Source organism: Anser cygnoides, chromosome 4, assembly GCF_040182565.1.
Source record: "Anser cygnoides isolate HZ-2024a breed goose chromosome 4, Taihu_goose_T2T_genome, whole genome shotgun sequence".
In the NCBI taxonomy this organism is placed as follows: Eukaryota; Metazoa; Chordata; class Aves; order Anseriformes; family Anatidae; genus Anser; species Anser cygnoides.
Window position 1 is genome coordinate 48621745 of NC_089876.1, and position 50571 is coordinate 48672315.

At 36.8% G+C, this 50571-nt stretch overlaps 1 protein-coding gene across 7 annotated transcripts; it reads left to right on the plus strand.

Moving 5' to 3' along the window:
• The first annotated feature begins 12231 nt into the window (after positions 1 to 12231).
• Positions 12232 to 50239, plus strand: GUCY1A1 (guanylate cyclase 1 soluble subunit alpha 1). 7 transcript variants are annotated; one of them, XM_066996089.1, is made up of 10 exons: positions 12298 to 12385; positions 14025 to 14165; positions 33167 to 33578; positions 36272 to 36333; positions 38351 to 38409; positions 39479 to 40188; positions 41381 to 41866; positions 42377 to 42520; positions 44572 to 44726; positions 46945 to 50225. In XM_066996089.1, exons 3-10 carry the CDS (start codon positions 33330 to 33332, stop codon positions 47144 to 47146), a joined length of 2067 nt encoding a protein of 688 aa, XP_066852190.1. In that variant the 5' UTR covers positions 12298 to 12385; positions 14025 to 14165; positions 33167 to 33329; the 3' UTR covers positions 47147 to 50225. The 7 variants fall into 7 exon arrangements, with proteins under 7 accessions (XP_047927813.1, XP_066852190.1, XP_047927815.1 ...); XM_048071856.2 differs by lacking the exon at positions 14025 to 14165 and having other exon boundaries at positions 12232 to 12385; XM_066996090.1 differs by lacking the exons at positions 12298 to 12385; positions 14025 to 14165 and adding an exon at positions 14255 to 14462.
• The last annotated feature ends 332 nt before the right edge of the window (positions 50240 to 50571 follow it).

Below are 50571 nucleotides of genomic sequence, written 5' to 3' on the forward strand. Positions count from 1 at the left end.
GGAAGGGCACAAAATTTGGACTTTACTGAAGTCTTCATTGGTGATAATCTTGTGTTGAATACCTTTACCAACACATTCTATAAATAGCGCGTTAAATTCCATATTTGTGAATAGACCTAGTAATTCAGTGGCTAAATATTCAGGGCCACAAGTCATAAAACAGTTCAACACCGAATACGTATCACTTAAAGAAGTTGCAGAGGGTTCCTCCCAGTTGTGTGCTCTGTTCATCTTGATGTGCCTTTTGTTAATATTCATGAAAAATCCTTCTTCATTGTGCTAAGCTGAATATTTTGTGCAGTGCTCTCCTAAACACAGATGTGAATATGTGAGGCACAAAAGAGTACTGCCACCCTAGATGCTGAAGAAAAAAAATATTTTTTTTTTTTTTTGTTCATGACTAAAAGCCTTTATCTCTCTTTCAATAGTCTTTTTGAAATTGCATAACAAGTTTTCGAATAGGCCCCATCAATTCTTCAATTCAATTAATATATTAAATTGTCTATCTCAAAAAGTCATATATTTCCCATAGAAGAGGAAAATTACATTTTTAAAATGTACTTTTCTGCTGGACTTATTTTTTTAAAGTAGGAAAAATAATCCAATCCCAACTGTACAATTTATGCCAACAGAGCATGGAAAAATATATTCACTGAACCACAACCAAAGTTAATAAACTAATTCATCATTCCAAGACTCAGGTGAGAGATTTTTTAGACAAGAGGCATGGAAGCTGCATGTGAACAGAGTAAGCCTGCAAGCTTTGTGGATGCTGACCTCATCTGCCTTTTGCCCTGAAATACATTTTTGTGTAGTTTCAAAAATATCTGTAGAAATTGATATATTCCTACTAAAATATGCTATGCGCCCTTGAGAATTTAATTTCATGTTGTCCCTTTTTTGCTTGAAAGTCTGTTGAAAGCATACTATTTGTATAAGTATATATGTCACATTTGATATGTTTCAATTATATACTTTGAGAAATTTATTTGCATTTATTTTAGTCCTTCTCCCACTGGCTACAGTGAACTGCTTCAAGTTCTGTCCCTACTTTGATCTTATCAGATCAAAGACAACAAAATACTATTCTTCTAAGTTTCTGATGGGTTTCATTCAGAGCATAGATAAAACTGACTGCTTGATTTAAAACATAAAAAACATTTTACAAACAATCAAAAAATCCACACAACACATACATACTAATATGGTGTTTATGCTGAATATCAGTTTATGACACATCCTGTAGTAATCACTGCAAAAATAGTGTTGGCAACCTTGTTTAGTATCTAAAACAGCACAGGATAACATAGAAAACTGTGCTTACAAAGCAAGTCTGCACAGACAGGGATGAACAGGTTTTTACTTTTTACTTTTGAGAACTGGTTGGTTTCTTCATTTGCCATTTGTTTGTGAAGTCTCCCCTGTAATATGAGGAATGGAAGCCCTGTAATATTTCTCACACACAGGGCTACCCATTTTCCCTTCCCCTTGGTCAGGGGCTCTCCTGATATTTTATAAAATTGGAAATAAGATGACGAGGGAAATTTTTTAAGTCTTCTGTGAGCTAGGATTTTTAGTGGTTTCTTTTCTTTTCTTTGTTTCTTTTTTTTTCCATTGTACCTTAGAATCAATTTTTTTTAGTTCTTTCTGAATTTAAAGTAACAAGTAAACAAGCAAGTAGCAAGGAATTCCATAATATAAACCTTGGCTATTTGGTGTCCTCTGACTGATACTCTTCAGGTATAGCAAGAAGTACAATAGAAAACACAACAGTCTGTTGTATCTTGCTGCATACCTATACATCACTTAGGAAACTATTATTGATAAGACTCTTTCCATACTCCGTAAACACAGAAAGTTCACAGTGATGGACAAAGATCCTCTTGTATGCTCCTACTATATTGTATCCTACTGAACATGGGATCCTACACTAAGTCACTCTTAAAGTTGACAAAACTCCCTGGGTAAAAAAAACAAAAACAAAAACAAAACAAAACAACATGTTAATACAACGGTCAGTTTAATGCAAACTGACAGTTTAACAGAAACATGGGAGACTGGATATCTTTTATTATTATTATTATTTTCCCCCAATCAGCCTTTTCCAGAATGATGCTGTTTAAAAGTAAATAAATAAAAATAGAACTTTTATATTTTGACTCAAACACAGCACACTGTTTCATCCAATTTAGTTCATTACCAATGGCTATTGACTTTTTCATTTCAATGTCTCAAGTGCTCAGTCCTTCCAGGAGTAATATAGTCCAGAAGTCATAGGATAATTCAGAATATATATATTTTTCTCCCCATATTCATTAAGATCTAAATTTAAAATATAGCTAGTTTCTTACTTCCTTCCACTTTTTTTTTTTTTTTTTCTGGGCATCTACCATCTTTTACACCTTTACCTTAAATTCATTCAGCTGTGATTTTTTTCTTTCAACTATGCTCTTATGTGATTACCACCTGGTATTCTGTACATGAATAAGTCAGTGTCATGCCTGGACCCAAGGCAGGAAGTCCATTTGTGTGCTTTCAGATTCCTGCTTAGACAATCAGTCATTTCAGCTGCTGCTTTACAGACCCATACCCTCACAGAGAAGTAGATAAAAAACTGCACACCATAGTCTCATCAAGTCATCTATTTCAGAAGATTCCCTTACAAGGATTTCTGCAACAGGACACCATCAGCTGTTATCTAGAACTGTTAGAGAGATATTAAAAAGAGACTGTTTTGCATAGTAAATGTCAAAACCACCTGGGACAGCAGCAGGTTATACGCTGAGGTGATAAATGTAACTGAAATAGAATTAAAGCAGATGGATGAAACTTGACCCCTGCTTAGAATGTCTTAAGCACATCAATTGTCTTATCTTGAGATCTCTATAATACTATGAGCTCCACGATAACAATCTGATTTACAGAATCACAGAATCACAGAATCGTCTAGGTTGGAAGAGACCTCCAAGATCACTGAGTCCAACCTCTGACCTAACACTAACAAGTCCTCCACTAAACCATATCACTAAGCTCAACATCTAAACGTCTTTTAAAGACCTCCAGGGATGGTGACTCAACCACTTCCCTTGGCAGCCCATTCCAATGTCTAACAACCCTTTCAGTAAAGAATTTCTTCCTAATATCCAACCTAAACCTCCCCTCGCACAACTTTAGCCCATTCCCCCTCGTCCTGTCACCAGGCACCTGGGAGAATAGACCAACCCCCACCTCACTACAGCCTCCTTTAAGGTACCTATAGAGAACGATAAGGTCACCCCTGAGCCTCCTCTTCTCCAGGGTGAACAATCCCAGCTCCCTCAGCCTCTCCTCGTAAGACTTGTTCTCCAGACCCCTCACCAGCTTCGTTGCCCCTCTCTGGACTCTCTCGAGCACCTCCATGTCCTTCTTGTAGCAAGAGGCCCAAAACTGAACACAGTACTCGAGGTGCGGCCACACCAGAGCTGAGTACAGGGGGACAATCACTTCCCTAGACTTGCTGGCCACACTGCTTCTTATACAAGCCAGGATGCTAAAGAAAGGAAAAATGCAATAACATCTCAGTTTTGATAAATACAAAATTGAGGCTACTAAGAAAAAAAATGGTTATAGTAAATTTTCTGGGTTTTAGCTCATTCCTGAAAGCAGCATGCAGATAATTTTTAACCCATGAACATTTCGAAGTAGTTATATAATCCATTCACTGTGGACTTGCTCAAAAATTGGATTGACTATCTGTACAGGTGAGCAAAGGAACAAAACAGACTACTGGAATTTTACACAATATGAAAGGGAGAGCAGACTTTGTCAGGCTTTTTCTTAGAGTAGGAAAGGATTGGAAATATATTATTTAAATGATAATCTGATTCTAGATGTGTTTCCACCACAGACAAGTAAGTACCATCTAGTAGGCTGGTTTGTAAAGTTACCAAGTTCAATCTTACATTAAGTAGGAAAACTCAGACAGTAATTACAAAGAACTTAAAAATGCAAGCAAATAGATACCAGACCAGATAGTCTATGCTTAGTTTGTACTATTACTATAATGGTATTTAGATAGTGCCTTGCTAGATGAAAAATCCATAACTTTGTAAACAACTTAGTCCATGGTGGTGCTGCGTATGATAGCTATACCGTGGGCTCATTTCCTTAGTAGGAGGATCAGCAATCTTTCCAGCCTCGGCTGCCTATTCAGACTTCTAAACCCACCATAAACATAACAAACTCTTACATAAGACCTGAAAGAAAGTCTTTTCATCCTCCACATTTTTAATTAAAAAAAAAAAATCAAAAAAAAAAAAAAATTTAAATTCAGCTTTGAGGTAAAAGAGCTGCAGTTCTGTTACAAGAACTGGCACAAGGTGATCCTGTTGGCAACATTTGGGTGTACAAGAGGAAAGTGAACTTTGGTGCATGTGCACTTGTAAGACTATTTATGTGCTTTGGATTTTCCTGCTTGCTAATGTGCAGTATATAATTTGAAAATACTGCAAATATAATAAAATGTACTTTTCACCCTGCTTCATAAATATTTTAACCTAAAGAGCTACTTCAAGAAAATCAAGTTAAACCTCATGATATCAAATCAGTACAAGGGAGGTGATGAGGCTAAGCACAGGTGTATATGATCTTTACTAGTTGAAGAATAACTTTCAGTCTGCTGACTGAAGGTTTTCTGTTTATTTTTTTTTCTTTTACTTCAGTTCTAAGGATGCATGATTCAGTTGTGCAAAATTGCTCTAACATACAGCTCTAACTTTCAGGACTTTTTCTATATCAAGCCAGTTATCATAAGACTGACAACATCAAAATGCACTTTTGAAGCTTTATCATGTGGAATTACCTTGCTCAGCTATGTATCTGCTTCACTTGATTAGAAGCAAACATCTTTGTTCACTCAACCCTTCACTATGAGGATTTCAAAACTGCTTGAGATGTACAGACTGTAGTTTAAACTGAGCTATTTGTTTCATCTTTATTTACCTGAATTTTAATATCAAATTAAATTATGCTTATATAGTACTACTTTACTGCTCTATTTTCTCTTTCTGGGCATTACAGAGATGTTATTACTGTGTGAAGAGCATGATCTTTACTTGTTTCCTCACTCCAGCACATCACTGCACTCACCAATACACCATGGCCCATATTTCTCCCACAAAACTTCTTAAAGTTGACCAGCTAGTCCTACTCTCCATACTCTTATCATTTCTATTCGAAACCGTTGAAACTTCTGAAAAAGACTTTTTACCTGAAGAAATTTCAGTCTTGAACCTATTCAGATAACAAAAAGCTGAACAAGAGAATAGGTTATAAAGTCTATTCTCCCTTTGAAAAACTAGCATGCACCCTTCTCTGTGCTTTAAGCCTTGTCTTAGAGCAGTGCCTACACTGCAGATCTCATCTTCACCCTGCATGTTTTGGAGGTAATCATACTGCAGAACTGTTTAGCCTCTGAAAATGATGAAATATTCTGCCATCAAAATCCAAGATCAGTCAAGGAAATTAGAAATATTATCTGAGTTTGATGAAAATGAGATGTATGAGAGATATATACTATCCGCATACTGATGCAGCTTAGATCAGTCACATAAGTCCTCCATAAGAGGACTCCATAGATCCTCCATAAGTCTATAGACAGCATAGTTAAGGCAATGAAACCCGAGGGTCAGTAGAACACTCATTAAGGCTGAATATCAAAGGATAAATTAAAATGTGTGGGTCTTTCAGATCATGTCTTTTATTTTCTTCTTACTGGAATTTCTCTACATTGCCTTTATAAGCAGCACTTTGGAGAGTGCACACTTAGGCAGGGCAGGGACATGTTTTTGCTGCTGACCATCTTGTAGCAAGTGCACTGGTACCTGGTGTAAAGTAGAAGTGGAAATTTTTGTGGAACAGCTAATGTGTATTGCGTTTGAAATTCAGAGGCAAAAGTATGAAATCATCCAAGTGATTCTGCTCTTTTGTTACTATTCACATTATTTTATTCTTCTCACCTATACTTTTATCTGTTACCAGGTAGTTCTGGCTTTTCAGAATGTGTTTTTTGCTCTCTTCCTTATTCTGGTTCTAGTCATTATATTAAGTCAATTTCAGATTTCCTTCTTTTGTTGTCTTATTATCATATTTAATTATTCAAAACTGAGAGCATAAGTGTTACTTTGTACTGATTTACACAAAGAATCTACTCACAGACTTATTCCATGGAAAGGTCTGCAGAACAAAAGGAGTGTCAGGCTCATTATAGGACAATGTGCACTGCAAAGAACTAATTCTTTTGATGAATACAACTGTGAGGTGAAGGGAAAATGACAAATTTTCATGCCTAACATAAAAAGGAAGGTTTCTGCAGAGATGTGGGACATGTTAAAAATGATTTTATGAAGTTTTAGAATGAAGGAAAGAATCACATTTGAAAAAAAAAAAAAGTTCATTTTATTTTGTAGAAAATCAAAGCTCAGCATACTTAATGTGCCAAATTCAGGTGATAATATGCTTTCATCTGTAGTCAGTCTTGAAGTAATTAGTATGTGCTTGTCTGAAGAGCAGCCTTGTTCTTACCCTTTCAGTGCTCAGCCGCACAATGCACTGGGCTTCAGAAAGAATATTGGAATACCTTTTTCCTGGTGTCATTTCATAGGAAGTGTTCTGCTGCTGCGTTAGCAGGAGGCAGTTTCTTTGTCAGCTCTCTTAGCCACTCTAAAACTAAACCACTCTGTTTAACTGGGCAGGTGGGAACTTTTCTTGATGAATTAGAAAGACAACTGCAATCAGTTCCTTGCAGTACGATAAGCCTATTCAAACATTTCTAGCATTCAGTATCAAGTGCTGAGAGATGGATTCTGCTGATGATAATACCTTTGTTCTATAAGTAGTCCATTCATTTTAACTCCATGTGAACCAAGCTAAGAGGATTCAAACTAAAATGAGGAAATTCAGGAGCAAAATCAGAAAACAAGAAACACTGCCTTTTTTACAGTGGGTCAGTAGGAGTTTTGCCATGATACATAATTGGAATAAGAGAGAAACCTTTACCTATACAAACCAGTGTTTGCAAAACTGAGATCAACCAAATTTTATCCCTTTCTCAATGAAGATTATTCAGTACTGTGTTCCATTTTCTTTTGACACAAAAGGATCTCTGGAATGAAATCTCTGTAAGTACTCATGATAGTTTGCTACAAAAGCAAAAGTGGATCCAGATGTTTGCAAAACAGTATCCAGAACAGAAGCTTCATGACTTTGCTTGAGAATGTTTTCATGAGTGATTTTAGCTGTAGAAAAATGAGATATTGTGCATATAGGAGGTTGGATCTTAGCATATATTTGTAACCTCACAGCAGCCAAACATATAAAAAATGACTGGAACCCATTGTACTTGGCACAATGCAAACAGACTCTCCTTAAAAAAGAGCGAATGAGTAATTTTTATAACAATGTAATTATGCAACTTTATCTAATTTAGAAGATTAGAGATTGAAATACTGAATGAGAACTACTGTTGTGCACAAGAATAATACTTGATCTGATTTTCAATAATGCTAAGACAGCAGATAAAACAAGCACCTCAGATGTGATTGCCAACTTGTGCACAGGATTTTCTTCTTACATCAGTTCGACAGCTGAATTAAATTGATATTCAGAATTCCTGTTACCTACGAGAATCAATTCACTAACCTGAAGATAAAATGTGAGACAGGCTAAAACTTATTGCAGCATAAATGCACTTTATGGCATTTGATCTCTGCAGTCCTAACTCCCGGAGCTCTGTGCTCCCTATGGGAACACCCTGCAGCTCTTTTCCTGCCTGCCTGCCTAAGCTTTCTTTTCATGTAAATCAAGGCACAACAGAAAAAAAATGCATCTGCAGAGCTCCTTCAAGACAAAGTCGGGGTGTTATCAGGGCATGCACCTGGAACTGGGAGCTGAAGAATGATTTTGGATCACACAGCATAGGCATAGCCAGTGTTTAGTACAATGCATGACAAAGATTTCATAACAAGTCACTTGGGACAGGAAGGATTCAATAACAATTTAAATAAGAGGAGGATGCAAAGAGTTTGCAACTACCCAAGCTGGAACTTGTATTTTAAGTTGAAATCTTCTTAAGTATGACTTCAGAAGTGAAAGAAACTTATCCTCTGGCCAAGTGTCACAGCTTCCCTGCCTAAAAGGAGATATTAATAATTGATCAGTACAAAGCATTACATTCATCTTCTGAATGAAAATAAGAATATTGGGCAAGAAAGCAAATCTGTCTGGCAGGGTAACTTCCAATGAAGAAGGCTGGGAATCCTATTTCTCTGTTGCTACTGTTAGAGCCATTGTAGTATTTCTGTGACTCTTTGTGCTAAGTCATCTTAAGAACGTCACAAAATTGTATTTCTACACAGTATACAGGCATATTGTCAGAGGACACACAGTAAGTCTAGCCAGTCCTTCAGGAAACAGTTTACCAAGAAAACTTGCAACAGTAACAAAAAATCCTTTCTGTCCTGGAAATCATATGTTCCAGGACAGCTTGCTTGCATGTGTACAGTCTATGAAAGAATGTGGAACCTATGCTTTTATTTGTTCATTGACACAAAACCTTTCTTTATGGAAGAATTGAAGCTCTCTTTGCAACAAACTTCCTTTGGTGAAAAAGTAGACGTTACTCCTAATAAATACTCAGATCTGACTGACCAAAGCTGTGTAACAGTAAGAATATGACACGTAGTCTTTGAAAAGAACAAAAATAAGTGGGAGTCTTTCAGGGGAAAAGGGCGAAGGAAAAGACATTTTAACATTGGTGCCATTTTGAAATGCAGTGTACATTCAGACAGCAAGACACATGTTCCTGGTAAAGGTATTTATGAGCCTTAAGGATAAGTAATTTCTAACTGAGATGAATTAACATTGTCCAAAAAGGGATAAATTGAACTACATGTGTATAAATCACTGGAATCTCCTCTGAATTTGATATAATTTCAGTAAGAGGTCTGGTAGACCCCTTCAGGCCCATCACAGGTAGTATGTTTCCCACAGTGTTTTCAACTCACTATAGCAAGAACTAGAAAGGAATAAAAGAATTCTAACCAGGTGGCAGAGGTGTCCAACACCCATAGTTAATCTGAGTTTGGATGTATTTTAGGTAGTGCAAAACTATAACTCTCCAATTTACAGCACACCTTTTGGCACTTGGGTTGATTTTAGAAGGGTCTTAAAAAGATACAGCGCATGAGCTTTTTTTTTTTTTGCCTTTTTTTTTTTTTTAAGATTTTTGTACTCTCATCTGCCTTGAGGAATAATTGAATAATTGTCATTTCTTGATCTGTAAAACTTAATGTGATTACAAGTGCCATGGATCAAGTGACTGTCACCTTTCTGTGTCATGTGCACCTCCTCTGCACTAGAATGAAAAGCTATTATGTTCCTTGTGTGAGTCTCCAATATTTGTCACTGAATGGCAATGCTGGAAATGTGGGGGGTGGAGCATAAATTGCAGTTGCAAACTAGAAACACTTTGGGGGGGGAAAAAAGTTACAATGGTAAACGCTATAGTTTAGGAACAATTAAGTTTGCCCATGCCTTGAAAAAAGACACAGAGTATAGCCATATCACTCTCAAGTTCAGTAATTTAGAAAGTAGAGGTGAACTGAGCCAGGGAGCCCATGAAGAACCTGATCAACCAATTTGGATTCAAAAGCTGAAAACCAAAGTGTTCTTAGTAGTGTATCCACATTAATAAAATTTTTGGATAAATAATGGACCACTGACTGAAATGGACATCTGAAATATAATTTGGGCTGCAATAAACTTTGTATGGGCTGCATTAGGAAGAGCACTGCCATCAGCTGGGGGGAGGTGATGCTTCCTCTCTACTCAGCACTGGTGAAACACATCTGGAGCACTGGATCCACTCCAGAGGTGCCTTCCGACCCAAGCCTTTCTGCAGTTCTGTGATCTGCCAGTATCTCCAGTCCCACAGGGCTGCTGCCTGAAGCCATCAAGGCTGAGCCATCAGTTGCTCAGCATCCAGCTCTGGGCTGCAGCTTTCTGTATGTGCACTCAATCAGTGTCAGAAATTGCAGTTGCCATGGGGGAGATGATAAATTTGAGAGGCACTTCTTCGAAGACATATGATTTTGAGAACTTGATTTAAATACAGCAGATGCCAGTAAATGGCAGTTTAGGAGTGCTAATTATGCTCTGAATTATGATTCCCTTATATTTGATTTTACATACGTCTTAGCATCATTACAGCAAATCTTGACATTTTATTGGTTGAAAACAGACCTTTAATTTAAAGAAACTGAAGAAAATGCAGCCATTTTAAAGTATAACATAAACGTTTCTTGATGGAAGCTTTTTTTTTTGAGATCTTATGAAATAAATTTATCTAATCTAATTTTGCTTGAAGAACTAACTTTTCAATGGTTAAAGAAAAAAGAATACTGCCGTATATGAATATTTCAATTAATGTAATTTGAAATATCATTTTCTTCTTCCAAATCCTCACTGCAAAGGTCTTACTCATAAGCCTTCTCTTTGTCTTTTAGTGCAAGTTTGCAAATCATTACTAGTGCACATATAGCGAATGATGTGACAGGGATGAGTAGCCTCTTTTCGAGAGCTCTGGGAGACCTCTGAGTGCTGACGATCCAGTTATTTGGAACCAATGCCCAAATCCACCCTTGTCCCCTAGCATTAGTCTGTTACTCTGGGCACAACAGGTTCACACTGTAGTGATCATCAGCTCTAAATTTTTGTTGCACATGCTGGAATAGGCATTCTCTGTGCAACAGAAGCTCTTGCTCCTTTTTGGTAGAGAATCCTGACAACAGAATCAATCATATCAGGGCTTACAGAAAAAGCTGGTTCCCCGAGGTCAGAAAAATGAGACTGAACAGGAAGAGTGAGGGTAGTTTGTAAATGAGGGCAAACATTGGCAAGACCACACCTTGCTGTGAGACTAGTCTTTGTTTCTGGAGGCAAGAGACTCTATCAATGCACTATTTATTAATTCAGTAATTTTATCAGGTACAGTATGTCCCAGTCTATTTAGCACTCAATTAAGCTTCACATTGCCCATCAATAACTGCAGAAATGGCAACAAAATGGGCTTTGGCAGATTATTTTCATCTGAGTGACTGGTGGTTGGAGGAATTCATCAGTTGCTTTACTCTAGCTGTCAGGTTTGTCTTCTGTCAACACAGCAGGGAGGGAGGAATGGTGTGAAGCAGACATTTATGAAAACATTTTTCAGTTCTGATAGTCAAGAAGGCAACAAATCACAAATCACTCACACTCTGCGATTTGATATCTCTCTCGTGTAAAGTTGATCTGTTCAAAACCACTCAGATATGCTGGTTTTCTTTTGGTTGGTTTCAACTCTGTCTTCAGTACTAGCTTGTTAAGTTACAAGACATTATACCCTTTCTTTTCATATCATGTATGCGAACACTATACGGTGTATGGTGCTCCCACAAACTCATCCTTGAGCACACAACAGCTGTATTTCTTGGTGAAATCTTCTGTTTGCTTCCATGTGACTTCACAGGGCAACTAATCCTACTGTGAGGTCTGTCAGTGTTAATTGCCCAAGTCCAGCAAAATAACTATTTCTGACCTAGGGCTTCCAAAAGCAATCCGGTGTTTTCACAGAGAAAATACTCCATTTATGAAGATTTAAAAATTGTAGAGATGTCATTCTGTTTCGTTGCTGATATTCAAGAATTAAGATTGTTCAAAAACGGTCTTAATGATTTGGGTAGCTCTATAAAAAGTATTTTCTGAATTTGAAGTGTATCTCGAGATTAACTTGGCACTCCAATGTTGTGAAATCGTTTGAATTCTTCTTCTTTCCTGTGCTTATTTTTGTTTGGAAAGGTATTGTTTCCCTTCCGTCATTGCTGAGCTACTGGCTGCAGTAGTCAGATAGCTACAGTAAAAACGTATGTATCATGGAACGCATAACGATGTAGGGTATCCCCAGCACCAAGTAAATGAAGGCTGTGGTGGCAAAAGTGCAAAGGGAACAAACACGGTAGCACCCGAGTGCCACGCTGGGGAGCGTTCAGAAAGATTCTGGTCTGGGAAAGGCACCAACAGCCTGGTCGCTGCCCACGCGGGACCGGCAGCCGGGAGCCGCGGCCCGGAGCAAGCCGTGCTCCTGCGCCCGGGCGGCTCGGGGCGGCGGGGGCCGCGCACCCCCTCCCCGGTCCCCCGCCGCGGCTCGGGGCCCGGGGCTCGGGGCCGCCCGTGCGGGCCCTGATTGGGTCTGCGGGGAGGCCCCTCCCGCCCGGCCTCCGCCCGCCCGCCCGGGCGGCCCCGCCGCCGCGCCGCGCCCGCTCCCCAAATACACCTTGGCGGCGCCGGGGAGCGGCAGCGGCCCCGCGGCATGGTGAGTGAGGGAGCGGTGAGTGCCCGCGGGGACCCTGGACAGCGCTGGGACGGGGCGAGCAGCGGGGAGCTGGGGCAGCGGGGACTGAGCGCCGGGAGCCAGGGGGCGCGGGGTGCCCCCGCTCAGCACCCGCTCAGCACCCGCTCAGCACCCCCGGCCCCGCGGCGCTGCGGTGCTGGCGGCTCGGGTGGCGGTGCGGGGCGGTGCGGGGCGGGGGGCTTGCCGGGGGCTGGAGCCGCCAGGGGCACTCGGGCGGCCTTTGTGCGTGGTGAGGCTCTCCAAGAATTTGCCAGCTGATAGTGCCCGTCGAGCTACTTGAAACCATTCAGGCTACTTTCGTTGCCTTACAATTAGGCAAGGTTTCTTATCTTGTTCTCAGAGTAATTCATGTCGCTGCACTTCATGAATTAGCCACAAGCCTCATACTTAATCACATGCTTAATGCTCTAACAATAACTTCACTTTTGCATTTATTTCATTTTCTGGCATTGCATTCCTTATGATTGGCAATTCATTTTTGCAGTCGATTTTCACAGCTTAACTCTTTTTTCAGATTTTTTTCTCTTTTTCTTTTCTTTTTTTCTTCTTTCCTTCTCAAAACTGTAGGCTCGTAATTCCTTGTCTGCATGGCTAGAGCTAGCTGTGTCTGTGGCTCAAATCCAGGGAACATTATTAGCCTAGGCCTAGTGGAGTTCCTTTATAAAATCATCTCTGTGTATAAACATTTGAGACACTTGAAAAGTTTTTGTTTCTAATGTAAAGGAGCACTTTTATACATCTTATGTACTCTATCAAGCTTGATCCAATGCTACTCCTAAAATGGCTGTATTTTTAGAGCTGGTCGCTTACTCTGTGTGTGTAGTGAAATGGCTTATTTATGCATGAAGGATGAATTAAGAGGAAAAGGAAAAAGTCCTAAGCAAAGATGTAGCATTGGTCAAATGAGTACTGCAGTGCAATGAAGTGGTTTGTAATGCTGTATTGAGCCCATCCAGTTTCACTGGGCTGCAGTTTACAATATGCTGCATATGAGATGGTCTAAAAAGAAACAGTAAGACTTTTGATAGTTGAGATACTAGTAGGGGAAAATAAATTTTTATTCACTTTTTTTCATGGTGAAGTCTCTAGTCAGACTCTAGTAACAGAAAAAATGTAATGAGCAGTTTCTCATAAATGTGAATTGTAACAAAACAAGTGCAAATGTTCAACTGTCTTTGTTAGTAGAATAAAGTGTTTTACTTGTTTGGAAATGGCCTAATTGTATAGCTTTTCCTAAAGCAAAAATCCCAGTAGAGCCACTCCCTTTTCTTGTAGTTATGCTAAGATGATTTGTTTCCAAATTACAGAAAGTAGGAGCAAGGAAACATGCACTTTAAATCACATAAATAGGTCTACTGCTTTTCTAGCGTTAAGAACAAAAGGTGATGACAGTCCATGCTAGAAAGAGATTCCAGTAACAGACTATTTTGTGTAATTAATCAGAGAACAGGTGATTGAAGCAACCAGAGAATATGTGCAAATGTGTTAGAAATGCATGGGATGTTCTCTTCATTGTAGGGAAGTTTCTTGCTTGGATTGCATTGCTTTGGAGAACTACGTATGGCCATACATTCATAGCTCTTATGACTTTTCTCTTTAGTTTGCCAACAGCAAGACCCTTAAATGAACTAGATGATTTTAAGGAAGCATGAGGAATACTGTAACAGTGACTTTACACTCCACATTCTCAGAAGAGAAAAGCAATTGCTGATATCATGCTGACCCAAAGCATCCAGGAAAAGTAAGGAAGGAGAAAGGAAATCACATCTTGAGATCTCTTGTTTTTGTTTGTTTTGTGGAATTATGTAGCCTACAGCTACTATGAGTCATGACAGTGCAAGATCATGAGGCAAACATTGCAGGAGAAACAAAGGAATGTAGTTCTACAGTGGTTTTTATCCTTTTTTTTTTTTTTGGATGTAATCAATAAAATCGCTCACCATCCTTTCTCCCACTGGTTCAGTTGCTGTCTGACTATTCAGATAGATTATTCAATTGAGGTTTTGATGCAAAAAAACTTTAAAAATGAGAAGTCAAGGTTAGTATTTGTATTGTGTCCATAGAAATAAGTACTAAAATGTTATATATTTATCTTATTCTGATTGATGTTTATTTAAAAATGTCTTTAACCATTATATGACAGTCTGTTTCAAAACAGATCCCATAGTGAAATCAAAACATAAATAAGAGTTTATAATAAAATATAATACTCAAAATATCGGTAATAGTCAAAACCTGGCTATGCCATGTACTAAAAGGTAAAATATCACAGCCATTATGAAGATGAATGCTATGTTTGAAATTTTAAAATAATGATGAGAAGCAAAGCAAGCAATCCAAGCACTCAAGGTAGATTTTGTACCAAATACAGCTATTTTCCTTTTAACTGAAATGAGTTGTTACACCAAGAGATGTTGTAAATTAAATATTTTTTTTTAAAAAACAATATCAAGCTCCTCTGTAATCCAGAGAAACAAATACAAAATTCTAAGTTTTCAGAAAGGAAATATGTATTGGAAGGTATTTAGTCATATTTTCTTTCTACTCTGTAGACAAGCATCAGGTTTGCATTTTTTATAAAAGCTTATTTATTGAAGAAAACTTCTATGTAGGTTTTAAAGAGTGTTTTAAAATAGCTATTGGAAATGACAGGATATGTTTTAAGGATTTATTTATTTAATGATATCTAGAGATTGTTATATTTGACCTTGCCTGTTGTATTAGCAAATGGAAATTAAGCTATTCAGGACTTTAATTAGACTTTCTTTGCTGGAGTTCCTTGTGCATTCTGTACAATTTCATTTTTTAAGATCTTTATGTGTTTGTTGCAATTCATTGCATTTATTTAGAGGTCGTGGTCTTCCATGACCAGTGGTACCAGTGGTAGAGAATCAAGTCTCTCATTGGATAGGTACGATATTTTAAAATCAGTATTCAAGTATAAGCCTTTGTTCAAGAAAGCAACACTGTTCAGGACAGGGTACTAATATATATTTGAATTTAAAATTCCAATAGTACTTATGTGCATGCATCAATGAGCTAAGGCTAGGGCTTTCAGTTAGGGGTAAAACCACTGATTTTTTTTTTTATTTTGTAATAAAGACAGGAAAATTTGCTAAGGACAACAGGGTTTTTTATTATTATTAGGGTTTTGCTTATTGATTACTATAAACGAAATGAAAAGACCACGTTAATATACCTAATGAAGCCTTTTACTTGTAACACAAGTATAGATTGCCACTCATTTGGTAACATGTTCTTCCAGTTTTTAGGTTGTCTTACTCAGGTGATGCCACTCTTAGATCGGTGCTAGTGTATCCTAGTTATTTTAACTCCTCATTTATGCCCTATGTCTCATACTGTATCCTTTATTTTTGTAGATGTGGAGTTTAGATCAATCTGATGTCTACTATTTTAGTTTATTTTAGTTTAGTTTGTTAAGGAGGGCAAGTTCCACTGCTGTCAGTTGTTATGCTGCTTCATGACATTAAATCAGAGCACAGATATTCTATAGGGATTAGTTTTGCTTCACTATAGAGAGATTTCATCAAGTCCTGTTCATTGTGGCAGACCCCAAGTAGATTTGAGGTTTAGGGCTTCCACAGACAGACCTTTGACCTTTAGAATAATCTCACCCTACCAGAGAACAGTGTTTTGTGACATTCACTTGCATTTATTTTTCATTCATATTTCTTATGATATGATATGATAGTTTTGTTAGGTGGAATTAATGCTTCTGCTAAGATTACAGCTTTCACATCTAACTGCAGAGTATTCTAACTAACATTCTTATTTATTGAAATGTCCCCTTCCATAGTTCAGAGGCTGTTAGGCACCTTCCCTGCTTCTTGAACCTGGCAGTATTACCATTATTTTTGATTTCATGATTCTTAATTTCACTGCTCTAACTAAATTAGTTCAGTTGTGTTACTTAGAGCTAAGCTGTGAATTGATTTTTCTCCTTGCATATTCATTCTAGAAGTAGCTCTTTCAAGAGAATGGTGCCCTGCTAGTAGTATTCAAACAAGCCAGCGCCTGATGCAAGCCAGCACCAGTAGGGTGATTTCCCACAGGCAACTCACTGAGCCTAGATAATAAGCAAGTAGTGACCTTATCTATTATTTCTGAGAGGGCACTTTTTTCATGAGACCCCCTATGACTGTATCTTGCGCTTGTGTGTTTCTGCCTGAATGTGTAGCAAATGCTACAAATACTGTCCCTGCTTGAGTGCCAAAGAGACTTTTTCCTCTGCCATAAGACAAGGCGAAAAATGCCTGAAGAATTGCACCCCAGCATGGGCCTATGGTGCCCAGAGCTCTCTGAAACTCTCTTTAGGGACTGTTTGCCTATGACTTGCACTTTACGCATGGCTATGCCCATTGATTGTTTCAGCTAAGTCCATATAGAAAATAGGTCAGCCATGCAGTGGCTCAGGAAGAGAGCTTTAATTGTGTGGATTGTAATCTAGAAAGCAGGGTGTGCTCATCATCATGGAAGAGGCTGGAGACAGTTCCAAAGATTTTATCAAGCATTGTGGAATCTAGCCCTTAGACAGCTATTTGTATTACAGTTACAGGGAATATCCCATGCAAGTCATCCAGCTGTTTCAGTGTGAGTAAAATTTTCTTGCTATAAGGCAATGTGCTCAAATCATTTAATTTTTTCCACAAATGGAAATTGAAACAAACGTGTATTAATGAAGTAAATCTCTTCCTTAGCCCCGTTCTAAGGTATTCAGAATGAAAATAAAACATTCTTTTCAGAAACTGTATTTTGTGGGAATCCTCCTGGTAGTCTTAGTGCAGCATAATTCTAGAATGTCACAGATTCCAGAGGATGCGATAAAACATGGTTTCTGCAATGACGCATACAGGGGTTGCTGCTAAACTTTCCACTTTTAATCAACAACAGCATGGTAGTTTTTGAGATCCCAAGAACGTTTTTTTCTATGGTATATTAAATGGGAATATGTTGTACAGTGGCAACTGCCTTTCTAATGCTCACCAAAGTAAACATGTGTTTAATTTCATTTTAACCTTGCATTTCACTTGGCGCTTGATACAGATGGAAACTGACAAAAGCTGTTCAGGGAGAGCTGATTTCCCTCTTCGGCAAATGCAGAAACCCTTCACACACGAAAGAGCATTAGTAAAAGGCAATTGCAGAACACCTCAGCAAGATTTCCAGTTTGTTGCTTGGAAAAATTGGGTTTTTGCATTTCCTGGTAATTACTTGTATGATTTGAAGACAGAAGACAATACACTCAGTTGCTTTCTTGTTGATAGGGAGGGGTGTCTGCTTATACTAATAGCTGTGTGGCTCCGTAGTCTTGACTGCAGGCACTCTGGAGGCTAAAATACTTATTACAGTTGCTGTTTTAAATAGCACTGCTAAAAATGGCAAAATTTCCATGTCTTCGGAGAAAGCATGCATCAATCTAACTTTTAATTCCCCCCCTTTTTTTTTATTTTTGCCTAAATTGTCTTCATAGTTACCCATTTGCACTAGTAAGCTGAGAGTACGAAACCATTGGCCTCTTGTTGAGGAAAAAATATTCAGGGAACTGAAAACCTGTTCAGATTGTGGTGCAAATAACCATTAATCCACAAAGCATGTTTAAAGGTAGGATTTTAGACATTCACAAGGGAAGAATGGTATGAAGAGAAGGATAGTCTTGGGGCTTAAGAAACTTAACAAGGCTTTTGGTGAATATGGTACCAAATTTTCCCCTCAAAATGTCCAGGAAATCAAGACAGGAATAATTACAATTAATTGTAGATTGAATTAAATGCTTATTTTGATGCAGTTGAAGTTAAAGCTTCCCAAATGTGTTGCATGATATTAATAAAACCAGCCAAGAGGAAATGCCTTTCTTATAAGCAATTGCAAGGCCTTCTGAAATGAGAAAATGAAGTTAACCCTGGTGTGTGTTAGGCACAAAGTTATACGATGAGGATACATTCCTTGTTCTGCTTTTATATATAGCACCTGCATGCTTCTATGAATCTATCTGCAAAAACTATTTGAATTTCACTTGTAGGAATGTGCAAGTGTTTCTTTCCCGTATTTATTCTAAAATCTGTATGCAAATAGAAGTAAGGTCAAATCTTACCAATGATTTTTGCAAATCACTCAGATCTAATGATCTTCTATCCCAAAAAACTTGTGCAACTCTGTTCAAGAGATCTGGATTTACTTCTTAGTTCAGCTGCAGTCTTTCTTTTGTGATCTGCAGCATGCCTCATTTCCCACTTCTAAAAGAGGCATAGTAACACTTCCTTTCATATCCAGTTTTTCTGTCTTAGCTATTCAGAGGGCAACCCCTTCAAGTCAAATATCATCTTTTACTATATATCTGTATATGGTCCTGATCTTAATTTGGGCCTTCTGGGAAGTTAAAATAAACAAATAATACACCTAGCAACAGTGATAGAGAAAAAACAGCAACTCCAGCAGGACACAAGATGACATTGGCATAATTTCTCAGTTGAGAAACCTGTCCAAAGATAAACTCATCAGACAGAAGGTTAAATAACGGTATTTCAGTGTAAGCAAAGGCTCCATAAAAATTTTCATATGTTGATCAAGCATCAGTCTCACTAACTGAATGGTATTCTACTTGATTGCTGAAATGTAATGCAGTAGTTCCTTTCCCAGACAAAACAATGTTTGGTTGTGTGGTGGAAATGAAATACTATAGAGTAGATGCATCTTTGAGTCATGGGTTAGGTATGGCTTTCAAAACGTTTTAATAGGCTCATGAGGCAGAGACTATGTATATAGTTTGACACTGAAAATCTACAGCTGATCTGAAAATTAGCATTAGCTTAGATCAGCTCTACACTTACTCTGTATGTCATGTGCTCCAGATCCGCAAGAGATGCGGCATGATAGTCAAGTATATGTGGGAAAAGGTTGTTGACCATATCAATGGTAAATTTTAGAACCAATGGAGTCACAGCTTAGAGTTTAAAATGTGCAAGTATACCACGCTTGAGATAATGGTGGGCATCGTGACAGAAAAAATATTATTCTCATAGAAGAGTAGAGTCTGGCACTAGGAAGCAAGAGTAAAAACTGTTTTATCTGTTGATTAATATAGTATATGAAATATGATTTAATAATATCTTCCAGTTTCTCTTTGAAAATGATTTCCAGTTCTACACAATAAGTTTTAAGCAAAAATATATTTAAACGATAAAGAGGAATTAAAAGGTAGAAGTATCTTTTCAAGTAGGATTTGAATTGGTGAAAAGGGAGGGGTACTGAAGGAATACAGGATTATGATCTACATGTAGCAAAAGCTAGAAAAGAACATCCATCTTTGCCCATGCTTTGGGAACATTTTCATTAGCAAAAATTGAAATAGGGAAAAAATGAGATAAACTAAAATGAGAACAGTACTGCCAGAAAAGCAGCAAAAGGGCTTGATATATTAAAAAAAATACAGTTAGACTTTATTGCAGTTGCTGCAATGTACTGTGTTCTAAATGGCCGGTCTATCTAACAGTGGAATAAATATACAGGAATTTTTATGCTCGCTGGTTTGTCTCCCTACTGTCACTCTACAAACATGGAAAACACTCATAATCTTTAGTCAAATATTAATAAATTAATTCAGATATTTATTCCTAACTTAGATTTGGTAATCTAGCTTTTAGCAAAGAAGCTACATTAGTTAGCAATGTGCTTCTTTTGTCAGTTTGAAATATAACGGGCAGTACAGTATTTAGATGCTAGTTATAAACAGAGTTGAAAGCTCAGAGCAAAGGTTTACAACATAAATATGTTGCAAGAACTTCAATCCTTTATTGCCACTGGATACTTGGAAAGTTAGTGCGTTTGTCTCATTGGAAACTACCTGGCACAAATATTTAAAACATATATTTTGAATTTTCAGCATCACCTAAGTTGTAAAGAGAAATACCAAAAGTTTCTGACTTCATGGAAAGGAAGACTATATATATACAGTGGAGAAAACTTTCTTTCCTCCCCATTTTTTACCTGCTGAGAGCACAAACTCTGCAAGATTCATGGTGTTTCCAGGTGCTCCAAAATACCAAGATAGTTGATCTTGGCAGGAAATTCTTCATGAATTCTTCACAAAAGGTGTACTACCTCTCTTCATCCTTAACCTTAGGTCTCTGGTTATGTCCTCTAGAAACTCATGCCTATCATTCCCTCCCTTTGCCCGAACTATACACATGGTCTCTCTTTTCATTGTGAAATATCATATCCCTAGAAAAATAGGGAACTTCCTGTGTAGCATCATCTTTCTGTACATATAGACAAACACCTAGGTGGAAATTATTACTTGTTATGGGATTTCAGTTATCAAGAACTCAGTTAACAATAAATTTAACCTTCCAGTCACAGGAGCATTTATTTTCAATATAATAATAATTCAAAATCTATTTGAAGTACTAATCTGAGTACATATGGACTTGCTAGGGCTAGAATTTGATTTTTGGTTTATTTTTATGTTTTTATCCCACAGTTCACTGTCCCCTCTCCCTGTCCTTACACGTCTGAAACAACTGAATTGTTTTCTCTGCTGTCTTAGAGCTACTATTCAGAGTACCAGTATGCAACATTGCAAGTTGGAGACATCCTATTATCTGGCCCCTGCATAACCCTCATAAAAGTTTATTTTAAAATTGTTTTTGCCTTGAACTTCAGCTTACACCTGACCTTGTATAAAAACTTAGGAGAGTCTGTGACAGCTTGCTGAACCACTTAAGCAGATCTTTGTATAGAGATGTGCTTATTATTCCAATCTCCCCTGTGGTAAGATTTTTGAAATTAATGTGGTTCCTTAATATAATGAAAAAGCAGGTGTTTGGGGGTGGCGTGCCTATTTTAAAGGTTTAGAAAATAGTAAATACTGAGTGGGTGTTCTTTAACATTTTAGTGAGAAATAGTACTCGAAAGACTTTTGATGTGGGACTTCAAGTGTTTCTTACAATATCTATGTAGTTTATCTATCATTGCAGAAGCTGAAGTGCTGAGACAAAGGTGTTTAACAATTACACTTGATATTAGTATTGGTTCATAATTAAATAAATCTGAGATGACCCTGTTACCTCAGTAAAGGCAATGCAGCCCAGATCCTCTATAGTCCTTGCCTGCTACTTCAGGGTTCAGATTAAGGCCTTCAAGAATGACTGGCACATTGTATCTGTTGGTCAGTTGTCATTTCCACATTCCTATGTGGTGCTACTTCTCTTTACCTGACGCTCTCATTTGGAGCATTAGCCTCTAAAGCAAGACTCTGTTCCTTGTTTATTTTGCCTGAGGACTGAAACCCAAAGACTCCCAGCACCGAAGCATAAATTACCATACTTTAAACTATGAACTGGGTGAAGTTACAGTTTCCTACCTTCTGTGGTGCCACAGTGGGAGGAAGGTGTGGCTTGCAATTATTGGTAATTGCTAACAGTAGCGCAGTCTCATGCTGCCTCACTAGGTTGGAGGTCTCAGCCTTTAAGGAAGCCAGGTAAGTAGTATTTCTGTCTTGGTGTCTCAGATGTGTGTGCAGCACTAAATGGTGTCTCAGAAGGCCTGATGGAGAAAAGAAAGATTCCTTATAGACATACAAAAGAAAAGTGAAATAAATACCTTTACAAAATAAAATGTAAAACTATGAAATCTTAAATCAGCTAAAATGTGTATCTTGCCTTTAACTCACAAACCAATGCCATTTAAAACAAAATACTAGAAAATAACATATGAAATGTCAAGTCTAGAAAATTCTTCCTTCTTTTTAACACCAGGTTACCACATTAAGCAGTGCAGGAAAACAAGGTATGTCACTCCCTGCCTCCCATTAGACGATAGTGAGACAAAACACTGAAAGTAGAACTTCGATCTTTGGAGCCAAAGCAGGGTGATAAACTTGTATCCTTCTGTATATGATTCTGCATCTGAGAATAATATACAACCAACAAAGTTGGTTGAAACACAAACTGTAACAACAACAACATCCCCTAAAATCTAAAATATTGCGGAAAAGTTCATTGATATTATCATTTCAACATTTTCTAATGGCTTTACTGAAGACTACAGACAAATGATTTGCATAAATACCCAGTGTACTTCAGTGAATTTGTAGTGCAGAAAAAGCAATATATCAGTAAGAGAACAGTCTATGCTTTTGCAAATTGTTCTGTTCTGTTGCCTATGTTTTCCTTCTTTCTTACAGATTTTTAATCCTCATGTCCTTCTATAGGCTCCCTTCTCTACTTTCTTGCGTTTTTTTCTTCCTTGTTCCTTTTCCTGTTTTTATCTCCCTTCTCTCCTTTTTCTCCTTCACATAATAAAGAATGGCAGATATTGTAAAATAATGTTATGATAAATGAAAAAGACTATGCTATCTGAGAAATGGAGCAGAGCTTTGATCTTTCAGACTTCAGTAAGTATGCAGTGAAGTTAATATTGCAGATAATGCAGTTAAACAGGTTGTGAGATCAGGAACCATGGTCTGTTGTAGGTGCTCTTCATAGAATAACTCTAGGAAACTTAAGCTATGGTTCATACTGTGCACAATGCTCAGGTTCTGCATCACAGAAGCTGTTTTGTTTGGATAACAAACATATTGTTTGGTAAGAGTTCTTCATGTGATTCTTGCCTTTGAAAAATCTATGTCCTCTGGTGAAATCACCTCCCTTGATTTATAGAAAAATTATCTGCATTTTCCAAATGGGAGAAAGACCTAAGAACCTTGCCCAGAAAGTCACGAGAGTTTGTGGGAAAAGTAGCATGAGAATCCTTATGGTTAAAATACGTTTAATTTATTTCCAAAATTAAATGTTGAATTTGTATACGAATTTAAAAGCCAGTGATTGGTACATCCTGACCAGAGATTCTCCACTGTATTCTTTGTTAACCCTTTCTTGGATTTCCATTCCTACAAATCTCTTAATCTGCTTTGTTTCCCTTGGCAGCACCCTTTTCTCTGTATTTCTCCAGGTCTGGTTCGGGGAAACATACTTGCTCAGGACAGAGTCTTGCCACAGATACCAGTCAATTTCAGTGGAACATTTTAAGCCAAGCATATTTTTCTGTGCTATTTCAAAAATGCTGGAAGGTAGATACTATTTGTATTTTTGTGGGATTAAATACTCAAATTTGATATTGCTACAAAAAGCTGAATTTCAATGGCTAATGTACTTGAATTGGTATATTGCATGGTTTGGGACATGCTAAATGTTTCTAAATGCATCTGTTATAACTGGGAGAGCAACACTGACTGAGGTTTCTCTCATTTGACAGCACTTTGGATATAAGGAGAGATCTTTTCTCTGTTCTTTAGAGCTACTGAACATTTAGAAATTAACGTACCATGTGTGGAAGCCCAATATTTCACAAAACATCTCACTTTTACTTTGTTTTATTATTTTAATGAAAAAAGAAGCCATTTTATATAAAATATAAATTCACATTTATCACATATTTATATATTCACTTATCTATCTTTCCCTGCTTTAAATGTGTATCTGCTGCATTTTCCAAAGGAGTATTAGAAACCAACTAAGCAACTCAACAGTGAAATTGGTATTGTAATGTATTCCTAGAGGATTCAGTCTCACAAGATGTGCTGATATCCTTTGGAACTGTGCTTTACAAAGGTAAGATTCACTGCCTTTGTGCACTCAAATCTTTTCTAAAAATAGCACATTGTCTGAAAAGTGACAGACCAATCAGTGAAATAAAAAATGAAGGTACTCATCTGCAGTGTGCATGGCCAAATCAGCTATTTAAAATATTTTAATCGCATTTTGTAGCAGAAAACATCTGTAACCATTTAACTGAAAAGGAAGGTGCCTTCTGGTCCAGCCCTGCAGGTACCATGAAAGAGAACAATTAGGGAAGTGGCTGATTTTTCCTCTTCTTCAGAGCTGCTTTCTTTGCCTCGGGCTCTAGCTAAAGCAGTGTCAGTAGTTGCATGATGGCTGTGAAAAAACGTGGTTGAATACAGTTCTTCACTTGAAGAGCTATATTTTATTTTATTTTTTTGGTTTCCTATCTGAAAAATTACAAGGCCATGACTTTGCTGCTGCAGAAAAAAACATCTTCACTAATTAGAAGTTTCCACTGTTAGCTTCCCAGGTATAGTATTTAACTTTTCCAGAATCTTAAATGAGATCAGTTCTGCATTTACTATCACATCCACACATCTACATGCAAATCAGTATTTCTGTGACAATAGTGGCAGAACTGGTAGGGTCTAATCCTATTCCTACTATATACAGAAGTTGTTATTGACTTCAGTGCGAGCTGGCATGAGTGCTTAACTATGAATAAGTATGAAAGGCATTTGTCAGTGATTTTCAGTGTGAAAATGATCTTGCAGATGTTGTAAGCACAAGTTGCAGGTGGCAAATATTAAGTTTAAAAACTCTGTGCTTGAAATCTACTGATGAAGCACTTTGCTTTCCACAGATCTAATTTTCAAACAATTCTCCAAGATCTGTAGAGTAGAGAGAAATCTTACATACTCCAAAATCTCTAAAATTTAATTTAAAACCGTGAACACATAGGGAATGTTTGCACTGTCATAAGACACAATAGTCAGTGTTTTATATTCCTCTATGACAATTCCAGTATCTTTGGGAAAAGAGTAACAATAATGGTGTTATATGTGCCAGTTGTGTAAACAGTTATGCATCTTCAACTTCAATTGGATGAATACAATCATGTAAAGTCTCGGCAAGATAAGTATCTCTGAAGAAGCAGTAGAATTATTTTGTCATCTCTAGAGATGCTTTACAGTTAATACAGACCATGGTTCTCAAAGGAGAAGTAACTTCATGCATTAGAAATTTGGCACTTCTAATAAGTTTGTTTCATTTATTATGGAAGATGTAGCAGTCCTGGATAAATCATGAATACTAGCTAAAGATTTCAGTGAAAAACACCCAAATTTATTAGATTTCATTTTTATTGCAGAAGATTACAATTGTTTCCTTTTTATTTATTTTCTTTGCTCCTAAAAAGTCTTTCCAATCTATGAGCTAAACAAAAAAAACAGAGTTTGGAGACACTCAAAGTTACAGGTCTACTAAAATGAGTAAATCTATATGTATTGGTGAGTTTGAGAGATTCATCTCTAAGTATGTGTTTCAAAAGAATTTGTAGCCACAACAATTGCCAACTACTTCATGTTCTAGAGCCACGGTGCTTCACCTTTTGTAAATTCTAATTTACATTCCACTGACTATGGGCAAGACTTTGATCTTTGCATTTAATTTAACTCCTCCTAATTGCCATGAACACTGTATGTCTGCAGGACAAGCTTTAATTCTTGAAGTGACAGAAAGAGTTCTGAAGACACAAATTTGATTATTTGCTTTCTTATGACACTCATTAAAATTTTGTGCTTTCATGGACTGCAAGTGAAGATTAAAGGGAAATGCCATATTTAAAATATACTCCTTTAGAAGTGTGAGAACAATTTTTGGAAATTCAGATATTTTTGGTATTGCTTGTCCTCACTGCAGCACTTCTGTTTCATTTGCTTCCCTCTTTGCATACTTCTGGTGTAATCAATTATGTCAGTCCAATATTGGGAGTACTCAGAAAAATTAAATAATCTATTGCGGATACACACAACAGGTTGTACTGTTTGTGAATTATATCTAGCTCTGCCTCAGAACTAACGCGTGACTAACATGAGCAAAGTTAGGAGTTCCCCCAGAGTAAGGCGGCGGTGGTTTCCATGGGTAGTATAGTATCTCCACTCCAAGCCACTTAGCTGGTGGTACTACCCATGCCTCAGACCAGCAGTGAGGTTGAGAGGACATGCCACAACCAGGAACTGCTGTTTCTGCCTGAGAGCGTGATGGGGGAGCTGAGAATCAGGTGCACAGAGACTGCCTGCTGGGCTTGCTGTGGAGTGTTTTCACAGATAGGCTTTGACTAACAGGAAGAGAATATTTTTCCCACGCTATCTTCTCAGCATGCCTCCCTGTAATTTGGTCCTAGCATAGGAAAAATATTTATGAATGAATGTGCATGTGATACTTAAAATGACAAATATACATTTTATAAGCAACATTTGGGAATCAGTCCTTCCTTTAGTTACATGCCAAAACATGGGGGCAGTAATTAGGGTTCCCCCTGTGCCTTTAATTGAAACCAGAGATGTAGCTGCAACATAGCTTTCACATCTGGAGTCTGGGCCTCTCCCAGGACTATATTTGGATCCAGGGATTTGCTGCAAACCACTGGAGGGAAATGAGTCAGTCTCAAAATCAGTATCAGAAATCCAGTGATACTTTAAAACTAGGGGTTTTGCCTGTCTCCAGGAATACTGGTTTCTATGCCAAGGTACAGAGCTTGATGTTCTCCTACAAATGTTAATATTTTAAACTAGAATAAATGTATGTCTCATGATGACCTTAACGTGAGATGCATTAAGAGTTTTGAGGTTTACTTTTGTATTTCCTGAACGTTATTTTCTGCTGATTAAAATGGGGACAAAGGGATGATTCAACATTCTTACTTCATTCATCTCCTAGCTTGGTACCTGTCTAGTTTTGCAGCAGATCACGCTCTGCAAGACATGTAGCACAGAGAAAACACTTGATAGCATTTTTCTGTTTCTTAAAACATTCCATGAAGAAAAAAGGTGAATAAATTCCACATGATATGGGGAGAAAGTCTTCCTTGTAAACAAGGTATAGATTTTTTTAGTTTGTCCTAAACAGTTATACAGGACAGAGACTGTGATAAGTTACCACACTGAATTTGGATTTAGCAAAATGTTTGGGTTGTTAAACCAAAAGTTGATCACTATAACTTGTCTAATCTTATCATAACTGCATTACTACTTTGTACATAGCTTAGTAATCACTGGGATTCCACTAGATAGTTTGGTATGTGCAGTGGTATCTCCTTCCTATCAAAATCAAGCATGCTATGATTTATAGAAGAGTTGTGAGTATATGTCTCTTAGAAATAGCCCCAAAGAGAGCTAAATCTGGCAATCAGGCTACTGGAACTAGGCTTGCATAGCACACAAAGGCAATCAGTGCTTTGGAGTGAAAAATAACACTTCTCTAAAGTGGTCTGTGGTACAGATAGATCAGAATTGGGATGACTTGTCAGAAAGAAGAGTGAATGTTTAGGGGAAGAAGCAGAAAAATTAATGACTGACAAAGCATCTTTCTTGCTACAGATAGAGCAGAATTTGAGATCACTGGTATCCAAGAAATTACTAGATTCAGCAAAGTATTGTGGAGTCCAGTTTCAAATACCATGTCTCATCTCACCTGATCTACTCAGAGGAAAACAATCTTGTCATCAGTTATTGCCTTTGTTGAAGTAGCCAAACTGTGCCTAGAACAAGCCTAGAATTCTGCTGAATAAAAAGGTTACTACTTTGTAGTCCAAGTGAAGCCTGGGCAATAGTATCTAAACAAGGGTGTTAATGATTTAGGACTGAATAATCACCTACATTTGGAGTTCCCTAGAGCTCAAGGCCTTGGTTTTGCAGTTTTCTTTTTACAGTTACATTCTTTATGTAACCTGTTCTTATTGACATTTTAATTGTGTTGTTACTGCAAATTTAGAAATCCTATCCCTGCTATGCACTTCACCTAATATGCACGCATGATACGTTTTTTTAATTATTCTTGCGTAATGTCACAGTTGTCCTCAGGTAGGTTAGCAAATGTTAGCAAAACCCTGTTAAAGGACCAAGTTACTGGAAAGGAGTAAATGAGGCATCCTCAAATTTCAGTGGAAGGGTTAGTCTCTTACTGGGGAGATGCAGGAAAACACCTCTCTCCTCTTTATGAGGACAAACCTCTTCCAAGATGTCCTCTACCTAGGTAATCAACTGGCAGTTTTCTGTTTGGTATGACTTACTACTGCTCAGAAATTCGAAAACAGATTTGCCTGTCTCCTCTGGTTACTTAGATATTATGCTCCCTAAAGCAGCAATATCGAAACAAATTAATGATTTGAAGGTGTGTGCTCTCTGAATGTGTTCAAGTTTAGTGAAGCAGCCAGAGTAAGTTAGCTTATTTACTTGTAAAGGATTTAACAAGATTAATGAATACTTACTTTGACTTCTTAAAATATTAACTTATATTTTGATGCAGACTTGATCAATTTTCTCTGAGGATTTTAGAAGCCTCCTTAAAATCTTTGGAAATGGACAAATCACCAAGGCTTTGATTCCGCTGCTACACACCACTTTAGATAGAAAAAGTAAAGTGCATATATTGCGCTTCAGATTTGTAAGACTAAATGACAGCATTTAGTTTTTTTTCCCCTGAGTTTGTTTGCTGACAAGAGCTGAATCCACAATGAGGTATTTCTGATAGGGTAATGGGTACTACTAACCTGTGTTGCTAGGAGCTGACTGTGTTTTGCCTGTGCATAAAGTAACAGATCCTGCCTTGCTTTGTGCAGAGTCCTACTGGCAAGGTGTAAAAGGCAGTGATTTCTGAATCCCACAGGAATTAGAGCTCAGTAGGAATTGCAAGTCTAGATTTTACATAAAGGCAAGATAGAAGTTAACAACTATTTCTGTTGAGGCAATAACTTCCAGACCACACTAAGCTCCTTCAAGCGCTGCAATCACTCTTGTGCTGCAGAAAGTTAGATCCAGTTAGTAATATATTTTGACTGATGCAAAGCAAACTAGAAGTTGTTTTTTTTTTTTAATTGTTGCTTAACATGTAGCAGTTCACCTAAAGTATGTCTGATTAAAAAAAGTAACACAATAGCACATAACAGATTCTGCCCTACTCTAAGCAAAGGACTCAGCTTACATGAAGAAAAAAGTATGTAATGTTACTTCTAATTTTTCACCCACGTCTGCAAGTTAAGATTTTAAAACAACTTTAGCTACTGTTAGCAAGTGGCATTGCTTAATTCTTATAAATGGCTATGTTAATATTAGGGAGTTTTACTGTATGATTGATTCATTGCACTTTATTTCATGCTATTGTCAAGGAAATGCTTCTGAATATTTTCCTCTGCTAAAACAACTAGTACAAACAAGCATACAGGAAGGCATTTTGGCTGTAAGACAAGTACAGATGTAAATATACAATGAAATGTTTGCACAGAGCATTTTGAGAACTGTTAAATTATTCTACTGCTATGACTATACTATGTAAAGTCATCTTAGTTTTTCTGAGTGGCACAATGCCATGTTCTATTCAGTCAGACATTAAATAAATTCATTGCTTGTAGTTTAATCTCACCACAGATTATTTAATTTTAATTTTCAGTTTGTTTCCAAAGGTAAATAAGACAGCAATTAATACAGCAGAGATGGAGAATTCACACTAAACACTGCAGCTCCCCTGGGATAAGCTCTCACAAAGCATGTTTGGAGAGAAATCAAAACCAGAAACTTTTTCCATGTTTCCTCAATTTTCTTTTTTTTTTTTTTTTTTTTTTGTTATGGTCAGAAAGTGTCCTTAAATATTATCAACAATGGAAAGGCTGGAGTTCATTATTGTTGAAACACATCTGCAAATGTTTGATTTAACCTGTGATATGTGCCACATCTCATCTTTCTCATAGTTTTTTAAAGTCCATTATACTGCTGGAATTCCTTCTGTAAACTCTACAGTGGTGATTCACTGCCCTTCTCCTTTCAGACACTTAAACCCCCTGTCCAATTACTGTTTGAGTGAGGCAGGTTTTCCTAGAACTTAACAGACTTTCCTTTTCTGAATTTTAGTTATATTAAGTGCATGGTACACTTAAGATACCAAATGGAAACTCGATGTTTCAATTAAGAAAGACTTAGTATATGTATGGTTTTTATTTTCAGTACCTGAATCCTCTGAAGTTGTGATGTAATTAGGTTTCCACTCTGTTTCTTTAAAGATGTGATTTAGGGGGTCTTGTCATTGCAGGTGCAGAATCTTAACGTAATCACTGCTTTAAACTTGCTATGCCTAATAAGCTGATATTGGTTTGAACTGGGGTACATGCTATCAAAGGTTCATCCCCCTTGTTCCTAGGAAAATAAGGATAGTTACAAAGTATTTCTGCAGAAGCATTCTTTAGGAACTGTGTCATAATTATTTGGAATTTAAAGATCTGCACATGAAAAATATTATTTTTGTACAACAGTGTTATTACTAGAAACGTCACAGATCTCATTTTACATTCTTGCAAATGCATGATAGTTTTGATATAAACAGCAGTTGGCAGGAGCACAACTTCACGTTCAGAGGAAGGGCACAGATTCTAGCGCCCACCGGGGAAGAGGAGGCTAAGAGTGTGGGTGTCCTGCAGCACCAAGGACGGTAGACTGCATCCCAGAAAGAAGCTGTGGATACAGCAGACACATGCCCAGCAGCTCTGCCAACTCAGGGATTTTTTTGCCAGTGCCCACTTTGCCCTTGAGTAAGTTCTGGCCTGCGATCATCTTCTGACCTGACAGGGTGGGACCTGATTCCCACTGTGCAGCTTCTGGCCGCTCCAGGTTTTCCAGGTGTAAAATAATGGCAATAAGTTCCTTCACTGAGCTGATTCTACCTGCCCGGATATTTTTTGTACTGCATTGAATGTAACTTAATTAAAATACAATATCCTACAATGGAAGTGAACCCCAATGTGATTCCAGATTACTGTCTTCTAGAAACAAAGAAATAATTCTGCCAGCTGGGGGAGGGGAAGGGTTGGACACAACTGAAAACTACTGATCATTGCTGAAGGTCAGTCACTACCTTTGTTCTTAGTTTAGTGCAAACGTGCTAAAGATTTGTTGGTATCTAATTTAACCATTAACTCAGTCTCACGTTCTCCACAGACAGAGAACCTTTCTCTTTTTTTAATAGCAACACATAAATGAAGTATGGCATTAACTGGGAGATGCTTTAGTGTTTCATTATACTTAAACATATTTCAACAAAAAATATATTTCAGAAATTTTCTTCCAAAATTTTACTACACTTGATTTAAGAAAAGTTTTAGTAGTTATTTTGTAAATTCAAGATTTATCTTGACATTTAAGGCCCAAATTCAGTAAAGCATGTAAGTATGTATGTAAGATCCATCACAGCCATAAATCTATCTTTGACAATGCTTCACATATATACTTACATTACTATTTTTCTTAACAGTTTTAGTACACAGATTCAGTACACAGTCCAATTAAGTACAAAAAAGATGCATTTTTTTCTGCTTTCCTTTTTTACTAAAGCAATGAGGTTATATAATGGCTCCTGAAGAAAAATATTTACATATATATGTAAATACTTATAAAGAAAACTAACACGTAAACACGCATACAGACAGTGTGATTCTTGCTTAGAATTTTTCAGTGTCTCATCTGCTACACAAAAGTATGCAGCAATAAAAAATAAAGTATTACTGATACCCATGCAGTAAAAACAAATAATTTTCTGTATAAAAACTGAAATCAGAAATACAGAATCTTACTTAAACATTCTTTAGCCTCTTGTTCTTAGCATTGTGTTTACCGATTCTTAAACTAATAGTTTAATAATTTTGATAGATATCCCCTAGAAGCTGACCTGACACCATCAGTATTAAAGCATACTTTAAAAGGCCTTTTCTGCCAATGCTTTTTTTTTTTTTTTTTTCCTCTCTCTATTCCAGCAGGAGGTCCAGCCAAAGTGGCTTCTGCCTGTTTCTCCTCTTATCCCTGCCACTTGTGCTGGCTCTGCAGCATACCCCTGCTGTGCCATTCATACCCCTGTTTCAAAAGAAGCAGTTGATAACCTGTATCAGAGAACTAGTTATTTTTAAACCCTGGTGCAATTGTTATGTGACCCTAAAAGCCCTTTGGGTGTCTCAGAGGGAGGAAAAAGCAATGTGGTGCATAGGCTGATTAAAGCCACAGTGCCTCTGAAAGAAAGCGTTATTGTACTACATCTCTAGAGAGAGAAATGTAACACTTCAGCTGCTTCAAGAGTTGCCGGAAGGTCTCAAGGATTACCTTGTTAGAGTATTACATGAAGATGAGGGGATCTGATTCAATGAGATACAGTCAATAGAAAATGTAGCCCTTTAGGGAAGAGCCTTTTCAGATTAAGTCTTACTGAAATATATGTAACAAAAAGGGAACGATTACTAAAATGAAATGTTCAATTCTGTTCTTAATGTGTTGTTTGAAAGACATCACCTGTAAAAGCATAAAATCCCTTGGTGTTTTCCAAGTAACTACATCAGTTATGTGGTCAAGTTCCCATGATGTCAGCTGTCACCAGTCAGTGGCTTTTACAAGAGGCATTAATCCGTGGTCTTGGATGGTCTTCAGTTCCAGCAGTGAAAGTGTCAACTTTATTCACGCAGTTCTCTGTTACAAAAAGGATACCTTGAGCATCAATTAAATTGAGATTTAAGTGTCCATTACAAATCAGTTCCGTTGTGCCACATCAGGTAGTTTTAATAGCTGCTTGTGAAGAACTAAGAAGGTTTTCTTATTAAAATTCAGCTCTTTACTCTTTCAGGAGCCTCATCCATCACTATGACCCAAGTTGTATCATTTCCTCTGCCTTAATCACCAGAGCCTCAGTTCAGCCAAGCACTTAACCACGCACACCACTTGAAGCATTATCTGAAGCATTCAAATCAGTAGAGATTACATGCTTAAAATGTCACATGAGCAAAGCTTAAGTGCTCTCCTGAGCAAGGCCCTAGTAAAGCCATTATTTTAAATGGTAAAAATGGAACATTATGGGAATTTAAAGGAGAAAATGAAATAACGTTTTGTTGTGTGCTTTTATTTTTCTTGTTTTGTAGGGGCGCATATTTGTTCCCGTGATGATTTTTAACTACCAATAATCTTCCACAGTGGTTGCCTCGTCTAATATTCTGGCATCTTCTTCTCTTGTTAGTAAACAAAAGAGATCTATTAAACACAAAGCCAAGTACTCTTAATCTCCAGAGAGAGACTTTGTACAGTATGTTCTGTACAAAACTGAAAGACTTGAAGATCACAGGGGAATGTCCTTTCTCCTTACTGACTCAAACTCACATTACTGATGAACATGAGAAGGACTGCACAGAAAATAGCTCTAGAGCAGCTCTGCCCATCTGCAAAGAAGTCCATGAAAAAGATGCTCAGGGAGACCTTCCACAGAGGAAAACGAGCAGAAGTAGAGTGTACCTGCACACATTAACTGAAAGCATCTGCAAACTAATCTTTCCTGAGGTAAACAGATAATATGTATTAATACTAGCATTTCATTATACATATTAAAAATGCATTTGATGTAAGCCTTTTGAAAGCTGTTTTGACTTCAGAGTTTGTATTCTTATTTAGCTCAGCATAGTTTAAACCCTCATTTCATCCTTTTCCACTCCTTTTGTATACAATTTTGTCACAATGAGTTTTGTCCACTCTTACAACATCTCTTCCATTGTATTTCCCTGTATTTTTAGCCTTGCATTTGCAACCTTCCACTGATCATTTCTTCTTATAAACATGCATTTCCATAGCATTTTATTTTACTTAGCGATACAGTTGGAGAAACTCTGCCATGTCACCTAATTACATGAATTACATGAATTATAGGAATTACATGGTTACCTCGTCAATTCACCTAATTGAATCCATACTAAGTACATTATTCATTATCACAAAAAAAACAACAACACTGTTTTCATCTGCTATGATACTGACCTCTGCTATATTATTTTTAAAAATATTACTGTCTGTGTTTCATGCAAAGGAAAATCCTAAAGCATGTATTCAAACAAATAATTCAAACAAAGCAAACAGAACTCGTCTTAAGTGAGCTGTACCATAGCTAACTGATATAAATGTATGATGACTACAGAACTTGACACCTAGTTCCAGTGTCCCCACAGCAGAAACCATGTCTTACTCCCTGCCCTGGAGAGACTGAACAGAATAGCTGTGCAACTGGGAAATGCAATGATCATATTGAAACACTGAACTAATTAATATCTATTAGTTAAAATGAAGAAAATCCTGCAGCAGTTCCACAGAGGAATTCTTACATCTCTTCTCAACTCTACTGAAAACAGGCACAGTACATTCACAGCAGTTTGCTTGAGTGAAGATGAATACCAGGGCTTATTTCTGTATAAAGAATCACAACTTTAAAGTGCAGCTGTGTAACATTCTGTACTTGGGCTTGCCTCAAATTCGGAGGAAGGCGTGAATGAACTGACTGATATATATTGGGACTATACAGTGAATGGCCTTCTCTGGATGCTCATTAATTACAATCCAGTTAGGGACAATCAGTGTACCTTAATAAATGTGCTGGAGTTTTTTGAATCTATTTGCACATCTATTTTTGCAACTTATCCATCTCTTATTCTTTTGCTAAAACTCTACATTATCCATTTTTTATAGATGACTTTTTTCTTCTGCTGCACTTACATAGAAGAAATTCATCTGTTTAAACTGATCTTTACTTTAAATGTGTAGAGGAAAGGACTTCCAAGGCAAAAATGAACTGACAAAGTACCCTTCATATAGTGTCATGATTGCTGTTTTAAGTCAGAATGGCTGTAGTCTTCTATTTCATCGAATTTTATTTTTAATATAGTTGTTGATGGGATTTTTAATGAAATTTTTCTTTTCTTTAAAGAGTGGTATATGTGTATGCACCTGCCTATTATATAAATATGATAGGCTAGTTCCTCAGCTATGACAAAAGGCTGGCAAAGTTCAATTTAGATTTTTGCTTGGAAACAGTCTCCAGAAGATACTGCCACTCTTTTATTGGATATTTTATTCTGGAGTGAAAACTTTCCTTTTAAAAAACAAACAAACAAACAAAGTAAAAGATACAGTGGAAAAACTAATTTCCCCAGGGAATGAAAACCAAAGAAAAGCCAGACCAAATCAAGCATAACATACAAATTCTAACATGGCAGTGCAGTACTATTCTATGACCCTGTCTCTGTTGAAGATTGGGTTTCAAATGATTGGAGACTACATACAGAAGACAGCTCCTCAGGTCACAAAGCAGTTGTAATACGCATTTGGGAAGTATTGTATCTGCTTCAATTAGAAACTACAGAAAGGATACGGAAGGAAAGGATTGATGGAAAATGAGGTAAATCTTCATGGTACTCTAAAGGTTCTTTATTACGAAAAATTTTTACAAAGGTTATCTACAGTGAATAGATTTTCATCTGGGGGATACTTGGGCTTGCAGAATACCTAGCCAAAATCCTTCTTTTTCTACAAATATATATCATATAACATCATCTTGAAATGTTATAGTCTTGAAAACAGAAAAGGAGGTAATCTGAAACACAGAATGTTATATTGATCTTTAATGTCTGCTTTGAAACTGTTACCTCTAGCAATTTCAATGTTGACACTTTTGAAAATTGCCCTGAAAAAAAAATCTACTATTCCAAGAAAAGTTAATATTTAGAAGAACCACTTTTTAATATCTTTTGCTGGGGATATAATGCAGAATGTGGTAGTGTTTTGTTTTGTTTTTGTTTTTCTTTTTCTTTTGTCAGGAGAATAAATTTTATATTTAACAAAGTAGTTCTGAATTGAGGGGTAATTCTCTTTTGGGGGTGGTGGGTTATGATAGAAAGTTGGGTTAGTTATTTCTCAGTAGCACTGTCTTTATTATCCTCTGACAACTTGGAGGTAAAGTACATCACTATTTTAAATGCCCAACTACAGGTACACATCAGCTAAGGGGGCTTAATTACAGTGGTACTGGAGCTGAAGACATCAACATAAACTAAACCCCAAACACAGAAATAGCATGGTCTTTCTAATGATACCACCTTGAAAAAAGATGTTCAAGGACAGCAAAGTAATTCTCCTTATAAAAATGTTATTCTTCTGATTAAATTTTCAGCAATGATATTTTAATCAATGTAGATTTTTTTCTTCCCCAGTTTGAAAGGCTAAATCTTGCACTTCAAAGAACACTAGCAAAACACAGAATAAAAGAAACCAGGTATGTATGCGTAATGGGTTTGCAACTGCATTGTGCACCAGAAATGTTTTGCTGAGAATTCTTAACAACTAGGGTGGTGACTGGGAGTCAGGAATTCTGGAATCTGTGTTCTATTACCTTGTTAAATTGGTGTGTGACATTTCATGCAATGTAAGTTAGCTTGATGGGCAAAATAAGCCATTTGTGCGGGGAAATATTGCTTAAAATAAGCAGGTGTTTTGGAGGAACTTGGAGACTACTCAGACATAGATGGACAGGTGAATATGGTTGCCTTATTTCACAACAATCGTATGGTCTTCTAATAGTAAATAAAACACTGATATTTCTATGACCCTGGGGAAAGAATTTTAAATGCAAGTGATTAGTATTACACAAAAAAAAGTTGGCTTTTGATACAGTGAATGATCATAGTCTAGATAGCTGAACAGATGTGTATTGCAAATGCGAACTGAAATGAATAATTATGTATTGTTTCATGCAGTATTAGTTTGAAACAAAAAAATAGTATTCTATTCTGAATGGTGTACTAAGACAAATCTAAAGCAAATCTAAACATCTGTATTGCTGCTTTTGCATATATATTTATTTAAAATATTTCAATTAAGGAAATTCAGAAAATCTCTATCAATGGCTAACTGTTTATGTAGAAGTTCATCTAAGCTACATCTCATCATTTTGCATCTGACATTCAGGGTGATATTTTTTGACCTCACAGAACTCAGAGAGCTGCCATCCTGTATCACAGAAACCTAGATTACTACCTATGAATAAGTAATTCTAAAGTAATGAATTATTCTATAAAAACAGAAATACCTTCTCACATCTTTTCTATTTAATGGAACGTAAAATGCTTGAATGTATATTCCAGTTATATTATACATGAATATGAAATATAGTTACAACTTCAAGTAACAAAATTCACAGATTCACAGATTCACAGATTTCTCTAGGTTGGAAGAGACCTCAAGATCATCGAGTCCAACCTCCGACCTAACACTAAGTACTCCACTAAACCATATCCCTAAGCTCTACATCTAAACTTCTTTTAAAGACCTCCAGGGATGGTGACTCCACCACCTCCCTGGGCAGCCCGTTCCAATGCTTAATAACCCTTTCGGTAAAGAAGTACTTCCTAACATCCAACCTAAAACTCCCCTGTCGCAACTTTAGCCCATTCCCCCTCGTCCTGTCACTAGGCACGTGGGAGAACAGACCAACCCCCACCTCTCTACAGCCTCCTTTCAGGTAACTGTAGAGAGCGATGAGGTCGCCCCTGAGCCTCCTCTTCTCCAGGCTGAACAAGCCCAGCTCCCTCAGCCGCTCCTCGTAAGACTTGTTCTCCAGACCCCTCACAAGCTTGGTCGCCCTTCTCTGGACTCGCTCGAGCACGTCCATGTCCTTCCTGTAGCGAGGGGCCCAAAACTGAACACAGTACTCGAGGTGCGGCCTCACCAGAGCCGAGTACAGGGGCACAATCACTTCCCTCGACCTGCTGGCCACACTGCTTCTTATACAGGCCAGGATGCTGTTGGCCTTCTTGGCCACCTGAGCACACTGCTGGCTCATATTCAGCCGACTATCCACCAATACTCCCAGGTCCTTCTCGGCCAGGCAGCTTTCCAGCCACTCATCTCCCAGCCTGTAGCTCTGCTTGGGGTTGTTGCAGCCCAGGTGCAGGACCCGGCACTTGGCCTTGTTGAACTTGAAATATAAACCAAACTAAAAATAGGGTTGTTGCAACGTAAGAGATTTTAATCAATGACAGCCTACAACATTTGGCCTCAATCCATAATCTGAGCTCAGACCACTAAAACTTTAATTTATCTCAAATGCACAGGATAATCTAAGATCCCACCAAAACCCTATTTTGAATGAAAGAAAAACTGCCTATTTGATCAGCAAAACTTGGTCTTTACTGAGTAAAGACAGGCTAGATATAACTTCTGTTGCCTATTATTTTTACCATGTTTATCTTGATTTTTCAGGGGTTTTATTTATATTTTTATGATCTTTACAGAAAAACTGGGGATAGAGAAGATTTTGAAAAAATAATCAGTGATCATGCTGATGCAGCAGGTAATGTAAGCTTGTTTAATAACACATCTATATTGCACATACATAGATTATATAAAGCTGATGTAACTATAAAGTAATGCATGAATATATAAAATAGTCTTGCTACTAAGAAATAATTTCCTCGTCATCGTGGCTTGGGTGATGCTGACATCACAGATACTAAACTGCATCTGTGCAACTAACAGCTCGAGTCAAGATTTGAGTTAAAGAGTTTCTCAAGTCTGAGATGTCATAGATTCATACACTGCTAAGTTAACAACATATAGGGAGTTGTAAGATATGTTCAGTAATACATGACAGTGTTATACTGAAAAAATGTTTGATCCTTTACATCTTCTGGAGGATTCTAGTCTGTGGGAAGAGAACTGCTTTAATTTGCAATAGGAGAACTCTATGGCCACATCTATAGTAGTAAATTAACATTTCCAGAAACTGAAACTTGGTCTTCTGTACACTTAAGCTGTTAAGCTGGTCCTGGCACACGGTTGGCCTGTGACAGATAACGGTTTTCCAAATGATTCCCAGTAACAGTTGGGGAGTTGGGACATACTCAACAATCAGTTTGCGTGCAGCTATCCCATTAAAATGAATTTGCTACAAAGATGTGAGCCGTTCTGTGCCAGTTGGTCTCAGTGCCCTGGAATATTCCTAAGGTCATTTAATTTATTGGATCAAGCATAGTACTTATATCTGCATGTGTGCACAGAGACGATTTTATTTTGACTCTTATTTTGTTTTATAAAATTATTTTAGTTCTTTATATCAAGCTAAGGGAACTGGGTTAAGTCCTGTGCCAAAATGTGCATTCATTCTGTCTACACCCCCTACCGCACAGCACTGAATCTTGGATCATTCCAAACTACAGCCTATTGTCTCCATGTTTTCCAGGCACCAGGCAGTACAACTTTAAATGGTCACAACAGGACCTAAGAGAGAAAGTCCTCAGTTGTCTGTGATGGGTCAAGGAAGGAAATTGCTAATTTGATTTGATCTAGGATGAAAAAAGTGGAGATCAGCCTGAGATTCAGCATGATGAGTGCAGTTCTGACTAAAATGTGATTGCATGCAGGTGTGCCTGTGGAGTCTCTACGGGAATCTCTTGGTGAAGAGCTATTCAAAATATGCTATGAAGAGGATGAACACATACTAGGAGTTATTGGAGGAACCCTGAAGGACTTCTTGAACAGTTTCACTACTCTGCTGAAGCAAAGTGGCCACAACCAAGAAGCAGGAAAAAAGGACAGACTTGAAGAAGCCTCCATATTATGCCTGGAGAAAGATCAGGACTTCTTAAATGTGTATTACTTCTTTCCCAAGAAAGTCACAAGTCTTATTTTATCTGGCATTATTAAAGCAGCAGCTCATATTTTGTATGAAACTGAGGTGGAAATCATGCTCATGCCTCCTTGTTTCCATAATGACTGCACTGAGTTTGTTAATCAGCCTTATTTGCTTTACTCTATACAAGTCAAAAGTGCAAAACCTTCTTTATCTCCATGTAAACCACAGTCTTCACTTGTGATTCCTGCCTCTGTGTTCTGTAAGATTTTTCCGTTTCATTTTATGTTTGACAAGGACATGTCTGTTCTACAAGTTGGAAATGGGATAAGAAGACTTTTGACCAGGAGAGAATTTCAAGCTAAGCCTAATTTTGAAGAGTATTTTGAAATTCTTACCCCTAAAATAAGCTGCACTTTTAGTGGAATAATGACAATGCTAAATATGCAGTTTACTGTACGAGTGAGAAGATGGGATAATACTGATATGAAATCATCCATGGTAAGAGACTTTTTAATACAATGGCTTCAGTGAGGAATTTGTTTTCTTCTTTTGGGAGATGCAAGACAGTTAAAATAGCCACCAAACAAAATTATGTTGTATTTTTCATTGTCTACCTTTCAACATCTAATACACATAAATAATAATGATCTATGGTGAGGGCACTGTAATGTAATTCAGATTCTGAAACCAATATTCAGTCAAAATTCTCCATTAAAACTTTTTTTACAAGAGTAAAATCTGACTGTTGACATGATTTTATTAAAAAATGAGTAATTTGAAATATGGAGATAAACTCGGTGAATTGAGATAAAATCAGCGGCATGTCCTGCTGCTGAGAATAAGAGCATCACCAATACAGAGACAGTGGCAGGGGAAGCTTAACCTAAGTGCAATTGAGTCACCTAGAAACAACAATTCTAGGATTTGGGGAAAGGAATAGACATTTCCTGTGCTCATTGAGCCTTTGCTTTCTTCAGGATTTTGTATCTTTGATATTCAGATATCTGAACTGATGCAGTCACTACCATGAAATATCCTTTTTTTTTTTTTTTTCCAAAAAAAATGGTGATTCAAAGCAATGTTAGGGAGAGCTCTGCAGCACCTTGCACATTACACAACTGAATATGGAAGAGACATAAAAACAGCACTTCACACAAAATACTGTGCTTTTTCAGGTCATTAAAGTGGGATATTTCTGGCATTTTTGCTTTTTAATTTTAAATTGCAGTGAGTACTGAACATCCTCTAATAAAACTGAAACAGTTGTTCTCACTTACAGAGAATGAAGTGCATGAACCAAACATGGTTTTGCTAACCAATTGTTAGCAGAAATTCATTGACCACTGTAATCAATAACATCTTAACCAGTAGATAAAAATGCACAAAGTTCTTCTTTTGATTTTCTTTTCTCCCTAAGATAAAATTGATACTTACTAATACCCAAACATAATTAGCGGTTTGGCCTTAAGCTGTGGTTTAACTTTTGCACCAGAAGGCTTAAGTAAAATAAGCTGAACTTATGATTTAGCTCTATGATTTTGTATTCCATGTTTTCTCTTTAGCAACTGAATGAAAATGTGAGGACTGTGGGCCACTCTGATTCGCCTGTGGTTCAGCAAAATGTATGTCTTGTTTCTAAGCACTTGCCATGCAAGTTGTGCATGAATCCTTGTTTCTTTAACTGTTTCAGGTAATGGATCTTAAAGGCCAAATGATCTATATTCTTGAATCCAGTGCCATCCTATTCTTGGGATCCCCATGTGTGGATAGGCTAGAAGATTTTACAGGACGTGGATTATACCTCTCAGATATTCCTATTCACAATGCACTGAGAGATGTTGTTCTGATTGGAGAACAAGCCAGAGCTCAGGATGGACTGAAAAAGAGGTTAGGAAAGCTAAAAGCAACCCTTGAGCAGGCCCATCAAGCACTTGAAGAGGAAAAGAAGAAGACCGTAGATCTTCTGTTTTCTATTTTTCCTGGAGAGGTTGCTCAGCAGCTGTGGCAGGGACAAGTTGTGCAAGCCAAGAAATTTAATAATGTCACAATGCTTTTCTCTGACATTGTTGGATTCACTGCCATCTGTTCTCAGTGCTCACCTATGCAGGTTATCACCATGCTTAATGAGCTTTATACTCGCTTTGATTACCAATGTGGAGAGCTAGATGTCTATAAGGTACACAATTTATTGTTCTTCTGTGGGGTTCTGTGGCAGGAAAGGAAATTATTAGTAAATGGGACAGAGGATAATGGAAGTCCAAAAAATATTTTGTCCTACACCTTCATTTTATGAAAGATTTAAAATCAATCACAAAACAATGAAAAGTATATCAACAGCATCAGCCATGCATGCAGCCAAGTGAGAAACCCATCAAAACCTAAGCGGTCATTTTAAAAATTAATTTCAGCTACAGTGCTGTGAATCTGGGGTAAATAGGTCTTTAATGTAGCTACAAGTGCCTGACAACAGCTGAGTAAGGAAAGGTATTCTAGCATTGTGCCTAGCAATAAATACAAGTTGTATATTTTTTTTCCTTTTGAATGACACTGCAGGATTTGCCCAGGACCATTTAGCAGGACAAATAAATCTCAGTCAAACTGTTAGGTAAAATTCCTGCTGAAACCACAGGCTATTCTTTTATATGTCAAGCAGTATAACACTAAGGAACAAATATACCTGTTTCAGGTTGAGACTATTGGAGATGCCTACTGTGTTGCTGGAGGTTTACACAAAGAAAGTGAAACCCATGCTGTTCAAATAGCATTGATGGCCCTGAAGATGATGGAGCTGTCAGATGAGGTGGTGTCTCCCCATGGAGAGCCTATCAAGGTCATATATTTTATTGTATTTTATATGGTAAAAATGGAAATTTTTGGTTGTCTAGTTGGTTTCAGGGTTTTTGTGTCAAGGAAATTTCACATTAACTCAAACAAGGTGTGGGATCAAGGGTGCATGGCTGGAGAAACTGATCGTTTTAGTTCTATGAATGAGAGTTTTGTGGAGAGTTAAAGATGAAACGGAAATCTGAAAATTAACCCCAAAAGCTTAAATGCAGTGAAATCAATAAGTGCACACTGATAAGCTGCTGGTTTTGTCTCAGTAGCAATAGATTTGTAAGTGGCGTGAAATATTCTGTTATCATTTTCTAATTAGGAGACTAATCCCTCAGAATTAGAACCAATGAGAACATCAAAGTCTTTTGAGGCAACAGGTATAAACATGAATAATCAAATACATGTTCTAAATGCAGCAATCCACATATCTTTAATGGATTCTGTTGCTGTTTGTGTTTTACAGTCAGATACTGAACCAATACCATAAGAATGGCAAGACAACTGTCCGATTCAGTGGTAGTTACATTTATGGCCTCCTTTCAATGAGGACATAAGCATGTACTGAACTTTCCACATAGGTTCACCTCTCACTGGGAAAAAAAAAAAAAAAGAAAAAAAGGAGAAAGATCAGTGCACATGACAAATGATGTGGGCCTTCTCCATTAAGTTCAAATGTCCTGGAATGTGGTCTATTATTTTTAATACTGGTGTCTCAATTCATTATGTCTTTCATTTGCTCATTTTTAACATTTGTCTGTTCATTTATTACTTTAGAAAACTTCAAACTTCTTTGATTATAGATTAAGGAATGTTTGTATTCCAAAAGCAAGAAAGTGATTATTAAGAGGATAACATGTTCCACATTTATCATACATTTATATAACAGCAGTGTTATAAATACCATTCTTTTTGTATTTCACAATATCAAATTAAACTAGGGTTAAAAATATAGAAACATCTTGTCAATATTATCACGTTTATAATTTCCACACAATTGCTACTTCTATGGTTTTGAATGAGCAATGTTGTTACATTCAAAAAGTAATTTTAAAATAGAGAGAAAAAATGTATAAAAATTCGAGAAGCTTCTTAGAAGAAAACAGAATCTTTCTATTTCTAATGAAAGCATGCATCTATTTTAATGAAATGCTTCATGACTGTTTTGCAAAGCAACAAGTATGTCATGGTATACTGTCATTTTCTATATGAATTGTCAAAGAAAAGACGTGACTGCAAACTGCTTATTTTAAATCAGACTTCTGTGTCAATGTACATATATGAGCCATCTTTGCTGTGGGGGTGGATTTTGCTTTTGTTGCCAGCTTTTTTGCTTTCTCACTCAAAACTAGAAATTGTAACTTCTTCATAAATGATATGGTATTCGGTGGGTATATAAAGAATAGCACACATAGTAGATATGCAAGTTTCCCAACATCAGCCATTGCTGTGTTAGAGTGCTATGCTGAAGAAAACATGTCTACATATGTATAATGACCATAAAATACACTTAAAAAAAAAAAAAAAGGAACATAGAAATCAGTACCAGCTAAGCAAAACTCAAAAATCTGAGTACAAGTTGTAAAGAAGAGGTATCAAAATGTTTCCACTGCTGTATAATTTCATTAATTAGCCGAATTATGTACTCTGAGATTGGGATTTACTCTAAGTGGTACATTGTAAATACAATTCAACTGAAACTACAGCATATACATATTTTCTTCACTGTTCCCTAAGTCTTATCTTCCGACCATAACAGAAAAGTAAGTGTGATTCAGTAACTGTCACCAGTCTAACACTGTGCCATGCAGTCCCTCCCAGGAAAATATTCAAGTGTCGTAGCGTCTCCTGATGATGTTTATACATTGAGGTAAACTTGGGCTAGCACAGGCAGTAATGAACAGAATACAGACATCTTAAGGAGGCTTTACCAACTGAATTTGTATTACCAGCTCATAATCTATTTATTTAAAAGGAAAAATGTATAAAACTGACTTTAACCATTTCATTAATTTTATTTAATGCTGTTTTCTATCTTTTTATTTGAAGATGCGTATTGGCCTTCATTCTGGATCTGTCTTTGCTGGAGTTGTGGGGGTTAAAATGCCTCGTTATTGTCTCTTTGGAAATAATGTAACTCTTGCCAACAAGTTTGAATCTTGCAGTGTACCTAGAAAAATAAATGTCAGCCCAACAACTTACAGGTACAGTGCCTTACAATGTACATCTGTAAAATGTCCACCTGAAGTAGTTAATGTGAAATTTATTCATTATCTTGCTGATCTTTTTTTTTTTTTCCCTCTGAAGTGCTGCTGTTTATTTTCTTTTTTTTTTTTCCTTTTTATCTGACTGCTCATGATCGCACCGTGGTTATTTTTATTCCGAATGCAACCAGCAGCAAGAAAAAGGGTGAAACAGAACAGCTGATATTTATTTTTCAGTTGTTACATTTAAAATAAATGGAGGATCAGGGCCAATTTTGCTTCTTGCCCTGAAGCTAAAGAAAAATCTCTTGAATTTTTACTTCTCTCAAATAGTTGTCTCCTCCTTGAGCTATGTATCTTTCAGTGTAAACTGGATGCCAAGTTTATGCAGGTGCCCTTGAAAATAACCACTTAGCTGAACAATTGTTAAGCATCACCTTATGCATCTCCATTCTCTTTTGATTAGGGTAGTTGAATGAATAGATTGCAATGAATCAACCAAGCCAGTGTTTAGTTTATACCTGTCTTAATCCCAGCTAAGTTTGAACCTTAGTATGTAATCTAGCCTGTACTATTTATTATCCATTCAAATCAGACATTTTTAGGGTATTTGTTGTCATGCAGTTAGCAAGCTCTGCCATGGAAAATACAGCATCTTTCCTTTGTACCCTTCATACTCCCAACCTCTCTTTGTATTACTGTTTGTAATACTTCGTATTATCTGTTTAGTTGTATTTTAAAATTACCTTACAAATATGTTTGTGGCCAAGTAATAGTGTTTTATAAGTTTGAATTTGGTGGTAGTAACAGTTCAGACCGTTACTCACTCCAGGTCCAGGTCTGAATTTTATGCCACTTAAATTGATACACATTATTGTTTCTTCCAGAGCGGCCAAAAATTTTAAAAAGTGAACTACACAGAGTGAATTCAGTAATAGGAAGTAATATTGCTGGATGGGTAAAATAACCAGAAATATGGATATAAAATCTTTTTTTCCTTTTAAGGAAGCACTACTGCCTTCACTGCAGCCTGGACAGTCAGCTATTCCTACTCAGCTTGTACCCACTGCTGCACATCTGATCTTGTGGCAAGGTCCTGCGGCCAGTGTTAGAGAATTTGGCATGTGATACTCTGACATCCCCTGCAGCACCTGCTATGTGACTTACAGGGTGCCAAACTATAGATTATCTTTTATAGGTGATTTTGATACATGTGTTAGAGGCATCTGAGTACACAGCATGTAACCTGCTTTTGGATCACGTACTCTAAAGAGCTATAGTGTATGTTAGAAGAACAGTGGTGGCCAACAGTGATTTCTTCCATGTGCATATGGCATAACATTTTGAATCATACTAGCTATAGCCTTCTCTTAAATCATTAGACAGTTTTTCCACACAAGATTTGTTTATATTCTGAGGCATACTCTGCATGGCTGTGTATTCATTTCAAGAGAATATCTGAAATGAGTACACTGTTGAAAAAAATAAATAATTGTTTGGATGCCTAGAAAACAGGCAATTTAGTTAAAGGATAAACTATTGTTATTATTCTCATGGTATGTTTTTTCTTTCGCCTGCATGAATGATGTGTTAACATATTTTGTGTTCAATGTTTTTACTTTCTGATTTGTACATGAATTATAAACACATATTGATAACATTATGGCACCTTGCACAGCTCCTATATGTAAAAGCATTTGTCTAGAACATGAGGAACCAGTTTACAATATTTATCTCTAAAAAGTAGTGATCTGTATTTCAGATATAAAAGACTACTATGTTTAGTGGACCTATGTGTGAAAAAGCAAAATTCTTAGAAATAGTAAGAGGATCTGAATAGTTTAGTTAATAAGCTTTTCAGTATTTCATTAGCTGTAACTAATTATGCTACCAGTCTCATGCTAAGGTGAGCTAGCTCTCAGTACTAGACCATTTTTGCAAATACAACAAATATATCACCTACATTCAAAGCACTGACAGGACAAAAAAAAAAAAAAAAAAAAGAGGCAATGTTCCTGTTTGCAGTGGTGCATGAATTAACAGGTTATCAACGTTACCAAACAGTTTTTTTAATATTTTCAGTAAATAACATTTAAATATAAAATTAAATTCTGCCCTGCTTTATAAAGAATACACAAAGAATTATTGAATGTCTATGCATGTAGTAACAATTTGTGACTAATTCATTTTTAACCAAGATGATTCATTTTTGTTATAGGTTGTTAAAGGAATATCCAGGTTTTGTGTTCACACCTCGCTCAAGAGAAGAACTTCCTCCAAATTTTCCCAGTGATATCCCTGGAATTTGCTATTTTCTGGATGCTTATATTCAAGGAACAAGCTCACTGACTTGGTTTCAAAAGAGAGATTTGGGAGATGGCAATGCCAATTTTTTGGGTGAGGAAACAGGAATAGACTAAATTGTCTACGACATTCACAAGTGTATAGAATAAATTTATAAATATTCTTTTTTTTTTTTTTGTATAAATTGAAGATTTTAAAAAAATGTATGAAACATGAAAGCACTTTAGATTGTTAACACCTGAAAGCCAGTATTAAAATTTCAGGAAGTATGTCACTGAGTACTTTTTACTTTTCCTTTGGATAGGGAACATAGTCACTAAAGTAATATTGCAATTTTACTGTTCAAAATGCTACTAAAAATACATTTTCCTTGTGGTGGTTTGTAAGTGCTACATAACAACCCTCTCAGTTCTATCTGTGCTGAGAATTCTAGACGTATTGTATATGCAGTGTGCCAGGAAACATAATGTGCAAGTGATGCAGCCACATGCCGTGTTGTGAGCTGGTGCTTATCAATGACTATTAAAAATATATTTTCTTAGTGATTCCATAAGAAAATTATCCATAAAAATGCTGTCACTGCTATCACATACTCCTTCCAGTGCATCCTTTGGGCCCCATCCTAGTAGCTGCTGACCATCTTCTAACACTTGCTGGAGTCAATGTGTTGAGTGTGCTCAGCATCTTCTGGATCAGGCTGTTAATTGTAGCTAATACACATATAAATAGCAGAGTTTGCTGCTTACTGTTTCCTGAACTTTATTTTGTGTATAAAATGAACATAGATTAAAACACTGTATAATCACATACTAAGTCTCTGTAATCATCAAACAGTATTTTAGTTCTTGGGGTTTTTAAAATACTTTATAAAAAATATCAACTTGCTATTATGTATTAGAGCAATAAATGTTTTTTTTTGTTGTTGTCATTTAAATTTGAAAAGTTTTAAAAGGAGTGTAATAAAATGTGCTCTGGAGTGTTTACTTAGAAAGGAAATTTCTAGTCAGACTGTATAACATGGAACAGAAACACACCGTTTTAAAGCCATGATCCTTGTTCAAGGAGAGCAGTATAGATATGACATGTTACCTGGAACGCCTATGCTACACTCGCTTTATAGTTGTCAGGGGGATCTACAGATGAACAGAAGTGCTTTAAAACATATCAACACATATATTAGTATTTCTACGGTACAAGCTTTTCTATAGTGGATGGTGGAGCATGAGTGGAGAACTCACAAGGGTCTGCCTCTGGAACTGGCAGAATAGAGTTAGTTACTGAGTCCTGAGTTTGGGATTCTGCCTTTGTAACTATCAGATTCATCTGCGCAGAAATTGTTGTTGTACAATCTGTGTTGTACAGATTGGTCCCAACTGCAGGCTGGAGAACTGCATTGTTTACACACATAAAAGTATTCCCAGTAGTACCAAATACTATTTGTTATTACTCTAACCTCTTAAACTCTTGGGTTTTGGCATATCAAACCATAAAAGTCTTTCTCCAAGATACGTGCTGCTGAATCAAGATTTTGCTCTCTGAATATTTACAGGACACAATTTTATTAGGCAAAGGTGCCATGCTGTTATTTTTCTGAATGTGACTGTTTCATTCTGAAGCTATTGTTCTTATCCTACTCCTTTGCAGTAGAAACTTGTACAGAACAGGTACCATCAGAACTTTGAGAAAAGTCATTATAAGAGACTAGCTTTATGAACATTTAAGAAGTGTATTTTAATTCATGTTTCCTGTGAGCATCATTTGAACAAAACTTGAAACATGGAATCCTGCTATTCCTTGAGATGTCCTATATCCATCCAAGATGTTCAGAAACTCTGACTCAAAAAAGGAACCTGAAAAGCTATATGTACATATTACACACACACACACACACATATATGCACATTTGTAATATTTTTAACAGCAGTGTTTCAAGAAAACAAGAACTCTGCAAATCTTGGTGACTGATCTTTGCAATATTATTTTCTTAGGAAAATTCTATTCTATTGACATAAATACCCCAAGACTAGTAGCAGTCCCATAAGAATTCTCCTAGATATAAAAATGATGAGAATTATACTACTGACTCATGATATTGACCCAGTAATAACCGAAGTCAGTAAGAATCTATCCATCTCTATGTCATTTACTGAAGATTAAAAACCACATAGACTTTTAAACAAAAAGGATTTCTTTTCTTTTTTTTTAAAAAAAAAAAGGAATGGGAGGGGGATGCAGTTATATAGGATGTTCATCCTGGAAGTTCCTGACCCCTTCCTATGCGTCTCTCTGTAAAATAAAATGTGCCCTAGGCCAAAGTTTTTACTACAGATCAAATTCACCCTCCAGTGTTACTTTTTATAACTCTCTCTTTTGTAACACACAGTAGGCTACATTATCAGCTAAGATAAAATTGCTGTAGAACTCCTTTTTATTTCACTGACTTTTTTTTGCTGATGAAGTCAAAACATTCTTTTGTCTACTTCAGCCCTAATTCAGAGAAGTATCCTGATTAGTTGCTTAAGCATAGACATAAAGCTATATGCTTTCATGTCAGTGAGATAAACAGGATTTGTGCACATATTTAAGAAAATGATCTGGGAAGGTACTTTAATATGTACTTGTGTCCATACCTGCTCTGAAAAAAACAACAACAACAACAACAAAAAACAACACAAGTCTACGTTTATTTTTAAGTGTAACTGTTAAGAATTTAGGTCTCACTGAAGCTGTTCTTCTGTTTAAGTTTTTTGTTGAATGAATATATTTTTAATAAGGGACAATTATTTTCAGCTAGTCTTTTCACTTAAATTAAATCTAATGGAATTAAAAGAATCAGAAAATCGATAAGCAAATTGTTGAGATAATTAAAAGGAAGGCAATTTAATTGATACAATACTGGGAGATTTTGCAAGGAAATCAAACAATTGTTTTTAAGCTGATGTCTTGTATACTATTACGTTGTCTGAAACTGTGAAGTCTTCAGAGACTATACAATGCTTTTGATATAAAAATGCACATTTTAGTATTATGTACAGAAACTGATGTGATGTCATTCTGATTCTGATGTGATTTTTTATTTTGCTAGTACATCAGCTGTGGGACTGATTCCTGTTCACATTTACGCTGTGTGATGGAAGATACGGTTTTGTCACACTGTAATTCCTTAGGCAAAAAGTTGTAAATAGTCCTTGGAATAAATAAGAAATAGTTCCTCTGAATCTAACAGTGATATAGCTAAAGTAAAAGATAGAACAAAATATATATATATATATATAAATCCACTACTCTTCTTTCATTCAGGCAAGACCTGATCTGATATCAGGGAAATGTTGGAAATTTTTTTCTCATTGCTGGTGTCAGAGGAAGTGCAATTAGCGTAGAGTGGTGTTTTCTTTCTCTGTGAACTACTGTACAAAAACAAACCAAATGAATTCACAGAAACTGACAAACATTGCAGTGCACAGATAACTGAGCCCCAGGCCAGATCTACTTCTTCCTGTGAACTCATACTAAGGAAAAATTCAGACCTCCTCAAACCCAG

Coding starts and splice junctions, on each gene's coding strand:
- GUCY1A1 (XM_048071856.2), top strand. CDS start 33,330: ATGTTCTGTACAAAACTGAAAGACTTGAAGATCACAGGGGAATGTCCT. Junction 40,189..41,380: donor CTGATATGAAATCATCCATG/GTAAGAGACTTT, acceptor TAACTGTTTCAG/GTAATGGATCTTAAAGGCCA. Junction 42,521..44,571: donor CCCATGGAGAGCCTATCAAG/GTCATATATTTT, acceptor TTTTATTTGAAG/ATGCGTATTGGCCTTCATTC.